Genomic DNA, 56,383 nt, shown 5'->3' with positions numbered 1-56,383 from the left:
GGGCTGTGAAGGGACTCACGAGGAAAAGGCAGGGGCCGGGACCCTGGGGAGGCTGCTTCTGCTGCAGCAAAGAGAAAACAAACTGAACCCAGTGGCAACAGGCCGCCGGGGACGTCCCTGCCGCCGTCACGATCGGAGTGTGCGGCTCCTCGGTCGGACTGCTACGGGCTAGAACCGGTTTCTTCGCAGGCTGCATCCGGACCGCAGGTTTTTTGACCCCTCTTTTACCAGACCGACTCTAAGATGGCATAGACATGGGCAATCTTTGGGGTATGACAGGATGCTGGCAAGGAAGCGGGACTGAAAAAGGGGACTGCGATGCCTAAAACCTTGCTTCTGTCCGTCCAAACCAGGCTGCTGGTGCCACGCAAAACATCACAAAAAGTCCAGCCTCTCCCATGGTTCCTAGACCTTTACACCATCACCACCACCTGCATCCTTAAATCATTTGGTTTCCTTCTTCTGTCACCTGTCTGGAAACTTCCTTTTCTTACTGGGACCTGCCAGCTGCTTGGTTGGCAAAGTACAATTGTAATAGTAAGAAGCAGAACAGGGATAATATTACTAGTACTAACATTACTTACTGAGATTTGCTGAATGAAGGATGTACGTCTCACCCATGCCTCTTCCCTCCATCCCCCCCCCGCCCCTTCCCCAACTATCCTGCATGTACATAAAAGAAATAAACTCCAGGGGGGTCTCAAAAACAGGGTGCAGTCCCACAACTGAAGCCTGTACTACAAGGCTTTTTGCTTGCTTACCACAGTCCAAAAAAACCAAGGTGTCACAGCCCACATCTCCCAAGCGGTGCAGGCTGTTTACAAGTCCCTGCTGACTGCTCCAGTCAAGGTCGCTGCCAGCAGCAGGTAGCCCAGCCCTGGGGGAGGCCGGGAGAGACCTGGGCAGTCTGGGGTTGGTGAACCCTCACCCAACTTTGACCTCTGACCCCCTGAACCTCTCCTCCCCCAGGCACTTGGCCAAGCAGCTGAGAATGCCCCCGGCCCTTTAACAATGACAGTCAACAGAAAACCAGTAAAGGAGCAACATGCAGCCCCCTCAGCCCAATCGCTGACCAATGCAGTAAGACTCTAACATGGGCTCCTGCTCACGTCCTTTTCTTTTTCGTGTCCTTATGACAAGCTACGTGTGATTCTTGACAGATTTTGTTGGAATCTGACAGGCCACACCGAGCGTTTCCATTACAGGCTTCAACTCACACTCTGGGCTGTCAACCGGGTATCTTGCCCCCCCTGACATGCCAATTCCCCTGCTCAGATGGCTCGGTTTTGGACAGGGGATGTGATGTCTCACAGATATCGCCCTGTAAAGCTCAGTAGGGAGGAGCAGAACTATTTTGCTTCCCTTCATGAGCGACATCTTCTCCAAAGCGTTCCTCTGACAGCTGCTGCTCACACATGGCACACCCCATGAATGGCAACACGCAGCTGCAAGTCTTCATGGTAAACACCTGTGCTTAGTGTTCATAGCTAGCTACCGTGAGTGTGTGTGTGCGCGTTTGAGGGGATCGGCACCATGGTTTGTGGTCTGACTTTTGCATCCATCTAATAAACTAGAATTTTATGATGAACCTGTGAGTTGGTGCTTTGTAGCCAACAAACCTTGCAGAAAATGATAACTTTTTTTGCTGTTTTTTGGTTGGTCTGATGAAAGGTTCTTCTCTGAACCAAGAGCTCTAGAGCTTTGCATTTTTTTTTTTTTGGTCTCAGACCAATGTGGCCACCAAGCCCACCCCAGAGACATCTGGGCTCTCCTGATGATGGGATCCTGCTCGGCGCTGCCAGGCTGCGGCTGCACGGACACATCTGCCCACTGCAATCTTGGGAGCCCGTTCCCCAGGAGCTGAGTTGCCCCTCCTTTTCTTTCCTGGTGTAGTTCATGTAATTAACAATCCTTAACATGGAAAAATATCAGATTTTGCCTTTTGAAATGGAAACTTTACAACACGAACAAGGAAGCAGCCAAACTGAATGCCCTGACAGCCTCTGACACCTCCATGTGACTGGACTCCCAAAGCCAGTGTCTGCTCCTCAATTGCCTTCTCACCAAGCACCTTTCTAAACTGGCTTTTCCATCTGGGAGAGCCCTTGCCAATTCAGGTTTCTCCTCTGCAATATGAAGTGTCTTTTCTCCCTGGGAGAAATCTTGCATCTTTGATTTCTCCTTTGCCTGATGGAGGGTGTGAGAGCCCAAATATTGCAAACCAAAAAATTGTTTGCAACTATTTAGTTGGTAGAGTTGGGTGGAGATGATAGCTAATAAAAGATACCACCTCTGCCCAAAGGGTTGTGTCTGCCTCTATCACGCTTCACCCATTCTTCCCCAGGGTAGCAGAGGGTACAAGAAAGGGAAAGTGAGGCGGGGAACATGCCTATAAAAACCTCGTGGCAGAAATGCCACCGCCTGTGTCTCTTCCCAGGGTAGCGGAGGGTACAAGAAAGGGAAAATGAGGTGGGGAACATGACTATAAAAGCTTTGTGGCAGAAATGCCACCCCAGGAATCTGTCCCTCTGGGCTTGAGATACTGGGGTCGAATTCCTAAGGGAGGGGGGATTTTCCTCCCTGCTTATGTGACAAAAGCCTGGTGCCTAGGGTGTGGTCCCTCTGGTCACCTGAGCTGGGGGGGAGGGAAAAACCCTGCTCATCTGCCCAGTTAACCAGTGGTTGGCTAGTTGCCAACACTGCTGGCTTCTGTTGGACTGGGCTGCTGAGGTCAGAAAGGCGATATAAGGGCCTGGTCAGAGAAGAAGGAGAGGAGAAGCCATTTTTCCAGCATGGCACGAGCATCGGGACACAGGGAGAGAGCCTGATCCATCTGAAACGCTCTCTCTCTGGAAATCTCTGAGCCAGATCTCTACCATCTTCTGAATGATACTTGTGTTTCTAGACAGCTAGTCGGCTCACAGTGGTGCATTTGCGTATCAAACCACTACCGCAGCCAGATTGTTTTGCTCAGTGCTAATCCCTTGATAGTGCTCGACTTCTTACCCTATTCTACCTCATCCTGTCAGGAGCAATAAAGTTCTCCTTTGTGACTGGTGTAGGAGACTTATTGAGAGGTGGGTTTACTTATGCCTAGGAGGCCCCTTGGGTCTGCAGACTATTTTTGGCCCGCGACTTGGGGAGGTGCCCCAAGTTCTTGTATTAGGTTGAGCACCCGTAGGACTATTAGGCCTGTGTTTCCCCGAGGACGCAGGACCTAGACGGTCCCTTCTCAGGGTGGCGGCATCACACGTTACCCCCGGAATCTGCAGTGGGGCTCAGATTCTGCAGTGGGGCTCGAAAGCAGGTCTGCCCGGGTTTAGGCGCCCCTGGAGAAACGTGTGGAGTCTGGAAGGTGAGCGGGCGTGGTGAGGTGGGAGGCTCAGTGCAGGAGCTCTCCCTGCTGGCCTGCCACAAACCTCATAATGAAGCCCAAAGAAGTTATAAATAACCCTATTCTGGTCACGAGTCCAGGGTCCCAGAGGATGCATTGCCTCATCACCCAGGAGGATCTTCCTGCCCAAGTGCTCCTTGAGCCCGGGCACATACAGCCTTCCCTGCATTGTTTTTATTTATTTAGTTTAGTTTATTGTATTTTTCAGGCATTTTTTAAAATTAGTTTATTTTTCAGAATAAATTAATAGCTAATAAATTAGTTTATTTTTCAGGATTATTTTTAATTTCCCAGGTCAAATTAGCCAGATCAGGTCCAAATCGATTTCAATCATCCAAGAACTGTACGTGGCCCTTCTACTGGCAAGTATCTTTCACCGCCACCTGGGGCTTCAGATACTTCCAGATTCTTTGGTATGCAGGCCCAAGCCCAGAGGCTTGGGGTTTGGATGTCTCTGGGTGTCACTTGCCCTCAGGTGTACAGCCACAGGAGCAAGCTAGGGAGGAGTCTCCCATTTCCATAAAGTCGCATGTAGACCAAGTCCTGCCACTGGATCTGGCCAGTGGGAAGCTAATGATGAGGCTCTCATAGGGAGTCCTGTTTTCAAGCAAACAAAGATGCAGCCTCCCACTGCCCAAGGCCATTTTAATTGCATCGCCTCGGTCAGGGGATTTCCCCTGCCAGCGAAATGTTCTGCATTGTCAGGCAGATGTTTGGACATGAAGGGCAACATGGAGGCATTAGGAACAGAGGAATACCAGGGGGGAAGGAGAGTTGCTGATGGCATAGGGTAGGCAGGCGTGGGATGTGTGGTAGCCAGAACCAGAGGGGTTACTATCGTAAGCAATAAATATATGCTATTGGAGGCATTCGGCAATTATATAAGCAGTTAAGATTAGCTAATACAAAGCTTGTAAGTTTGCAACCTGCAAGTGGAATTTGTTTGTCACCATTTAACCAAAGTGTTGAATGTAACTGTTTGCACTGATCGTGGGACCGCTGAGCCCCAAAAATAAGTAGAGCTACAAGATTAGCTGATCTAACAGGTTTTTTAAAGGTCAAGCCGTAAGAAGATCTGACCACCTAATATAATTAGCACATTCCAAGGAATCCAGGACTAAGAAACTAAGGGCAAAGTAATACTAATTTGAAACCTCAAAGTAATGTGGTGTAATTTGCTTATTGGGTGAACCCCAGTTCAGGCGGTAACCTTTCGTGATAATTTCTAACACCTTTTGATCCCATAGGGTAGCAGCTATAGGGCAAGATTGTGAGTGGCTCTGAAGCCAACAGATTAGCATAAGATAAGGTATAAAGAAGTACATATGTCAGGTGACCAGCATGAAGGACAGGACAGAAGGACCATCACTGCACCGAGCCTGGGCCCCAGACTCCTGGTGTGAGCGAGGACCGGATCCTGACCAAGGGACCTTCCCGGTGACCCCTCAGACAGCGTTGATCGGGGACGCCTGACTTCACTGGAACAACTTGGCGCACACCTGGCATAGAGGGACTGCTAATAAATTGCCAACCCCGTGTGGCAACTCTGTCATTCTGTCTATCTGTTGTTATCATTCACTCTTAGCTCTTTATTACTGTACTATCTGTTTCTCGCATTAACCTTTCTGTTAATGGTTGTATGCTAAGCTATAAGTAAATTTGCCTTTACTTCACTCCCAACTCGCCTCCTTGATCTTGAACCCAGCAGCCTCATGGCTGATACGCTCACAGGACCTAGCCGGCCTGGGACAGGGATGGGCTCCTTAGAAAAAAGAATCGGCACACAGAAGAAAAAGGGATTTTGAGAATCAAAATCCGGTCACACAATCCATCATTATGCAGGTGATGTTTGCACTTCTTCTGGGCTCCAAAGGTGCTGTGAGGCATCATTAGCCTCCCACTTGATCCTGCCAAAACCTCACAGCCAATCTCACGCTGCCTCGTGCCTTCCTATGGGGTGCAGGTAGTTTCCCTGCAGATAAAATGGCCCCTTCATTGTCCAGAGGCCTTCTTGGGTGATGGAGAACCTGCCTAGGTGGAGACCAGAGCCTGGGGAGAGCAGTTGGAAGTGGTGAGAATGGCTACATTCCTTGCCCTGGATAGGAGCCCACTCCCAACCAAGTGGCTCATACTCCTGTCCCTGCCTACTCCTCCATGAAGCTGAATGCAGCATGGCCAAGAGCTGAGCCCAGGATCCCACTGGTAGTCAGGGACCCACATCCCATACACCCAGATAGGAAGTGCAGCGTGGAGGGAGATGGCAAGAGGGCAGGCAGAGCTCACTCCTGGTTCCAGGCAGGTGGCCAAGAGCCGGTGGCCGCTCCCTGCGCAGAGTCTGCTGCCTTTGTCCATGGTCTTGCAGTGGGTAAGCCACCTGGCAGCTCCCGTGAGTGCCAGGGGTGCTGAGTGCAGGCCCTTTATTCATGGCTGCATGGCCAGGGCAGAATTGTGAGGCACCCGAAAGAGGCCATGGGTGTTGGGCCAGTGGACAAGCCTAGCCTTGCACGGGAAGTGCTCCTCTGCATCTTCCGGGCACTAGGATGAAAGGAAGTGGCAGTGCCCTGAGTTGTCCTGCCCAAGTACAGAGCTTTGGAGGAGGCTGGTGCACAGCTCATGGTGCAGCACGCAGGGCAGCTCAGGGTGTGAAGTGGCCCACGCCTCTCAAGGGGGCTGTCAGGTGGGAAGAGGAATGGGGGGCAGAAAAGCAGGTCGGGGAAGAAAGCTCTTGAAAGGGCAGGAGGGACCTGAGGAGAATGTTTCTGGTCAGGGTTGTATTGCAGGGAGACATGGGCACTGGGGAGTGCAGGAGGTATGAGCACAGCCAGGGCAGTTCCTTGCTGTGCTGTAGTGGTGATCCCATTTGCTGCATGCAAGAGGTCTTTGGTGTGACGGTGGTCAAAAAAAGGGTGCTGGCTGGTGTGGGGCTGCTCCCTTGCACACCCTTTTTTCCCTGGCACCCCTCCCTTTTGCCTCTGCAAAACACCTGTAGTCACTGCAGGCTGCAGGATCGTGGGGGGCCTGCCCTAGCTGTGGGAAGGGCACTGTTTCCCAGTGGAGAATGGCAAAGTTTCCCATTTTAGGGGTGCAAGGCAAGCCTGCTCCCCTGCTGCTGGGGCTGGGAGACCTCCCAGGCCAGCCTTGAGGAGATGCTCACGCTCGGGCAGTGGCGCCTGTGGCGAGGGTGGAAGGGAAGCAGAGCCGGTGGGGCCAGTGCTTCCTGCTGCAGTCCCTGGTGGTCTAGTGGGCAGGGTTTGATGTTTTCACTGCTGTGGGGTGGGTTCATTTCCTGGCCAGGCAAAGGAGCAGCTTTTGATTATGTATGTGGGGGAGCATGTCCCCCCTGAGAGCACTGGTGCCCCCCCTGACAGCAAGCACTCCAGCTGGTGGCGTGGTACGGAGAGTGCTAGTGGCCCCTCTGAAACTGGCTCTGCTGGTATGCTTGGTGACCAGCCACCTTCCTCCCCCAGTCACCAGCTGGCTGCTGGGGGACCCCCCCAGTCGTGTCCCACTGGTGCCCCCCAGACTCAGCAGGCACCAGTCACCTATATCCTGCCCTCCCCAGGCTCCTGTGGAGCAGAAAGGCAGAGGCCTCCCTCCCATAGCCAGGGGTAGCTTTCCTGGCCATCCCTGGGCTGCTAAGTCCTGCTGCCTTGGAGACACAGCCCTGAAGCTGGGTGCTTCAGTTCCCTTTCTCCCCTTCATTTCCCCTTTGGGAACACTGGTGGCTGTGTGGCAGAGTTTCTGCCCACCGTGTGGGAGATCAGAGTTTATGTCCCATCGGAGATGCCCTGGGGTGAGTGAAGTGACAAGGAGAAGTTTTTGTCGCAGTGGAAAGAGGCCATTGTGTTCTTCTGCTTGTGTTTTATATTTTGTTAACCCTGTCTTTTGTTGACTGGAAGAATATGTCTATGATTGTAAGTGTCTAATGTTTATTGAATCCTGCCCCCTCAGGGTGTTGTGTCCCCTTTACCCCCCTGGTTTATACTGGTATGATGGGCTGGCTGGCAGTGACCTAGCCCAGGGGTTTTGAAGGGGTAAAGGATGATAGGAGGACTTGGGATTCCCTTTCCGCACCAATCAGGCCCCAGAGATTCACACCCCCCTCAACCCCCCGCCGTGTCCCGATTGGCCCCTTGGGTCACCTGGAGGGGGATAAAAGGGCAGTGTTGGCTAACACAGGAGAGAGACCAGTGAGGGACAATAAGGAAGGGGTTTGGCAGAGCTGAGCCCTTGGGGCAGGAACAGTGTCCTGAAAGAGCAGGACCTGCAGGCAGCAGCGCAACCCTCAGCAGTGCTGGGTGTGGCTGGCAGGAGAGGGTCCCCGCTGGGCTCCAGGAAGGATCTGAGCACCGACCTGAGGGGTTCCCAGCTCTGTATCCAGCTCCTCTAATCAGAGGCCAGGCAGCTGGACTTGAGGCTGGGGCTCCAGGAATGTCAAGACCCCTCCCAGGTGCTGCCAGTGGTGGCTGTGTGGCAGCATTTCTGCCTACGCTGTGGGAGGGCTGAGTTCAAGTCACAGCAGAGGTGACTGGGGGTGAGTAAGACAACAAGCAGCAAGTGGAAAGGAGCCATGGTGTTTTCCCTCTCCAGGTACCAGGCCCTATATTTCCTTGTCATTTGACATTTTGCAGTTTGTGCCTCTTTATATTTTACCAACCCGTATCACTTGTTCTGCTGTCTGTGTTTTATATTTTGTTAATCCTGTCTCTTGTCAGTGGTTGTAAGTGTCTAACCTTTGTTGAATCCTGCCCCCTTGGGGCATGGTAGTGTCCGCTATGCTCTCTGATTTATGCCTGTTATGTTCCCAGTATTAAAATGTATATGGTTAAGTCCCCATTGGTGGTCTGGCCCTGCTCGATAGGGGAGGAGAGTCCCTGCGCTTCCCACAGCACTTGTGCACCTGCTTTGATCCCTTCAACTGGAGAGGGGGTACCTCTTGGAGTACCACGGGGGTTATAGTGGGAAACAGGTTTGGGGGTGGACAGCTCTGGGAAACTGAGGCACAGGCTAGACGGTTCAAGGAAAACTGAGGCATGGCGTCTGGCAGGAACTGGGGCATGGCGGGGGGGTTCATCGAGGCAGGTGGGAAACTGAGGCACGGGGAGACTTAGGAACAGGAACTGCAGGGTCCAGGGGGGAAGTGGAGGCTCAGGGAGCCAGAGGCCACTAGAGACACTGAGGCAGGGACTGCGGGCAGCGAGGAAGGGGCACCGCCCAGGCACCTTCCAGCGCGGGCTCCAGCCCTTGGAGCAGTCCCCCCCCACCCCTCGGGTTCTGCCCGGCAGCTCCTGCTAGCAAAGGGTTAACGGTGGGGAGGGGGAGCAGCTGCAGGTGACGTCGCGTGTGTGACGCGAGTGGGCGGGGCCGCGGCAGCAGAACTGGGGAGTTTGCGCTCAGCTCCCAGGAGCCCTCGCGGCGGGGGGAGAGGAGAGAGCTAGGTGGGTTCGCCTGGCAGGGGGTCGGAAGTGGGGGGCACTGGTAGGACTGCGGGTCAGGAGTGGGGGGCACAGGGGAGGTTGGGGCTGTGAGTCGGGAGTGGGGGGTTCCCAGCTCTGCATCCAGCTCCTCCAATCAGAGGCCAGGGCTCCGGGCAGGTCAAGACTCCTAGCAGGGCTGGGTGGCAGGGGCTGTGGGCTGCGGGTCAGGACTGAGGGCAGGGGGCTCTGAGTCAGGAGTGAGGGACACCAGCAGGGCTGCCGATGGGTTGCAGGTCTAGAGTGAGGGGACAGGGGACTGCAGGCTGGGAGTGAGGGGCACTGCCAGGGCTGCTGGGGGCAGCAGGGGCTGCAGGTCAGGAGCCAGGGGTACTGGCAGGTTGGGGGGAGGGCTGGGGCTGCAGTGTCTGGAGCTGTTGGGAGGTGCTGGAGATGTTGCCCAGGTCAGTGGCACCTGGATGTGGGTGGGGGGCTCAGGACCACTGTGGGGCTCTGTGGGGCTGGGGGAGGGCAGTGGGTGGGGGGGAGCTGTGTCTCCTGTGGATGCTGTGGGGGAGTGGAGCTGTGGGCGGGGGTTTCTGGTGCCAGCTTAGACCCTGCGGCCTGTATGGGGCAGGAGGGGAAGCAAGAACAAACCTGAGGCTGCTCTGCATGGGCACAGTTGGGGCACTGGGGCTGGGCAGACCTTGGGGCTGGGGCACAGTCCTGGGTCCCCCATCATGTGATGTCTGTACTGCCTCCTTTCCTGCAGGGGCCTGCAGACTGGATGCTGTGGGCAGGTGCCGTGCGCAAGTGCGGGTGAGCGAGAGCCTAGGCCCTGGCTGGGGGAGACTGTGGGTGTCCTGGAGCCTGTGGTAGCTGTGGCCCTTCCCTTCACTGCCCTGCTGCAGCCTGAGGTGATGCTGGAAGAGCAGGACACAGGAGGACTCCAGGCAGGAGATAAAGGGTAGGAAAAGTCCTTTGGTTTGCCCAGGCTGGGCCTCGGTGGTGTCCGTGTGGTGGTTGGCACCACAGCCAGCAAAGCGGCAGCTGCAGGAGCTGGTCCAACGCTGGGAGACCCGGGGCAGGAGATGATGCAGGCCACGTAGCCCCTGTCTGAGGTTGAGATCCCCTCAGACCCCACAGCTGGCACTGGGGACAACCTCCCCACCCCAGAGACCTGGCACCAGTGCTTCCAGGGTCTCTGCTACCTGGAAGCCAAGGGGCTGCCAGAGGTTTGCAGGCACCTGTGGGAGCTCTGTCTGTTCTGGCTCAAGCCCCAGCACCGCAGTAAGGAGCAGAGCCTGGAGCTGGTGGTGCTGGAGCAGTTCCTAGCCATCCTGCTGGGAATAGGGGCATGGTGTGGAGCTGTGGCTGAGGGGTCCCAGCTGTGACAGGTGGAGGATGAGACTCTCCAGCTGAGAGCATTTAACTCTGATCATTCATGCTGCCATTCCCATCATCCAGGGACATATATTTATCTCGTTCCTAGATCACAACAAATGTGAAGGTGATATCACACAAGATGCAGCCCACTGGGGCACTGCAGGAACCTGGTGTTGGCTGGCTGGAGCAGCCAAAGGCCCATCATGTGAACAGGTCTCTGGAGGAGGCAGGACAGAGGGAAACCCTGGCACCTCAGGACAAGCCACCTTATGTCCCCCAAGAGGAGCCCCCATCCCACCAGGAGTCAGGTGAGGTACATGATGGAGGTCTGGGTGCCTGAGAGGCTGTCCTGCATGCAGCGGGAGAGGCTCAAATGTCTGTCTGTGTCCAGGACAGGGCTGCAGTATATGTAACCTGGTGGCTGGGCTGGGACAGCTCTGATCTCTCTGGGTGGCAGCTCCGAGGCTGAGGCCCCTGGTCTTTTGCCCTGCATGTGTGCAGCTCCCAGCAGAAACAGGCTTTATCTTGGTTGGGCAACAGTCATTGAACTAATTGTTGTCCAAGTGGATTTGATTTAAATCAAATCGATTTAAAGCATCAGTTAGGAAGCCTCGATTTAATCATTGTTTTCTACAAAAAGTTTATTCTTGTTGTTTGATATCCTGTATTCACTTGGTGGGCATCAGGGTGCGTCTCAAAGCATTCTGGGAGTGCTTGGACGGTGGCTGAGAATGCTAGTGGGTCTGGAGTGCCTGGGAGATGGTAGATTGAGTGGATTTCTATCTTGGAGAGTGCTTGGACAGTTGCTTCGAGTGGATTCCCTGTGTTTTATGTTTGTATGTAACCTTGTGTTTATATCATGTTGTAAATAGTAGATAATTCAGTTGTGTGTTTATATAGTGTAGTGTTATTTGGGATAAGGTATTTGTATTTTTTATAGTAACTGGTTGTTGGATGGTAAATAAACAGTTTTGATTCATTTATTAAGTAGCGTGTGTATAGCTCTTCATTCAGGAAGGGTCTAAGTGCCTGGTTGATGGATGCCGTAGCTCGGGTCCACTCCCCAGCTCTTCCCTGCCTATTGTTCATGGGGTGGCTAACGTGGAATTAAAAGTCCAATTGATTTACTTTAGCAAAAAAAAAAAAAAAAGATTTGTAAGAATCATGAGGTAAAAATAAGCAGGCAAGCATAATTGCTTACTGCTTTACTGCAGTGGTTCTCTTGGCACGACTGTTTCGTCAATTTGTACAATTGTTTATGTAGGAGTGGCAGGTAGTTCTGTTTGTACCAGTGATGGCATCAGTGCTGCTGGTGCTGCCTATTGGTTTTCCCATAGCAGTGTGTCACTTACTTTCTGACTGCTGCTGCTTATTGGCCTGTTCCTAGTGCAGGGACTGTTGTCTGCTAGAAGTCGTAACCTGTAGATTTGCTCCATCTGTACCAGGGGTGCGCCATAGTGCCCTTGGTGATTTGTCTGCTCCTTGAACCCATAGTGATTCCTGATTTAGGTCTTGGTGTCTTACTATTTGTTTTCACTATCTGCTTCTTGTTGCTTAGGGATTTACCTGTTGTTTTGGATAGTCATCTGATATGACTATCAACAGTGGAGAACAAATTGCAGATAAGGTAGTGGAGGTTGATCCTGTTGAAAGGTTTGAGGAATGGATTTCACAGGAGGTAGTGTTAAGAAGTATATCGACATGTCCGGTGGCCAAGTGCCATGTATGGAAAGAAGGAAACCTAGGTTATTGTATTGAGGTGTACAAAAGCTTTTGCACCAAGTGGTTAAAGTGCATGCAAAAGAAGAAGCGTAACTGCAAAGCCATTAAGAAGGCTGTGGTGATAGGCCTATTAGAGGTCAGCCGTAGATTAATGGAGACGTGCTGCTGCCTCCCAGAAGAAGAAAAGTGGCAAGCGTCTGCTTGCTAGAGTGACAGAGGTGAGTGAACAGTAGATTAGAGGTCTGGAGAATCAGATTAGCGAGTTTAATTGGAGACTCCAGGTGGGATGCAGGTGAGATTAAACGACTGCTAAATTGAGTTAAGGACCTAAAGGATTTCGTAGATATTAGGGTGGAAAATCAAGACCAGCCCTCTGCCCCAGGGGCAGGAAGTCGGCAGGGGTCATAGGATTCCAGCAAGGTAAATATCAAAATTTCTCTTGAAGGTGTTCAATGTAGGTGCTTGAACCACCTCTGGCGGCAGTCTGTTCCAAACCTTGAGGGCTTGGACAGTAAAGAAGTTCTTCCTTATGTCCAGTCTGAAATGGTTTTGGAGGAGTTTATGACCATTTGACTTTGCCATCCCTTGGGGTGCTTTGGTGAACAGATGTGCCACCCGATCCTGGTGAGCACCCCGATTTTTAAACTTACAGGGAGCCATCACGTTACCCCTGAGCCTGCGCTATTCCAAGCTGAAGAGTCCCAGCCAGTCGTCATAAGGTCTGTTTTCCTGACCTGATCGTGCGTGTGGCTCTCCTCTGCACCCTCTCAAGCTTCTGCACATCCTCTTTGAATTGTGGAGACCAAAACTGTGAACGTGGTACTCCAGCTGCAGCTTCACCAAGATTAAGTACAATGGGAGAATGACATTGTGGGATTTGCTTGAGAAGCATCTATGGATGCAAGCCAGCGTTTTGCTCACTTTACTAGTGGCATCACGTTTTGTCCCAGCTGCCTGCGGAGGGTTTAGATTGAGAGGGTGGTCAGGGGTAGAAAGGTAAGAAAGATTTATTGACTTAACAAAAACACAGCTACGCGTAGTAACAAGACACTTGGTCTAATCTTCGTAGAGCTTTCAGCAAGCACTTTTATCACACAAACCCACTTCTCAGCTGCCACAACGTTGATGGCTCACGTTCATCTTGTGGTCAATCGTGACCCTCAAGTCCCTTTTTGTCCATAGCGCTACCCAGTGTAGCACTGCCGAGCCTGTGAGCATACTGCGTGTTTTTCTTCCTAAGGTGGTGAACCTTGCATTTTTCAGTGTTTAAACACCATCAGGTTCTCTTCCGCCCACTTCCTGAGCCTGTCAAGGTCAGCTTGGATCATCCTCCTGTCCTCACAAATGGATGCTTTACCCTGAAGTTTGGTGTTGTCGGCGAATACCAAAGTCCACATGGTTCATGAAGATGTTAAATAGTGCTGGCCCAAGGACAGAGCCTTGAGGGACCGCATGGGTCACAGAACGCCACAACAATTGACTTTGTCAACCGCCACCCTCTGGGTCTGACCACAGAGCCAATTCCCCAGCCAGTGGATTGTGGTGAACCCAAGGCCATAGTCAGCCAGTTTTGCAAAGAGGTAATCGTGGGATACCGGATCGAAGGCTTTTTTTATAGTCGAGATATATGGCATCGATCTCCTCCCTTGTCCGGGTGATGGGTCACCTGGTGGTAAAAGGAAATGAGATTGGTCGAGCAAGACCTACCCGCAACAAACCCGTGCTGGCTATCCCTCGCAACGTTGCCATCAGCCAGTCTGTTAAGAATGGTCTCTTTGATCTTTTCTAAGACCTTCCCTGGGATAGAGGTCAGGCTGATGGGCCTGTAGTTTGCCGGATCTGATTTCCTCCATTTCTTGAAGATGGGCACCACGTCAGCCTTCTTCCAATCTTTGGGCGCTTCACCGGAGAGCCAGGAGCTCTCGAAGATCTGTGCCAGGGGGCTGGGCTATGATGCTCGCCAGCTCCTTGAGTACCTTGGGGTGTAAATTGTCAGGGCCGGCTGACTTGAAGGCATCCAGCCTCTCAAGGTGTTCCTTCACAAGCTCGGCGTTGATGGAGGGTAAGGAATCTCCCTCACCCAGGCCTTCCTGTCCTGTAATGGGCAGGGGTGTCCTTTGGGACTGGTAAAAGACTGATGCGAAGTACCCATTTAGCAAGTTGGCTTTTTCCTGAGCGTCGGCTGTCCCATCTGGTTTAGCAGGGGTCCAATGTTGCCCTTGCTCTTCCTCTGGCTCCCTGCATATCTGAAAAAGGACTTTTTATTGTCCTTGATACTTGTAGATAGTTGGAGTTCTGTCTCAGCCTTGGCTTTCCTGGTTCACTCAGTGCAGAATATTCCTCCTTGGAGATGGATCCTGTCCTCCGTCCTTTGTAGGTCTTTTTTTCTCATAGATTTCATAGACATTAGGGCTGGAAGGGACCTCAGGAGATCATCGAGTCCAGCCCCCTGCCCAAAGGGCAGGAAGTCAGCTGGGGTCATAGGATCCCAGCAAGATAAGCATCCAATTTACTCTTGAAGGTGTTCAATGTAGGTGCTTGAACCACCTCTGATGGCAGGCTTTTGCAGACCTTGGGGGCTTGGACAATAAAGAAATTCTTCCTTATGTCCAGCCTGAAACGGTCTTGCAGGAGTTTGTGACTGTTCGACCTCGTCATCCCTTGGGGCGCTCTGGTGAACAGACGTTCCCCCAGATCCTGGTGGTCACCCCTGATAAACTTATAGGTGGCCATCAGATCACCCCTGAGCCTGCGCTTTTCCAGGCTAAAGAGTCCCGTGGCTCTCGGCCTGTCATCGTAAGATCTGTTTTCCTGACCTCTGATCATGCGCGTGGCTCTCCTCTGGACTCTCTCAAGCTTCTCCACATCCTTTTTGACTTGTGGAGCCCAAAACTGGACGCAGTACTCCAGCTGCGGCCTCACCAAGTCCGAGTATAAGGGGAGAATGACGTCCCGGGATTTGCTCGAGAAGCATCTATGGATGCACGCCAGCATTTTGGTTGCTTTACTAGCCACAGCATCGCATTGCAGGCTCATGTTCATCTTGAGGTCAATGATGACCCCCAAGTCTCTTTCTTCTGTAGGGCTAACCAACGTAGCACTGCCGAGCCTATAAGGGTGCTGCAGGTTTTTCCTCCCAAGGTGGAGAACCTTGCATTTATCGGTGTTAAACACCATGAGGTTCTCGTCTGCCCATTTGCTGAGCTTGTCCAGGTCAGCCTGGGTCACCCACCTATCTTCTGGCGTGGATGCTTTGCCCCAAAGTTTGGTGTCATCGGCGAACTTGGGCAGTCCACTCCTGACTCCAATGTCCACATTGTTAATGAAGATGTTGAACAGGATGGGTCCCAGGACAGAGCCGCAGGAGGTCTGGATGAGGTTGACAGAATTACAATAGAATGTGACCAATGGTGAAGAAAAGTGGAAGATGTTAGAGCCACCTTCTGGGTTCTAAAGAAAGAAATGGAGGTGCACATGGAAGGTCATAATAAATGTAATGAGAACATCCGGTCATTTAGAGCATGAGGTCAAGGTCCTAAAGTGTTGTAGGTGGTTAAAGCTCTTGGCCAGGACTGTGTCTGTGACGAGGGATGGCTCGGATCCTGCCCCAAGTCGTAGTGGCAGTGCAGATAGCCCTAGGATTCTGAGGAGGACTGTGTATCCACAAAAAGAAAGAGTAGCCCTGACGGTGCCTATTTGAGTCGGAAACATAGTTGGCAAATTGCAGGGTATGTACTGAGAAGACCCTAGTGACATTTAACCCTGAAGAACTGCGAGTGTTAGGGAAATGTATTAGTTTGTTGTCCAAGCTCACAGAAATCAGCTTATATGGTGACAGAGCAGTACTCCGTTGTAGATACTGTTGACTTAGCCCAACAATGTTTCCCTTGCTTTATGCTTTTACGTGCATTCCTGGAAAACTGCGCATAACTCGAATTCGCATAAAGGGAACCCACTTAACAATGTAACAAATAGGGATATGTTCTAACACCTGTACTGTATTGACCCCCAGACCCATTTCTACCAGATTTACAAGACAATTTTGGTACCCGCCAGCAGCAGACGGTACACACAAGCACAGGGTGGTGGTGAATGTTACCACAATGGGGATGGAAACTACAGAAACACGTTGCAGACAATGAGCGAGGAGCACAGATCTGTACGGGAGGCTGTTTTGATGCGTGTCACTCCCACAATGCACTGCACAAAGCAGCTGACTGAGCTTTCAGCACACCGATCACGTAAGAGTGAATTTACCTTGCATATAATTAATTTTTGGTATAAAAAGGGTCATGGCATAAGAGTGAATTCACACATGCAGAACCTGCATAAAGTGAGGGGATACCTGTATGCTCCAAAGGGACTTTGCAGCGCTACCTGTGAAAGTAAGATCTCAAAGTGTGCCAAAGTAATGATGAATTGTGCAGTGCTGTTTTGAAACGCTAGGGGTTTGTTTCCGGGTAAACCTATAGAGGTATTTTGAGTGCCACCAGGCTGGTGATGAGAGACCAGAAACATGTATTTTATGACGATGCATGTTATACGCTGCGGTGAATAAAGGCAAACAAATTATGGACTTTTGCCCAGAATTAATTGAGGACTTGGTTGAAGGTTTCAACTGAGGCATTAGAACTTGTCTTGTCATGTCCTGGAAAGGGTCATCCTGCAGTGGATCATAGAAAGTAGGACCTCAAGGGACCTGTAAGATCATCCAGTCAGGTCCCCTGCCATGAGCAGGAGGAAATTTGGGCTCAAACAAGCTCAACAAGGTATTTGTCCAGCCTCCTCTTAACGACTGCCAAAGATGGCGACTGCGCCGCTTGTGCTGGAAGTGGTGTTCCAGATTCTAGTTACCCATATGGAGAAGAAGTTTTTCTTTATGTCTAGCTTAAACTTTTCCTTAACTGGTTTGTGTCCATTGGTCTGCATCTTCCCCAGGGCGGGGGCTTTTCTGAAACGTTGTTCTCTTAGATCCTGATGTTCTCCCTTGACACATTTGTAAGCAGCTATCGAGTCGCCTCTTAGCCGCCTTTTGCTCGGGCTGAACAATCGCAGCTCCTGAAGTCTCTCCTCGTATAGCTTATCCCCCAGGCCCCTGATCATGCGGGAGGCCCTTCTCTGTACCTGTTCAAGCTTATCTGCATCCTTCGTGAAGTGTCTTGCCCAGAACTGGACACGGTACTCCAGCTGTGGCCTCGCCAATGCCGAATAGAGGGGGAGTATCTGTTGGCGACACATCTGATGCACGCCAAAGTTCTGTTCGCTCTGTTGGCAGCTTCATCACACTGGTGGCTCATATTCATCCTCTGGTCAATTGTCACCCTTAGGTCCCTTTTGGATGCAGTGCCAGCCAGTGGACCACCACCCATTGTATAGATATGGTGAGGGTTGAAGGACCCAGAAGAAGGACCTGGCATTTGACCCTGTTGAACCTCGTCTCGATTTGTTCAGCCCGTAGGACCCAGCCTGTCATGGTTTTCCTGAATCCTTGACTTGTCCTCTGATGTGCCTGCTTGTCCCCACAGCTTGGTATCATCCACAAACTTAATCACTGAACTTGTCACTCCCTTATCCAGGTTACTAATAAAAATGCTAAAGAGCACAGGACCGAGCACTGATCCCTGGGGTACAGTAATGGACATGTCCTTCCAGGATGAGGCCACCCCACCAATTGCGACCCATTGGGATCGGCTGCTGAGCCAGTTCCCAACCCGCCTTGCTGTAGCCTGGTCTAGGCCAGTACTCTCTGACTTAACTGAGAGGATTTCATGGGAAACAGTATCAAAGGCCTTGCTGAAAGCTAGGTAGATGACAACATCTACCTCCTGTCCTGTGTTCAGGTGGCTAGTTACACCAGGCTTATTAGGCATCGTCGTCCACTTGTCATGCCACGTCATTAGGCATGACCTCCACTGTACAAAGCCATGCTGGTTGCTTCTCAGTATCTCACCAGATGTGAGCTTGTGGTTGATGGCCTTAACAATTTTTTTTTCAAAATCTTCCCCAGGACCGAAGTCAGACTGGAAGGGCTGTCCCTCTACGGTTGACAATTGGCAGGGTTTTCTTTCTTAAAGACGGGTACCACGTTTACCTTCTTCCAGTCATTTGAGGACCACTCCAGAGTTCCATGACTTCTCAAACAGCCCCACCAGGGGCACTGCTATGAGCTTGGCCAGCTCTTTCGGCGCTCTTGGGTGAAGATTGTTTGGACCGGCTGACTTAGTTTCATAGTTTCTAGGGTCAGAAGGGACCTGAGCAGATCATCTAGTCCGACCCCCTGCCATGGCAGGAAAGAATACTGGGGTCAAATGACCTCCAGCAAGGTGTTCATCTAACCTCCTCTTACAGACCCCCAGGGTAGGGGCCAGCACCACTTCTCTTGGAAGCTGGTTCCAGACCCTAGCCGCTCTGACCGTGAAGTCGCGCCTCCTGATATCTAACCTAAACCTACCCTCTGCCAGCTTGTGACCGTTATTCCTGGTCACTCCTGGCGGTGCTCGGGGAAACAGTGACTTCCCCAATGCCTGCTGATTTTCCCCCCCCCCCCCCCCGACTAGTTTAAAACAGGCCACAAGATCCCCCCCCTCAGCCTTCTCTTTTGGAGGCTGAACAGGTTCAGGTCCTGCAGCCTGTCCTCATAGGGCCTGCCCTGTTGTCCCCTGATCATACGAGTGGCCCTCCTCTGGACCCTCTCCATGCTGTCGACATCCCTCTTGAAGTGTGGCGCCCAGAACTGGACGCAATACTCCAGCTGCGGCCTGACCAGTGCCGCATAGAGGGGGAGGATCACCTCCTCGGACCTGCTCGAGATGCATCTGTGGATGCACGACAAGGTGCGGTTGGCCTTCCTTACTGCCTCTCCACGCTGCCGGCCCATGTTCATCTCGGAGTCAATGATGACCCCCAGATCCCTTTCCGCCTCCGTGCTGACGAGGGGAGTTCCCCAACCTGTAGGTATGGTGCCGGTTGTTCCTCCTGAGGTTCATCACCTTGCACTTTTCTGTGTTGAAACCCATCCTATTCTCGTCCGCCCACCCTTGTAACCTGTCGAGGTCTGATTGTAGCCTGTTGCATCCTTCCAATGTGCCCACATCCCCCCACATCTTAGTGTCATCAGCAAATTTGAACAGGGTGCTTTTTACCCCCTCATCCAAATTGCTGATGAAGATGTTGAACAGTGCGGGCCCAAGGACCGAGCCCTGAGGAACCCCGCTGCCCATGTCCTTCCAGGTTGAGAAGGACCCGTCTACTACCACCCTCTGGGTGCGGCCCTCCAGCCAGTTGGCGACCCGTTTGACTGTGTGGGTGTCTACACCACAGCCCCCCTGTTTCTTAATGAGAACAGGGTGAGAGACGGTGTCAAAAGCCTTCTGGAAGTCCAGGAAGATTATATCCACTGCTACCCCAGCGTCTAATGATCTGGTGATCTGATCGTAAAAGGCCACCAGGTTGGTCTGACGGGACCTGCCCCTAATGAAACCGTGCTGGTTGCCCTTGAGCATCATTCCTGATGCTGGCCCATCACAGATGTGCTCCTTGATAATCTTCTCAAAGAGTTTCCCCAGGACTGAAGTTAGACTAATGGGCCTTTAGTTGCCCGGGTCCTCCCTCTTCCCTTTTTTAAAGATGGGGACCATGTTGGCTATCTTCCAGTCATCTGGCACCTGGCCAGAGCACCATGAGTGCTCGTAAAGCCGTGCCAAGGGCCCCACAATAACCCCTGCCAATTCCTTCAACACCATGGGGTGGAGAGCATCTGGACCTGCTGACTTGAACATGTCCAGCCCCTCCAGAAGCTCTCTAATCTGGTCCTCCCTGACCTCAGGTCTGGCAGCGTTTCTTCCAAGTCCATCTTGAATCTTGGTAGGGGAGTCCCGGTCCCTGCACAAGAAAATGGAGGTGAAGAATTTGTTAAAGAGGTCTGCTCTCTTCTCTGGTGCAATCGCGAGAATGCCAAGCATATCCTGCAGGGGCCCCACATTACCCGGTGCCTTCTTCATTCTCCCTATATATTTAAAAAAGGACTTTTTATTATCTTTGATCCTTGACGCTAGCCGTAGCTCCGTATCTGTCTTAGCTTTTCTAATAGCTGAATACGAGCCAACGAGATGGGCTTCTTGTACACTGTCACCCCCCCCCCCCAGTTCTTTTTCTGCAGAGCTGCTTCCCAGCTAGTCAGCCCCCAGCCTGTGCTTGGGATTGTCCCCTCCTAAATGCAGGACTTTGCACTTGTCCTTGTTGAACCTCATGAGATTTCTTTTGGCCCAATCCTCCAATTTTTCTAAGTCACGCTGAATCCTAGCCCTATCGTCCAGCGTATCTATTACACCCTGCCCCCCCCCCCAGCTTGGTGTTATCTTCAGACTTGCTGAGGGTGCACTCTGTGCCATCTTTCAGGTTGTTGATAAAGACATAGAACAAAACTGACCCCTGGGGCACTTCACTTCATGCCAGCTAGACATCGAGCCATTGATTACTACTCTCTGAGCTCAATGCTCCAGCCGGTTTTCTATCCACCTTACAGTCCGGTCATGCAGCCCGTACTTCTGTAGCTTGCCCGCGAAAATGTTGTGGGAGACTATCAAAAGCCTTGCTAAAATCAAGGTACACTGCATCCACTGGTCCCCCTGCATCCACAGAACCAGTCATCCCGTTGTAGAAAGCAGTAAGGTTGATCTTTAACCTATCTTAAATTAAAACGATCTTTTAAATAGGTTTACTTTTTTTAAATAAGCGTCTTACAATAATATTAATAAAAAAAAATCTGATTAAAATAAAAAATCCAGTTAAAAAAAATTTGTCAATTTTTTTCCACCCTGATTGCTGCTCTAGGGATCAGTGCTCTTCTTGTCCCTTTTTCATGTGCCCCTAAACCTTCTCCCCAGTAAGGGGCTGGTGCAGGTGAGGGGAAATGAAACTTCCCAGTGGCCTCTGGCTGCTTCAGGTACAGCTAACCTAGGCCTTTGTCCTGCTGCAGATTCCCCTGAAACTGAAGAGACCTGGGAGGTGTCAGTAGATGGAAGCTCCTCAAGCTAGTGCCCCAGACAAGGCCCTTCCCAAAGAGCGGGTAAGGATCTGTGGCTCTACCCTTTCCAGCAGCAGGAGGCACCATCCATTTATCTGCCAGGACGTTTGTTGGGGTTGGTGCTCCAACAGATTGGCTGTTCCTGTTTTCCCTGAAGCAGACTGACCTTGTATTTCCCCTTCCTCTGCCCTTAATGTGTGGATCTGATACAGTCTCTGCATCCCTTGAGCTTCTTTCCCAGGGAGTGATGTTCCTGCAGGCTCTGTCATGGTGCTGTAAATAGGCACCCTGCACTGGGATAGCGTTATCGGGGCTCATCTCCAGCTTCATATCTGTGGAGGTCTGTTAGTCAGACCTGTGGGACTTTGATTCTTCTGCCTCCCTTCTCTTCCACACATTGAAGCCTCTGGCTGCCTCGGTCCTAGGCCAGTACAGGAGACTAGCATGGCTTTCCCCATGCCAGCAGCGCCAGGGCTAACCTGTGCATCCTCTTCTCCACCCCCACAGGTGCTGGGACCCTGAGCGGAGCTGAGCAGCAGCCTCCTGAGGAGGGGCCTGTTAACCTGCAGCTGCAGAGGACTTCCCCAAGGAGACTGGAGGAGAGGAGCTCCATGACACCTGAGCCAGGCCAAATGCAGAGACAGCAGAGCAAACCTCAAAAGCAGGGGGAGAGCTTGGAGGTGAGCAAGGCACTAGGTCCAGTTGGGTGTGGGAGCAGAGCCCAGGAGGAGACAAGGGTGGTGTAAAGAATTTGGGGTGCAGAGAGACCCAAAGAGCATCAAGCCTGTGGTGATGGAGACTGCAAATACACTGAGTTGGCATTAGCAGGAGCTCCCTCCTAAGTGCAGATAGCCAGGGGTGCTAGCACGGGTAGGCCTTGTCAGAGTGCATGGAGCTGGGGCTCCCTGCCCCTGAAAGTGATACCCAGGCTGCCTCAAAGGACTGAGCAAATACAGCATGTTGAGCTGGGTTAAAGTTGACACACAAACTCCTATATCCATAGCTGCATCCACATCACGTCAGCTGAAGATTGGGGAATATTGCATTCTTACCTGGTATAACAAAGCCTGCAATTAGTTGCCATACAGCTTGAATCCAGATAGGGCTGTGGGGGCTGGAAGCAGCTGGAACAGTTGACACTGATGGTGCAATGCTTGTGACTGCAGCTCCGGGAGGTGTTTGAGGACGTGGCTGTGTATTTCACGCGGAAGGAGTGGGAGCTGCTGAAAGATGAAGACAAGGTGCTTTACCAGGACCAGATGCTGAGGAATTTCCAAGCCCTTGTTTCCCTGGGTAAAGCTCTGGTTCTTCTACCTGGACCTATGTGAACTGTGAAGTTTTATTGTCTTCCTGTTTTTCAGCAGTCTCATCCTCATGCACCTTTGGCTGATGGTTTAAATCTACTTCCTCCCCAGTGCTCTGGCCGTGATCAGACCTCTCTCATATATTGATAGATCCTCCTTCATTTGGTTCGGCCACCTTCACTTGTGTTTTCCCCATTCTTGTAGCTGCTGGTGCTTCCATTTGCAGCAGTTTCTTTGACGACATGATCTCTTTTTGCCTTCTCAGCACGTTCATATTATCTTCAATTCATTGTGTAAAAATGAACTAACAGCTCTTGGGGAATATTTCTAATTTTCCCCTTTGCTAGTGTGTCCTGTCCGAATGCGTTTGACCGTCCTAGAATGCTCAGTTCAGTGCTGTCTAAATGCTTTTTCTCCTTCTTTCATTATGACCCAGCACAAGTTAATGGAAGTCTTATTAGCTTCTGCTGCTACAATGTGTGGATGATCCATGTCCTCGGCTCTTCCTTTAGTGACGTGTACAGGTGATGGACCCCAGGTACTTCTACCAAAGGGTCACTGGAAGCTTCTGTCCACATTCCTACCTAACATCTTCATCTCTCTAGACCAGAGACTCTGGCTTTGCTGTATTTACATTAAGACCTGTGCTCTCGAGGTCGCTCTGCCATTCTCCAAAGTGTTTTGTTCTCCTGAAAGCCCTCTGCAGATCAGACACCCATCGCTGTGATAAGAAGTGGGATAGGTACAGGGCCTAGTGAAAACCATTCTTTCCAGAGGATCTCTAATACAGGGCCTTGTTCTTTCTTGGGCGCAGGGTTGAGGTACTTACCTTTTACTAAGTCAGTTTGCTTTTCTGATGCTTTCTTTCCCCTCTGCTTCCCCTAGAGGATTACCACATAAACCCATTTTTACATTACAAGCTTTCACATGCTATGAAGTGTGTATCTTTTTTTTATCATTTCCATAACTCCAAGGACCTTGGTTCTAGACCTGGCGGTATTTACCACCCTGTGGACTCATCTCCATTCCTGGGATGATCCTCCCATTGGGCAGGATGCTAGATTCAGTTGCAGCTACGGTTATTATAAAATCATCTTGTCCTGTGCCCTGGTAATGCTGATTTATCCTCTTTCCCAGAAAAGTTTAATTGTCAGCCACCTGTCATGGATGCTTTTCACTGCCACGGGTCCTCACTTTAAACCTTCACCGAGAATAAGCTCATTTCCATTCCTTTAACTGGCGTGCCACTGATGAGATGAATGTTATCTGTCTGTAAATGTGTCCAGTGTTTCTTCATTTTGGTACCCTGAAAACAGTAAAAGCTTTATCTTTCTGCTCCCTTGTACATCATGGAGCACTGCATCTCCATGCCTATCCTTGGTGACTGTCAGTTTGGTACCCTTTCTGTATCGGGGAGTGGTTGGTACTTTGTTTCCTATGACTATTCCCCCACTACCTGTCTGCCGAGGACCATTATCTCTTCAAGTCTTTTCCCTGCAGTGCCTTCTCTTTCACCCTAAATGCTTCCTCCTCAATTAAACCTTGAGTTCACTGTATCCATTCCCCAAATCCCAGTTGATTATTCTGCATCCAGTACCCAGTCACAAGCACTCTTTAACTACTGTCCCAAACAGGATATCGAGGTCCCACACCTGACTTAATCTGCTGCGTCCAGCAAGGACAAGTGGAGCTCTGGGTCTGTGATGATGAGGATGGTGGGGAAATCTCAAGGTCGGAGGACCTGCTGCCAGGTGAGTTGTGGCTGTCCCCTCCACTCGACTCCCCTCAGAAATGCTCCTTGCCCGGAGTGCCAGGGCAACCTCGAAACTGCTGACATGCCCTGTGCTGCTGTTGCAGGGTGCTGACCTGAAATACAGTACATCGTATTGTAATGTGTCCAGGCAGGTGGTATTCCCTCTCCCTGAAATCCAGTGATATGGAAACGAGCAACTTTCCTCTTCTTCTCCCCCTAAGCTTGAGAGAGTCCAGAGGAAAGCCACATGCATGATCAGAGGTCAGGAAAACAAATCTTACAATGACAGGCTGAGAGCCATGGGACTCTTTAGCCTGGAAAAGCGTAGGCTCAGGGGTGATCTGATGGCCACCTATAAGTTTATCAGGGGTGACCACCAGGATCTGGGGGAACATTTGTTCACCAGAGTGCCCCAAGGGATGACGAGGTCGAACGGTCACAAACTCCTGCAAGACCGTTTCAGCCTGGACATAAGGAAGAATTTCTTTCCTGTCCGAGCCCCCAAGGTCTGGAACAGCCTGCCAGCGGAGGTGGTTCAAGCATCTACATTGAACACCTTCAAGAGTAAATTGGATGCTTATCTTGCTGGGATCCTATGACCCCAGCTGACTTCCTGCCCTTTGGGCAGGGGGCTGGACTCGACGATCTCCCGAGGTCCCTTCCAGCCCTAATGTCTATGAAATCTATAATTATGGCTGTTAGGGGGACAATCAAGTTTGCCATCTTGATCTTTCAGCCCAGATCTGGATTCCCTGGGATACCACGATCTTAAATTTGCATCTTCACTCATTAATGTAAGAGTTTGTTCCCCAGCCCAAGGTAGCCATACCTCTCTAACACTCTCTCCCAGGACTTGATGGGATTTGTAGTCCCCCACGGAAATCGAGATGATATACCGAAGCTCTGTTTAACCATTCCTGTTGGACAAGAGAAATGCTGGGGCTCTCCTTGGCTTCTCCCGGTCAGGTTGACCTGGAACCTAGGATGTGTTTCATCGTGGTCTTGGGGTACATTAAATGGTTCCGTAGCATGGGTGGGATTCAGAAGCTTTTGTGTTGGGGGAGGAAGCAAAAGCCCCATGTTTTACACTTAAGGCCCTGAGTGTCACAAAGCCAAAAACTCAGCACACACTCTAGGTTCAGGGTCACGCCAAGGCTTTAAACCTAGTTCAGACTCCTGTGACGTACAGGCCAGCTGGGACTAGGTTTGTTCCCTGCACCAGACCTTGACTTGGAAGCAGATGGGATGCACAGCTCTACTCCTTTCAGAAAAGAGCCACAGCCCTCGCCCCACGCACAGGTCCAGGGGACGTGTGCGCCCCATGCCTCCTCCAGGATGTGCACAGCCTCAGGAGCCGTTCCCCTGGGATGAGCCGCATTCTGTCCTGTGCCCCACTCCCTCCCTCACCATGGGAGCTTTGATCTGCCCTACCAACTGCCCCATCCCCCTGGCAGACTTACCGGCTGGACACTGCTTTCAAAGCTACCAGGCTGCATAGGTTCTAGGGTCGGAAGGGACCTGAGCAGCTCATTGAGTCCGCCCCCCTGCCGTGGCAGGAAAGAGCGAGGTGTACATCTAGCCTCCTCTTAAAGACCCCCCCAAATGTCAAATGAAAAGGAAATATAGGGCCTTGGTAACTGGAGAGGGAGAGAACACAATGGCCCCTTTCCACTGCAAGACAACTTGCTTCTTGTTATCTCGCTCACCCCAGCTGGGCTTTGAACCCAGATCTCCCACACGGTAGGTAGGAATGCCGCCACAGAGCCGCCGTCGGTAGCTGCACGCCAGTAGCTGGATCTGTATTGGCCGATGTGGTTTATTAATAATCAGCTATTGGTATCAGCTCAAAGCATCTTTATCGGTGCATGTCTACTCGTGTGTACTTGTCTCGGCAGGGCCCAAGGTGATGCGGTTGACAGCTGGGACAGAAACCTTGAGAGTCTGACTCTGAACTCTCTTGAGTAGGGAACATTAGCTCAGCACAAGGACCTGCCTTTTCCTCATCCCCAGCAGTTTGGGTTTTGGAAAGAAGACCTTGATTTCTTGAGGGGAACACAAGGGCCACAAGGTCCAGGCCTACTCGGGCCCATCCCAGCAGAAGGAATACCAGTCTGCCCCTTGCCAGCAGAGCAAGGACTAATCTGGAGTTCCTCTTCCCCATGTAGGAGGTGCCTGGCTCCTGAACGGAGCTGAGCGAGAGACTCCTCTGGAAGGGTCTGCAAACCTGAAGCCACCATGGACTTCCCTGGGGAGTTGCGGTGAGATGGACTCCCTGAGACCTGAGAAGGAGCAGTGGCCTAAGTGTCAGGGGAGACCCCAAAAGCAGATGAAAAATGTAGCAGTGAACCAGGTACTATCTACAGTTAGGTGCGCGTGTGAGAGAGGGCAGAACCCAGAAACAGCTCTGGGTACATGTATAGATGAGAGACGTAAAGATCCGTTGGAAAGAAGCACTGCATCCAAGCCAAAGCAGTGGGGAGGGTGTCGGAGGGAAGCAGGAGCTCACTTTCAAGCACAGGAGCAGAGCCCGGCCCTGCTCCAAGGTCAGGAAAACCTTTAACTGCCCTTCCTTCCTGGCTCTTCACAAGACAGGGCATACTTGATGTCTGCATCAAGTGTGGAAACAGCTTCACTTGCCTTTTGACCCTGGTTGCTTATCGCCAAATCCATCCTGAAGAGCTCCCCCACTTTTTCGCCAAATAGGGAAGAACTTGGTGTGCCCCTCAGGCCTGGACAAGCACCTAGAGGGGGGGAAATGTCTACTGCTGTAATATGTGGTAAGGCCTTGCCCATTTTTTTTTTTTTTTTTTCTCTCTGTCTCAGCACTGGCACGTCCACCTGGGAAGGAAGACGCACTGCTGCACTGCATGCAGGAAGGACTTCATCTGCTGGCAAGACCTGTCCCAGCACCAGTGTGTACAGAGCTTGGAGCAGCCACACCGTGGCACCAAGTGTGAAAAGAGGTTCAGGCAGCCCTCCAATCTGGCCAGGCACTGGTGCATGCACCCAAGGGAGAAGCCACATAAGTGCTCGGAGTGTGGAAAGGGCTTCACTCGCTCCTCCAGCCTGGCTCAACACCAACGTATCCACGCAGGGGAGAAGCTACATCGGTGCTCGGAGTGTGGGAAGACCTTCAACCATTCCAGAAACCTGAGAAGACACTGGCTCATCCACACAGCAGAGAAGCCACATCAGTGTTCAGAGTGTGGGAAGAGCTACACCTGCTCCTCACATTTGGTCCGGCACCAGCTCATTCACACAGGAGAGAAGCCACATCGGTGCTCAGAGTGTGGGAAGAGCTTCACCCTATCCTCAGACCTGGTCCGGCACCAGCGTATCCACGCTGGGGAGAAACCACATCGGTGCTCGGTGTGTGGGAAGAGCTTCACCCGATCCTCCCACCTTGTCCAGCACCAGCTCATCCACACAGAAGAGAAGCCGCATCGGTGCCCAGAGTGTGGGAAGAGCTTCGTTCACTCCTTCAGCCTGGCTGAGCATCGGCGTATCCACACGGGAGAGAAGCCGCATCAGTGCTTGGAGTGTGGTAAGAGCTTCGCTCGCTCCTCCAGCTTGGCTCAGCACCACCTTATCCACACAGGGGAGAAGCCATATCAGTGCTTGGAGTGTGGGAAGAGCTTCACTCGTTCCTCCAGCCTGGCTCAGCATCAGCATATCCACACAAGGGAGAAGCCGCATAGGTGCTCAGAGTGTGGGAAGAGCTACACCTGCTCCTCTCACCTGATCCGGCACCAGCTCATGCACACAGGAGAGAAGCCGCATCGGTGCTCAGAGTGTGGGAAGAGCTTCACCCTATCCTCAGACCTGGCCCGGCACCGGCGTATCCACACAGGGGAGAAGCCACATCGGTGCTCAGAGTGTGGGAAGAGCTTCACTCGATCCTCCCACCTTGTCCAGCACCAGTTCATCCATACAGAAGAGAAGCCACATCGGTGCCCAGAGTGTGGGAAGAGCTTCATTCACTCCTTCCACCTTGCTCAGCATCGACGTATTCACACAGGGGAGAAGCCGTATCAATGCTCAGAGTGTGGGAAGAGCTTCACCCGATCCTTCCACCTGGCCCGGCACCAGCTCATCCACACAGAGAAGAAACCACTTTAGTTGCTCAGAGTGTGGGAAGTGCTTCCCTCACTCCAAACTGGCCCAGCACCAGTGTATGCATAACTGGGAGCATCCGTAACTCTTCCAGCAATGCTGGAATGGTTTTGGGGCGTCTGTCTGCTCAGCCAGGCAAGGAGCCTCACACTGGTGGACTACAGCAAGAGTTCATCCCTTCTAGGGCCCTGTAGAACACACAGAGCACAGAGGCTGGCCTCCAAGGTTTGATGAGGGGGAGGGGTTAAAAGGAAACATCTCATGCAGAGGCCAGCCCAGATGCTCAAGGAACTTGTGAGAAGATGCTCTTTAAATCAGCCCTGGAGTTGTGCCATTCCCTCATTCTCTAAAAGCGGGCAGTGCTCCCAGGGGCAGAAGTGCCTTCACAATAGGGTGCCCTCCCTTATGCAACTAACTCTAAATGACACCCAGAGACTGTCTTTGGCAGACTCCCAGCTTTGTCCTCCGCTCTGGTCCCAGAGGACCAGTATGTAAGACTCTTGAATTGCAGGAAAGAGGACATTTATTGCTGGGGAGGTATTCCCTGTCTTAGACGTCCCTGTCCCCCAACGAATCTAGTTTAAAGCTCTATGTACGAGATCTGCCAACCTGTAAGGAAACAGACTTAGCTTTTGGAGAGAGATGTAGACTGTCGCAGTCTTACCTCAGTCCTGGGTAAGCTTTTTGAGAGAGTTATCTTGGCGCATGTCCACAAGGGGCCAGCGGGGGAGATTATGCTTAGGGGCAACCAGCATGGGTTCGTTACAGGCAGGTCCTGTCACACCAACCTGGTGCCCTTCTATGACCGGGTCACAAAATCCTTACACGCAGGGGTAGCAGTGGAAGTAGTCTTTCTGTACTTTAGGAAGGCCTTTGACACTGTCTCGCACCCCATTCTCATTAAAAAAACTGGGGGACTGGGATCGACACCCACACAGTCAATTAGGTCACTAGTTGGCTGGAGGGCCGCACCCAGAGAGGTCATTTTCGACCTGGAGGGATGTGGGCAGTGGGGTCCCCCAGGGCTCGGTCCTCGGGCCCGCACTGTTCAACATCTTCATCGGCGACTTGGACGAGGGGGTAAAAAGCACCCTGTTCAAATTCGCAGATGACACTAAGATGTGGCAGGACGTGGACATGCTAAATGCGAGGGACAGGCTGCAATCGGACCTAGACAGGTTACGGGTGGGCAGTTGAGAACAGGATGGGATTCGACACTGACAAGTGCAAGGTGCTGCACCTGGGGATGAGGAACCGGCATCATACCTGCAGGCTCAGGAACTCCCTTCTTGTCAGTGCAGAGTTAAAAAAGGATCTTGGAGTCATTATTGATGCCAAGATGAACATGGGCTGACAGTGTGGGGATGTGGTCAGGAAGGCCAACTGCACCTTGGCCCTGCTTGAGATGCATCTGTGAATGCATGACAAGGAGGTGATCCTCCCCCTCTATGCGATACCGGTTGGGCCGCAGCTGGAGTACTACGTCCGGTTCTGGGCGCCGCACTTCAGGAGGGACGTGGGCAGCATGGAGAGGGTCCAGAGGAGGGCCACTCGCATGATCGGGGCAGGCCCTACGAGGAGAGGCTATAGGACCTGAACCTGTTCAGCCTCCGCAAGAGAAGGCGGAGGGGAGATCTAGTGGCCATTGACAAACTGGTCAGGGGGGACCAGCAGGCATCGGGGGAGTCCCTGTTCCCCCACGCACTACCGGGAGTAGCGAGAAATAAGGCACTAGCTAGCAGAAGGTAGATTTAGGCTAGATATTGGGCAGCGTTACTTCACGGTCAGGGTGGCTAGGATCTGGAACCAACTTCCAAGAGAAGTGGTGCTGGCTCCTACCCTGGAGCTCTTTAAGAGGAGATGCACATCTTGCTGGGGTCGTTTGACCCCAGTATTCTTTCCTGCCATGGCAGTGGGGTCGGACTAGATGATCTGCTCAGGTCCCTTCCGACCCTACAAACTATGAAACTGTCCCAGCAAGGCCCTATCCCGGAAGTACGGATCATGGTCTAGGAAGCCGAACCCCACACGGTGGCACCAACTCCAAAGCTGTGGGTTGACCTCACCATTGCAGTTGCTGTGGTGCTGGCCATAACTGCTGACCGGGAGGAGAGATTAGAAGGCCACTTGTACCCCCAGCCTCTAAGCCTGGGTCCCAGAGCCATGTAGTCAGTCATGACCCAACCCAAATTATTTTGGGCTGCATCATTCGTTCCCACATGGATGAGGACCGCGGGATAGTAGTCAGTGGGCCTGATTCAGTCTAGAAGCCTCACTGTGACATCCTGAATCCGAGCACCGGGCCAGCAGCATACCTCCAGTGCTGTGGGATCCAGGTGGCAGGTGGCTCCCTCGGTTCCTCTCGGGAGGGAGTCGGGCATCACGATGACCCAACATCTTCTGCTCTGGCTGCCTGGTTGTTCCTCAGCCTGTCTGGTGGTAGCTATGGACATGGCTTCCATTGCTGCACTCTCTCCCAGTGATGCCAGGGCCTCATCCCTGTTCCCCAGCTGCACAGGGGGAGTCACTTCAGCAGGGTGACGTCTAGTTCTGGAGGTGACTGTCTTTCATCTTTCTGCATCAGGTCCCTCGGGTAATGCCATCCTGCTACATGTGTAGTCCTGCAGAGAGTGGAAGTATCTGTCAATCTCTTTCTCAACCGCCCTGATCCCCCACAGCCTGCGAACCTCTGCCTGGAGTTCCCTCACCTGCCTCTCCAGGGTCTCAAGCTGGGCACACATGGGACAGGTGAGGGGACTTCTGGTTTGTCCACCACCCTCAGGCCCCAGACTCCTTGCCAAGCTACCCCCACAGACGGGGCCAGGGTGCCGCCGACCCATCCGAAGGCCCTGTCTGGGTGCAAGGAGGATAGTAAAGCGCAGGAACAGGCTACTGGGGGAGGTGGTGGATTATCTTTCCTTGGAAGCTTTTTTAAGTCCCACCTTGACAAAGCCTTGGCTGGGATGATGAAATTGGGGCTGGTCCTGCTTTGAGCAGGGAGCTGGACTAGATGTGACCTCCTAAGGTCCCTTCCAGCTGTCATGTTCTCTGGGTCTGTGTATGCAAACAGCCATCTAAGTACGGACGATGCAAGTTCTAACCTGACAGCAAGGGGACAGGCTGTGGGAAATGCCCAGCAAGGGCGGTGGGGGCAGGGACCCAGATGGTTGGAGGTGGAGCTTCAATCTATGGAAGGGAGCATGTGATAGAGGGCCTGGCAGGGCCAAGCCTGGACTTGCTGCCCCAGCAGGCTCTTTACCCTATTCCCACCCTTACCTTGGCCTGTGAGGCCTAGAAGGACCTGGGGAAGGGCTGGATGGGCAGGTGGGAGATCAGTAGATGGGCCAGTGGGTACTTCAGGACAACCTGACCCTGGCTGATCTTGATCCGGTGGCCATGCTCCCGGTTCACTATGCTGCACACTCAGCTGGGATCCCTGTCACAGTAGATCAGGCTCATGATCTCTCCAGCATCCAGTGACTGCCTGGGGGGAAAGGGGGGTATGAAGCAGTACTGTTCCAAATGGGCGGAGCCCTAATCTCATCCCAGAGCATCCTCCTTGCTCTAACCCCACTCCCAGCCCCTCCTTGCTCTAACCCACTAGCTGCCTCTCCCCTTCCTGTGCTGGGCTGGAACCCAGGCATCTGGGCTTTCATCCCCTACATGACTTGGGGGAGGTGGCATTGAAGACATCATCGTCCAGGTCCTTGAACCAATTTTCTGCGTAGCTGATTGTCTTGAGGGAGACGTCCATAGCGGGAAAGGGGACGGCCTTGTAGTTGAAGTACTGAGCTGACATTGCACCCTGGGACATACAGGGTGGGTGGTCGTGTTGGGGCTGTGCTTATCCCTAACACAGCAGAGGTGGCAGGAAGTGTGGGGAGGGGGTCACTAGAAGGTGCCACGGTGCAGACGGCAGGGAGTTCCTGGCCCTGCAACAGGTGGTCCCAGCTGTGGAGTGTAACCCCATTCCTACTGGGTGTTTCACCCCAGGGAGTGCTGGGTGAGGCAGGAGCTGGGACCAAAAGCTGGGCCCCCCCTGCATGGCCCAGCCCCTCCCCACCTCCCTTTGCCCCATGGTCAATGCAAAGTCCTGGGGGAGGAGAGGCTGGCAGGGATCAGAAGAGGAGCTGCAGCTTATAGGCAAGGCCTTGAATGCATGACAGCAGGGGGCTCCTGTGACTCCCAGAGACCATCCCCCAAAGGCAGCAGAGGAACCAGTCAAAGGTTGATTCTGGCTAGGCTGAGCCAAGCCAGAAAAGGGTGCATGGGAAGTGCATCTGCTACTCAATGACTGCAAAGCAGCCAGGGCCACAATCCAGAGCAAGCGCAGGTCCACAGGACAGCTCTGACTTATGGAGCTGGTATACCACCCCAGCCACGTTGCTGCCCTGGGATTCCCTTTGTAGATGACAGGGAAGATTAACGTCTCATTTGCTAATGGCATCCAAGAGAGACATGCATACATACATTGGAGCAACATTGCCCAAATTTCCCTAAGTCCAACTCACCTCATCAGATGGCAGCCAAGCAGTTACCTGCTGGGGAATGGGTGGAGGGGAAGATTGCAGCTAAGTGGGAAATCTTCATAGTCCGACCACTTCTTGAATATGATCTCATCGGAACAACGTAGACCTGGCGGGATGCCGTCTGTGACTGGGGTGTATGCATAGAGGGCTACCAGCTGCACAGAAGGGATCAGGCAGGGAAGAAGGGAGGAGATGTAGCTCTCTATGTAACTGGCTTGAGAGAAGGGCAACTCAAGAACCTGTGGGTCAAGAAAAGGGGGTGGGGTATGAGAAGAAGGGAACTTGATGGTAGGCATCTGATACAGATTGCCACACCAGGGAAAGGATCTGGATCTGGAACTTTCCAGAGAACTGATGAAGGCTGCACATTCAAGGGACATAGTTAGCACGAATGATCTCAATTATCCTGACATCTGCTGGGAGGAGCACTCAGCCAGATCTGACCCATCACAGGTTTTTGACCTGCATGGAAGAACTTCAGCACAGAAGGTGAATGGGCCAACCAGGGGGAAGGCTTTGTTGGATTTGATTCTAGCCAAAGGAGATGACCTGGTGAGAGCTGAGGATTGAGGGTAATCTGGGAGAGAGTGATCATGAGAGGACAGAATTCACTATCCATCATAGGGCAGGGAAGTCAGCCAGTAGGGCAGAGGTGCTTGACTTCAGGAAGGCTGTCTTCAATGAGCTTAGGAAAATAGTGGGAGAGACCCTATGGGAAGAGGGACTGGAGAGGAAGGGAGTACAGGAAGGGCGGTTGTTCCTCAAAGGAACGCTCCTCAGAGCTCAGAAAAGGTCTGTTCCTGAATCCAGCAAAGGTGGTAAAGGGGCTGAGAAGCCCTCTTGGTTTACCAGAGTAGTCATGGATGATCTTTTGAGGTTTCTTCAAGTCCTTCATTTCTATGATTGGAGGTGATGTTGGATTTCTTCGTTGATATTGGCCTTCTGTGAGAGATTGCTTTCAAGGTATGGGAAATATTTAATGTTCTCCAGAGTCTCACTGTAAATCTGAATTAACAGAGCTAAGGTCTGTTCACTAAGGGCCTTGACACATGCAAGGAGCAACTTTCAGACTTGTGCCATGATTGACTCTTTGGGCCGGACAGCAATAGGCTGAAATGGCCTTGTCTCTGTCTCCATCTCTCAATCCATGTTCTGATTGGCTGGTATCCCTTCTAGCCTCCAACAAGATGCTGCGCGCCCCCCCCCCACACACAGCATACTGATTGGCTTCTGGGGGCTTACAGCCTCTTTCTTGGTTGTCCATTTGTGATGTGTTGTGGTGTCAGTTAGCTTGTGGAGTGAGGTGAGCCCAAGGGGCACAGCCAGTTCAGCTGCTGAGAGCAGGGAGGAGTGACACAGGGAGAACAAAGAGGTCATTTGGGATTGGGGTATTGGTTCTGGATCGTGAAGTGCATGGTATTTACAGCCTTTTCCCCATCTTCTCGTGGCCACTACTGAGAGTGAGTGGTTTTGTGGGGGCTGTGCTCCCAGGTGTGGGGCCATTTCCTGCTGAGTGAAGGTGCAGTAGTGGCTCTGAGAGTCAGAGGTCTGTGGGCTACAATGCTCAGGAAGGTTAGCCCTGGTTCAAAGAGACCAGGCCTGTGAGTCACCATTTAGTGCAAAAAGACATGGGACCCTGGCAGGGAATGCATCTGCCTCAGCACCTAGCCAGAGAGTTGCTGCTTCATCTCACCAGGTAGAGGCCTGTGTTTTTGCTTACTTGTTCAGCTCTGAAAAGTTGCGGCCTCGCTCCCTGATTTTGTCTGTAGGGTGCTTGGCTTCTGTCTGAGGGGCACTCTGTTCTGAGGATTGGCCCAGTTATCAGCTCTTGGCAGCACTGGGATCTCTTGGGCTGGGAGTGGGCAGTGGTTTTTGAGGGCTCTGTGGGAGTGGATGCAGCATGATTACAAAAACCGGGGAGGGGGCAGTCTCCTGAGAGTATGAGCAAGGTGGAGGGCAGCCTTCAGTCCATCTTTAGTACGATAGAGTCCAAGGACAGAAGCCAAGGAGTTGCTCAGAGTTACTGAGACATTTATCTACATCCACGCTGTATACCTAGTGTTTCCCGGAAGCCAAGCTAGGGGAGGTGCTGCAGCTTAGAGAGTCTGCTGCAATACAGTCCTCAGCCCCCAGGAGAAAAGTCACAGCCACCACCTGAGTGAGTGCCATAGCTGATCAGCATCAGTAGTTAATCAAGGGAGGGAGTATTAGCCTCTGCCCCCAAAATGGCAGCTCACAGCAGTACTGGAGCCAGTGCTGTACCTAGACTCCTGGCATCCCTGGGCAAACTTTTAGTATCAGGCTACCTCTTCACCAGAGATAATGATGTTTTTGTTGCAGAAGTCTTTATGACATCTGTGATATCAACGTCTTTAAATAGTTCATTCTTAATTGAGAACATTGCTAGTCCCGTATATGCGCAATATCAAAACTTTTATTTTGCAATTGTTGCCGGCACAAGGTGCCCGAGGGAGGCAACAATTGGGTTCGTTGCCCGGTGTGCGTCGCGCCAAATAAACACACTGGGGGAGAAGCAGACAGAGTTTATTTGAGATCAAGTAAAAGGCACAGGGAGACTGTATGGTCTCAAATCCTGCACACCTAACCCTGCAACAGCGGGATCTTTATACCCCAGTCAGTTTCACTGTCAGTGATTTTCTACCAGCTGGCCCCCCTCTTTCTCCCCTTTCCCTCCTCCTTTCTCTCTCCGAGCGGTGCCCTTGCATTCCACAGATAACAGTTTTAGCTCGCCTGCTTTCCAGAAGGACAGGAGATTGCAGGTGCCAAAGAAGGGGTTACAAAGGTTGGGCAAGGTGGGGTTTTGGCTCTTCTGAGCCTGGAGCAGAAGGACTTCCTCGACACCCGTGGTCTTCCATCCCTTTGAGTTACCCAGGGTTATGCCCAGTGACACCAACACAATGCAATTTAATTTTTTCATTTTCAGGCCCCATTTCTGGATTCCTACTGGGTATCAGCCTTTTCCTGGGAGATGGGGACACTCCCTCTATCAATTCTGCCAACCATGGCTTAGCACACTGGCGATACATAGGGGGTGCACGTGGGTACACGTGCACCCCCTAAGCTTGGCAGTGCATTCTCTGCAGACAGACACCACCAACACTGCTGGAGGCACCTGTGGGTAGTCCCCACTTGCCATCCCCCCACCCCCTGCCGTTGCTGCCAGTGACATCTGTGGGCAGTCCGCAATTGCCACTGGCCACCACTGCTGATGGCATCTGTGGGTGGTCACTGGCTGCTGATAGGCACTCACAACCCCCTGCCCTGACCTCCGCCACCCACAGCGCTGCAGCTGCCTGCGGGAGCTCACCACTCCCACTGCTGACAGTGCTGCTGCCACCTGCGGGAGCTTACCGTGCCCCACCCCAGCTTCCGGGGGCATGCGGTGGTCAGGGCTTAGCAGAATCTCTACTGGTGCACAAGACTGTTGTCAGAGCTGACAGGAGCAGGGCTGGGTCCAGTGGGCCAACGGAGTGGGCCTGTCCCTCCCTTGAGTCCTGCCCTACTTGACAGCTGCACTGAAGGGGCTTGACATGCCCAGTACTGTTGGATGGGGCTGCAAGTTGAGGAGGGAGGTGGTAATAGAGAACCAGGTAGCAGAGACACGTGAAAAGTCAGAGTCATCCTCCAGCTCGTGCAGCGCCCATGCTCCCCCTGTGCTGGGTGAGAAGGGATGTGGGTCTGCCAGTCTGGAGAGGGCTTCTCCAATCATAGGGCTAGGCATGGGCTGGACATATCTTGGAGCCCAGGACAGAGGTGGGCACGTGCTGTAGTGCCAGCAGTGTGCGCTGCTCCAGAGGACAGGGGAGGCGGGGCAGGGGACCTCTAGCTAGTATGGGCTGTGGCAGTGTGCAGCTGTATATATAACAGGTATAAGCAGTGTGACAATGTAGGGGAGTTATCATCAGGGTGGAGGCATGTTCTGTGCAATGGGCAGGTAAGTGAACACAGCACTAAAGCTCCTACATAGATTCATAGATGCTAGGGTCAGAAGGGACCTCAATGGATCATCAAGTCGACACCTCTCTCCCCCCCCTCCCCCCCAGGCCCATGGCAGGAAAAAGTGCTGGGGTCATGTGAACCCAGCCAGGTGCTTGTCCAGTCTCCACACCTGAGGACAGGCTGATGATCCAGGCTGACTTGGATAGGCTCAAAGAGTGGGCAGATACAAACCTGATGACATTCAATACCAACAAATGTATGGTACTCCACCTTGGGGGGCAAAAAACCCCACAGCATCCCTATAGGCTTGGCAGTGCTATGCTCGCTAGCACCGTGTCTGAAATAGACTTGGGGGTCATGAATGACCACAAAATGAACATGAGCCACCAATGTGATGTCACAGCTGGTAAATCAAACCAAACTCTGGTTTGCATCCATAGATGCTTCTCAAGAAAAATCTCAGGATGTCATCCTAACACTGTACTCGGCCTTGGTGAGGCCGCAGCTGGAGTACTGCATCCAATTCACCCTAACCCTACCCCCACCCCCCGAGGAAATGGAGCTGAGGCTTGCTGGGGAGTAGACTTCAGGACAGAGGAGAGTCTGAGTCATCCCAAGGGAAGTTGATTCCCCACCCCAGTTGGAGCTGTGCAGTCGGGGACACAGGTACCCAGGGAAAGAGTGGAAAGGGGTTGGTAAGCTAACTGGGGGCTGGAAGAAGCTGCATGGTCAGTGACCTGCAGGGGGATGTTCTCTGGGCTGGAAAGGCTTGTACTGCAGGAACAGAGACCTGCAGAGGGAATCCTTCGTCTGCATGTGGAGGTGATGGGGCGGGGGGGCAGAGAGAACAGGCTGTGAGAATCCAAAATCTGCATGGGTGTGCAAGAGGACACAACCCCTAGTGTTTGGAGGAGGTGTAGTTTTTGGAAGGAAATTAAAGAAAAGAAGCCTGTTACCTGCAATGGGTGGTCAGAGACTTGTTTTTGTTGAGTTACCAAGAAAAAGGAAAGCATCTACCTTCCCCAGAGCAGCAGAAGCCTCGTCTCTGTCATCTAGTGGTTAAAGCTGTGTTGCCATTTATTGGTATGGGAAGGGGAGTGTGACCAGAGGTAAATCACCCTGGGTTATGGTGGGGAAACTGTTTTGAAGTAGTATAACTATGTGAATGTAATCATTGAGGCTGTTTAATGCAAGTGGGACCACCCAGTTTTGTTGCAGTTGTAAATTCTATTCAAAGTGTTGCTTTTATTTACTTGATATTGTACATAGATTTCTTCTCTTGAGTAATCATTTCTTTTCTGTATATAGTTGTGTATAATAAAGAAACCCATTTGTTTATTGGACTTAAAGTAAGTTCTTGGGCAGTGAGGGTGAGGGACACATCTCTCCACGGGACACCTTAGTCAGCAAACCTGCCTGATGGGGTTCCCAGGGCTACTGGCACCCTGAGGATCCAGAATCCAGCATATCGCCCAGCCTAATGTGCCGGTGAAGGTTACACAAAGAATTATAAAGAAGTAGCACTGGACGGGACCTCCAGAGGTCTCACCTAGTCCAGCCCCCTGCCCTATCCAAACCATCCTATATAATCCATAATCTAACTTCTTAGTAAAAAAATATGCAGTCACCTCTGCCACAACACCAGCCATCATACCTGAACCTGCCACAGGTAAAGCGGGGGGGCGATGGCAGCCAATGTCCTGTTACTGTAAAGTCTATTAATAAATGCTTGCGAGATCCCAGGTTGAGGCCGCCCCCCCTATGAAGAAAGACAATCCCCACATCGTCTCAGTCCATAGCAGTCTGACCATGGGATAAAATTTCTTCCTTACCCCAAACATGGAGACGGGTCTGACCCTTTGCAGAGGAGCAAGACCCTCTAGGCAGGAACCTTCAGCTTTGGTCCCAGCAGGAGCATTAGCACAGCCCGATCAAAATCCCCAGCCCAGGCTGCAGCCAACTCCCAATGCCTCTGGGGAAGGGTTTTAAAAAAGCCCTGATACACGGAGTGGTAGGGAGGAAGAAAATTCCCTCCCACCCTATGCTGCAACAAGCAAAGCCCAGAAACCTGGGAAACACCCATAGGAGAACATAGGCAAAGCTATGACTAGCTCATCCCCTCCCATGTCTGGATTCTAATGCTCCTATTGATGCATCACAGATCCTCCCCAGAGCAGGTCCTGGCCTGCAGTTTATATGCTTGATACATTAATGAGGCTCTATAGTCAACCTAGAGCACATGCAGCCTCTAACATTTAAGACAGTCATGCAAGTGAGAGGAACAGTGGAAAAAAACCCTGGTCATACCCAATTCACTCTCCCTTCCAGCATGGACCTGCAGCCAAGGGGCAATTGTTATGTTCTTAGTCACAGGGAAGAATGATACACCATCTTTTGACTTTCTCTAAGGCTCACCATGGCTGAGGAAGCAAGGAATCAAAGACAGCAAATGCACTGCTGCAAAAAAGGTCCACCGTGGAGGTTCACAACAGATCAGAAATTAAAATGAACAGTGATAAAGACTAGCGGTCTCCTCCCGGATAATTGGTGCCAGCAGCCTTTTTGCTGAAGGAACAAAAACTGGAATCTGACTGACTAGTCAGTGTGCTTTGCATTCCTTGGGAAAATTCATCCTCTGAGAATGTTCCAAGCCTTATTAAGGGTGGCCAGCCTGTGGCATGAGTGCCACGAGTGGCAGAGGCAGCCTGTGCACGTGGCTGACTGGGGAGCAGCACAGCAGATCGGGCTGCAGGGCTAATTTTTATTATTATTGCCACCATCATCCTTTAGTAGCCAACAAGTAACAATAAGGGAACTAACTGAAAATGTAGCTGCAGACCAGCTAATTCTCATAACAAAACTCAAAGCCTCTCCTCACAGCAGAACCTAGAGCAGATGTATGGTGTCCTTGCAATCCTTGCTTGTAAGTTCTGATGTTAAAACAATGGTCACATTACAAATCTATTCCTTTATCTAGGGGCGGGGGGGGGTATAACTGTGTGCATAAGTTAAAGCAGTTGTAAGAGGACACTGCTTAGCTTCACTCCTTGGGGTCTGAAGCAGGTCTTCGAGAGCTGAAACTTCCCCTGTGGGGGGGTTGAATTGCTCCTCACACAGAGCCATCACCTCCACCTTGCGCAGCAGCTTTGCCCCTGCTGTGCTGAAAAACTGCTGGTGCCTGCACAGTTATTGGACCCATCATGCCAGGCTCCATGCAGCAGGACTGGGGACAGCTTGACCTCATGCCCAAGGGTGCCCAGACGTGGCCCATAGAGTGGGCACCATGCAGGAGGCTGGGCCAGGGAGAGGAGCATTCTGGGAAGAGACAGCTCTCTTCCAGTCCTCTGGCACCACACCAGGGCACCATGAGCGCTCGTACAGCCATGCCAGGGGTCCCACAATGACCTCAGCTAATTCCCTCAGCACTCTGGGGTGCAGGTTGTCAGTACCAGCTGATTTAAATACATCCAGTCCCTCCAAAAGTTCCCTGACTAGATCCTCCCTGACCCTAGGCCTGAGTGCACCTCCCCTGGGGCTTATGGGGGTCCCGGTATGGGGAGGTGACCCGATCCCTGCTCAGGAAAACAGAGGAGTGAAGCCCTGCGAGTGCCAAACAATGCGGTGTACACATGGCCCTCTCCTGGTGTGGGGCCAGAGGACTGGAAGAGGGCCAACGTGGTTCTCATCTTCAAAAAGGGGAGGAAGGAAGACCTGGGAAACTATAGGCCAGTTAGTCTTACCTTGGTTCTGGGGAAGCTCTTTGAGAGAATTGTCCACGTGCACATCTGTGAAGGGCCTTCCATGACCAGGTTACAAAATCCTTAGATGCAGGAATAGCAGTGAACGTCGTCTTTCTGGACTTTCGGAAGGCCTTCGACACTGTCTCTTACCCCGTTCTCATTAAAAAAACTGGGGGGCTGTGGCATCGACACCTACACAGTCAGATGGGTCTCCAGCTTGCTAGAGGGCCGCACCCAGAGAGCGGTGGTGGACGGGTCATTTTCGACCTGAAGGGATGTGGGCAGTGGAGTCCCCCAGGGCTCGGTCCTCGGGCCCACACTGTTCAACATCTTCATCGGTGACTTGGACAAGGGGGGTAAAAAGCACCTGTTCAAATTTGCTGATGTCACTGAGATGTGGGGGGATGTGGGCATGCTAGATGGGGGGAATAGGCTGCAATCGGACCTAGACAGGTTACAGGGGTGGGCAGATGAGAACAGGATGGGATTCAACACTGACAAGTGCAAGGTGCTGCACCTGGGGAGGAAGAACCAGCACCATACCTACAGGCTGGGGAACTCCCTTCTCGTCAGTGCAGAGGCAGAAAAGGATCTTGGAGTCATCATTGATGCCAAGATGAACATGGGCCGGCAGTGTGGGGCGCGGTCAGGACGGCCAACAGCACCTTGTCATGCATCCACAGCTGCATCTCGAGCAGGTCCAGGGGAGGTGATCCTCCCCCTCTATGCGGCACTGGTCAGGCCGCAGCTGGAGTACTGCGTCCAGTTCTGGGCGCCGCACTTCAGGAGGGATGTGGACAACACGGAGAGGGTCCAGAGGAGGCCACTCGCATGGTCAGGGGCAGCAGGGCAGACCCTACGAGGAGAGGCAACGGGACCTGAACCTGTTCAGCCTCCACAAGAGAAGGCTGAGGGGGATCTAGTGGCTTGTTACAAACTAGTCAGAGGGGACCAGCAGGCACTGGGGGAGTCCCTGTTCCCCTGAGCACTCCCGGGACTATTTGATGTCCTCCCCCAAGCACTCCCGGGAGTGACTAGAAATAACAGTTGCAAGCTGGCAGAGAGTAAATTCAGACTAGACATCAGGAGGCGTGACTTCATGGTCAGAGTGGCTAGGATCTGGAACCAACTTCCAAGCAAAGTGGTGCTGGCTCCTACCTTGGGGGTCTTTAAGAGGACGCTGGTTGATCACCTTGCTGGGATTGTTTGACCCCAGTACTCTTTCCTGCCATGGCAGGGGGTCAGACTTGATGATCTGCTCAGGTCCCTTCCGACCCTACTATCTATGAAACTATGTTTGCCTACAAGTAGCCACTACATCCCCAGCACTGGCTACCAGCAGGCAATTCAAACCGCCTCCTTTATAAACGGCGGTTTGACGTAGCTTCCGCCACTTGGAGGTCAGGAGCAGCGGGGAGAAGAGGGACTCAGGCGCACGTGTGTCCTTCCCACACGTGTGCCTCCTTTCTGGACCCGGAGCGGAGGAGAGTGCAGCAGTAGAAGCGGCGGCGGCGAGCGGAGCAGCTGAGGGGCCAGCAGCAGCTGATCCCCCTAAGGTAAGTGGGGCTGAGGGACTGAGGGGCCGGCGCAGCTGAGCCGGATCCGGAGGGGAAGCCCCCCGGGTCCCTCTTAGCTGAGCCGGTAGGGAGCCGCGCGAACAGAGCGCGCAAACAGGCGCGGTCTGTAGGAGCGCGCCGGCGTTTGCGGCGGCGTTCGCGCCGGCGGGCGAACAGGCGGGGCCCAGAGGCTGACCCCTGCTCTGCTAGTAAGGGCAGCAACTCCTGCGATGGTGTCGACACGGAGTTCTGCCAGGGCCCCTGCCCGGGGGGCGCGGCCTTCCCGGGGCTTGTCCGAGGCCTCCACCCAGACAGAGCCCTCGGGGGGGCTGCCGTCCTCCAACCCCCTGGCCTGCGGGAACTGCCTGGCAAGGTCTGGCGGGGCAGGGACTGGGGACTCCTGCACCTGTCCTGTAGGTATCCGCCTTAGGACCCTGGAGGAGCGGGTGCAGGAGCTCCTGGAGGAGGTTAGCAGGCTGAGGGGAATCCGTGAGGCAGAGGAGGAAATTGATAGGTATTTTCTTTCTCTGCAGGGTGATACAACAGAGGAGAGGGCAGACCGGGATGAGCCCTCCACCGCTGAGTGGCAGACAGTCTCCCGCGCCAGAGCTATTAACCATGTTGCGGCACCAGTTCCTCCTGTCCATCTGGAGAACAGATATGAGGTCCTGGCAGCCCTGGAGGAGGAGGGAGCAGTGGAAGATTCCAGGGAGGAGACTTTGTGCACACAATGTCCTGTGCGGGCGGCGGGAGTCAAGAGGCCTAAGAGGAGGAAGCGTCGCGTCATCGTGATTGGTGACTCCATCCTGAGAGGTACGGAGGGCCCCATCTGTCGCCAGGATCCCTCAGCACGTGAGGTATACTGCCTGCCCGGAGCGAAGATTCAGGATGTGAAGGGGATGCTCCAGTCCATCATCCAGCCCTCCGATTATTACCCCATGGTCCTTGTCCATGTGGGTACTAACGATGCGGCCAGGAGAGCCCCTGATCGCCTGATGGAGGACTACCATGCTCTGGGAGGCGTGCTGAGGGAGATGGGCGCACAGGCGGTCTTCTCTTCCATCCTGCCAGTGAGCGGACAAGGCAGACGGCATGAAACGTGCATCGTGGAGACCAACTGGAGGCTACAGGAATGGTGCTTCGAGGCGGGCTTTGGCTTCCTCAGCCATGACCGGCACATCGTGATGAGAGACATGCTGGGATGGGATGGGCTCCACCTTTCCCCTAAAGGTAAGCGTGTGTTCTCTTCCAGGTTGGTGAACCTCCTTCGGCGGGCTTTAAACTAGGCTCGTCGGGGGAGGGGGAAGATGAGGGCGGAGGAGACGATGAGATACCAGGCCCAGCAACAGCCAGCGAGCCCAGACCAATGGTCATAACGGAGAAACAGGTAAGCGATAGGGGACGGGGCATTGCTGAGACTAGGGGGTCAGTGGGCACAACCGCTGAAGGCCTCAAATGCCTCTACACGAATGCTCGAAGTATGGGGAAGAAGCAGGAGGAACTCGCCCTCCTCCTAGCTGTCACCAGCCCTGACATAGTAGGGATCACAGAAACGTGGTGGGACTCATCGCATGACTGGGCGGTGAGTGTCAAGGGCTATAGGCTATACAGGAAGGACAGGATAGGAAGGAAAGGTGGAGGAGTAGCACTCTACATCAAGGAGGAATATACTTCCTCGTTAATTAGCATGGGGGTAGAGGGGGGGCACTCTGAGGTGCTCTGGGTTAGAGTAAAAGGCAGTCCAGGGGAGAGAGACTTAACGGTGGGAGTCTACTATAGACCTCCCAACCAGGGAGAAGAGCTCGACCTGGAATTCTTAGGTCAGCTTACAGAGGCAGTGAGGGCTAAGGATGTGGTCATCATGGGGGACCTAAACTTCCCAGACATCTGCTGGGAGGAGCAGTCAGCCAAGTCTGATCGCTCACGTCGGTTCTTAGCCAGACTGCAGGACCTCCATCTAACCCAGGAGGTGCACAGTCCCACCAGGGGAGACGCCTTGTTGGACCTAGTGCTGGCCACGGGTGATGACCTGGTGAGGGGGCTGCGGGTGATGAGCCACCTGGGAGACAGTGATCATCGCTTGCTGGAATTCACCATCCAGCGTAAGGTGGCAAAGGGCTGCAGCAAGGCAACAGCCCTAGACTTTAGGAGGGCTGACTTCAACAAGCTAAGGAGGATAGTTGGGGAAGCGCTGAGGACCCAGAGGGGAAGGGAATCAGATGTCGAAGGTGAGTGGTTGCTCCTTAAGGAGACGATCCTCCATGCCCAAAGGGAGGTAATCCCAACAAGGGTCAAAGGGAGCAGGAGGGCACATAAACCCCCATGGCTCACTAAGAGCATCCGGGAATGTCTCCTTGCTAAAAGGGAGGCATATACCCAATGGAGAGATGGGGTCATCGCCAAGAAGGACTATGTTATAGTCGCCCGAGGATGTAGGGGGGCAGTCAGGAGGGCCAAGGCAGAGTTGGAGATAGGACTAGCTTCCCGGATTAAGGACAATAAGAAGTCCTTCTTCAAATACATAGGGGGTAAAAAGAGGGTCCCGGGTAATGTGGGGCCCCTGCAGGACACGATGGGCAACTTAGTCATCACGCCAGATGACAAAGCTAACATATTTAACGATTTCTTTGCCTCTGTCTTCCTAAGTAGGGACCAGTTCAGCCACCTCCCTGCTGGGCCCCCCTCGGGCCCCGAGAGAGACACGCCTGGGCCAAGGGTTAGCGAGGAGTTAGTTAGGGTACTTCTGGAGAAGCTGGACGTGTTCAAGTCCGCTGGTCCGGACGATCTTCACCCTAGGGTTCTACAGGAACTGGCTGAGGTCATTGCGAGACCCCTGGCACGGCTCTATGAGCACTCGTGGTGCTCTGGCGAGGTGCCGGAGGACTGGAAGAGGGCCAATGTGGTCCCTATCTTCAAAAAGGGAAAAAAAGAGGACCCGGGAAATTACAGGCCAGTTAGTCTGACCTCAATCCCGGGTAAGCTCTTTGAAAAAATTATCCTGGCACACATCCAGGAGGGCCTTGCGGGGGAATGCATGCTCAGGGGCAACCAACATGGGTTTATCAGTGGCAGGTCTTGTCAGACCAACCTGGTGGCCTTTTACGATCAGGTCACCAAATCATTAGACGCAGGGGTTGCTGTGGATGTAGTCTTTTTGGACTTCCGGAAGGCTTTCGACACTGTCTCTCACCCTGTCCTCATCAAAAAGCTGAGAGACTGTGGTGTCGATGCCCACACGGTCAAATGGGTCGCCAGCTGGTTGGAGGGCCGCACCCAGAGGGTGGTAGTGGATGGGTTCTTCTCGACCTGGAAGGATGTGGGCAGTGGGGTTCCGCAGGGCTCGGTCCTCGGGCCTGCACTGTTCAACATCTTCATCAGTGACTTGGATGAGGGGGTAGAAAGCACCCTGTTCAAGTTTGCTGATGACACTAAGATGTGGGGGGATGTGGGTGCACTAGAAGGGTGCAATAGGCTACAAGCTGACCTTGACAGGTTGCAACGGTGGGCGGATGAGAATAGGATGGGGTTTAACACTGATAAGTGCAAGGTGTTGCACATGGGGAGGAAGAACCGGCACCACACTTACAGGTTGGGGAACTCTCCTCTTGCCAGCACGGAGACGGAAAAGGATCTTGGAGTCGTCATTGACTCCACGATGAACATGGGCCGGCAGTGTGGGAAGGCAGTCAAGAAGGCCAATCGTACCCTATCATGCATCCACAGATGCATCTCGAGCAGGTCCAGGGAGGTGATCCTCCCCCTCTATGCGGCACTGGTCAGGCCGCAGCTGGAGTACTGCGTCCAGTTCTGGGCGCCACACTTCAAGAGGGACGTGGACAATATGGAAAGAGTTCAGAGGAGGGCCACTCGTATGATCAGGGGTCAGCAGGGCAGGCCTTATGAGGATAGGCTACGGGACCTGAACCTGTTTAGCCTCCACAAGAGAAGGCTAAGGGGGGACCTTGTGGCCTGCTACAAACTGGTCAGGGGGGATCAGCAGGTATTGGGGGAGTCCCTGTTCCCCCGTGCGCTGCCAGGAGTGACCAGGAATAACGGTCACAAACTGGCGGAGGGTAAGTTTAGATTAGATATTAGGAGGCGCTACTTCACAGTCAGGGTGGCTAGGGCCTGGAACCAGCTTCCAGGGGAAGTGGTGCAGGCTCCTAGCCTGGGGATTTTTAAAAGGAAGTTAGATGAGCACCTTGCCGGGGTCATCTGACCCCGGTGCTCTTTCCTGCTAAGGCAGGGGGTCGGACTAGATGATCTACCTAGGTCCCTTCCGACTCTAGCTACTATGAAACTATGAAACTATGCTCTCTCCCAGAGCTCCCAGCCCCCAAGAGGGCCCAGGGTTACAGGCCTAGTGGTGCCCAGAGGGGCGCACATCAGTTGTGGGGGGTAGGTAAGTCTCCCAGAGGGGGTAGCCCAAGAGTCTGAGGAGCTTCCTGCCACCCCCCACCCAGCTGGCCCAGCTGCCCCTGCTTACTGCCCCATTCACCAGGCCCATTCAGGAGGCTCAGAGGTCCTTCCCCCAAGTCCTGAGGTGTCTCCACTGAAACCAGTCATCTGGCTGAACCCCACAGCTCCACCCTGCCCTCTGGGAGCTGACCAGCTAGCTCTTCCTCCCCCATCCTGCTGCTGAGCTGCTGTCCCCTCCTTCTACCCTCCAACACATTCCCGATCTTTGCCCAAGCCCTCCATGCATCTGCAAAAACCTCCCCTGACTACACGGGTGCCCACAGCTGCTCAGGCTGCTGCACCCCAAATGCAGCCTACTGCAGAGCTGGCTATCAGTGCTCCCCTCCCTGCTCGACTCCTCCATGCTGCATCTCAGGGGCCAGCAGCCCCACTCCTTCAGCTTGTCCCAAACAGCCAACAGAGCAAATGTGCAGTGGGTGTGGCCTCCCCACTACAGCTTGCACACCAGCTGTCCTGGAGCCCAGCACTTGTGGGCTCCAGGACTTGGGGTCAGTCTCCCATGCTGGCAGGCTGACCCCACGCCTCCCTGTACCCCTCAGTCCTCCTGACCCTTGAGGCACCTCAGCCTTCAATGCTCTGCAAAGGCACAGGCTCTCCAGGGTTAGTAAGCACAGGCCCCACTTACTGCCCCCGCTCAGGCTGAGCCACAGTCTAGCCAAGTTCTGGTCCCTCTGTCCACAAGGAGCGTCTGTCAAAAGCGTGGCATGCTTATAACCTACAGTAGCTCAGCCCCCCTCCCTCTTGCCCTGCACCCTAGGGTTGCCAACCCTCCCAGGTTGGCCAGGAGTCTACGGGAATCAGCACTGATCTCCCAGTGACTATTGAAAGCAATCCAGGAGCATGTGCTGGATCATTGGGGTGCACCGCACGCGGGGCTGCCTCCCCATCCTTCAGGAGAATCTCTCGGAATAACTTCAGCCAGAGTTGGCAACCCTACCCTACTCCTGTGGGTCTGCCTTCCTACAGCTCCATAGCTGGGCCAGAGCCTGCCAGGGGATGCCTGACTGGGTGCAACTGTGGGCGGATGAGAATAGGATGGGGTTTAACACTGATAAGTGCAAGGTGTTGCACATGGGGAGGAAGAACCGGCACCACACTTACAGGTTGGGGAACTCCCCTCTTGCCAGCACGGAGACGGAAAAGGATCTTGGAGTCGTCATTGACTCCACGATGAACATGGGCCGGCAGTGTGGGGAGGCAGTCAAGAAGGCCAACCGTACCCTGTCATGCATCCACAGATGCATCTCGAGCAGGTCCAGGGAGGTGATCCTCCCCCTCTATGCGGCACTGGTCAGGCCGCAGCTGGAGTACTGTGTCCAGTTCTGGGCGCCACACTTCAAGAGGGACGTGGACGATATGGAAAGAGTTCAGAGGAGGGCCACTCGTATGATCAAGGGTCAGCAGGGCAGGCCTTATGAGGAGAGGCTACGGGACCTGAACCTGTTTAGCCTCCACAAGAGAAGGTTAAGGGGGGACCTTGTGGCCTGCTACAAACTGGTCAGGGGGGATCAGCAGGTATTGGGGGAGTCCCTGTTCCCCCGTGCGCTGCCAGGAGTGACCAGGAATAATGGTCACAAGCTGGCGGAGGGTAAGTTTAGATTAGATATTAGGAGGCGCTACTTCACAGTCAGGGCGGCTAGGGCCTGGAACCGGCTTCCAGGGGAAGTGGTGCAGGCTCCTAGCCTGGGGATTTTTAAAAGGAAGTTAGATGAGCCCCTTGCCGGGGTCATCTGACCCCGGTGCTCTTTCCTGCCAAGGCAGGGGGTCGGACTAGATGATCTACCTAGGTCCCTTCCGACTCTAGCTACTATGAAACTATGAAACTGTGCCCAGTTACCCAGCTGGCTACAGTAGACTGGGCCTCAGGGTAGTCCCGTAAGGACATGGCACTTGCTGTGGCCTGGCTGGCAGCTCCTTGCTCATTTGACTGCTTCCCAGCCTTGTCTTCTCTACTTGCCCCCCACATCCAGATAAGACCAGGGTCACTTTTCTCTCTGCCCTTCTCCCACACAGTGCCCCCCAGTAACCAAGCATGCACCCCTCCCTCCAGCCCATCACAGTTTCTCCTGCCTCAGTGACACCCAGCACACACCTTTCCCCCTTCCTGGACAAATGCAGGACTGGCCTCCTAATACATTGCTTCTCTTCACTGCCAGCTACTCTGAGCACCTTCCCTCTAGGCCAGCCCAAGTGCCTCAGCCTGCCCTTTCCCTAGTGCTAGAAATGGTGGAGCAGGAAGCACCTCTTGTCCTTAAAGGGACCTGTAATCTCCCCATCCCTTTCCAGAGCCAAGTGACCTTATCACACAATCCACCTGCTCTGCAGTAGCAAACCCTGGAACACTGCCCAAGATGCTCCCAGGCCACCCTGTCCAACTGCTCTGTTGGTCCCAGGCAGCACAGCTGCCAGTGCTGTGCTGTGGGCAGCTGATGTGTGCAGCACAGTGAATGCCCCAGGTGCGGGGCCTTGGAGACATGCTGTGGCATTGTACTGTGTCCTCTCAACTGACACCATGGGATGCAGCCCTGCCCTGCAGGCCCTTCACAGGGGCGGGGGAAGGCAGCTTATCCAGGCACAGATGGGTCAGGGGCTTTCGCAGGACTCTGAGAACAGCTCTGAGGTTCAGGAACCTCCTGAAGACATCATGGGAGTCAGTAGCTTTGCAATGCAGGGTTTCTGGGCCCTCCAAATGCATACCTGGACTACGTGGTGCCCACCTGATCCCTTGGTTAGCTCTCGGGGGAGCTACCTGCAGCGGGTAGCACTTAAACTCCAGTCCCACTGGCAAGGTCCACTATCCCATGGCATCATGGGTGCTGTCCCCGCAGGGCAGGCTAAAGGCTCCTCCCCACTGCGCCAGTGGTGCCGGCTCAGGATTGCATGCACTTAGCCAAGGCAGTGATTAGGGCAGTCCCTGTGTGCCAGGCATGCCAAAGTAGGCTACTGTCTACAAAAGCTTATGCTTCACTGAACCAGTCAGTGTCTAAGGCAGGGAGGGGTTTTTAACCTTTTTGCGTCATTGTACCCACCAGCGACTGGATGCAGAGCAGTGTACCCCTGACTGCCGAGCTGAGGGGTGGGGATGGTGAATGGCTGGATGTGGAGCGGTGGCAGCCACCACAGGAGCTTCCCCACCAGCTCCCCGCTTCTGCCTGGGCAGGTGGCACCTGCACAACAGCACAGGATGCTGCATGCAATGTTCCATCCCCTCCCGCCTGCACATACCTTTAGGGCCTTCTCAAGTACTCCCAGAGGTATGCATACCCCCAGTTGACAACCCCTGGTCTAAGGTGTTACCTCGCCCTGTCTTCTTACCAGCATAGCTACCCACCTTCATGCTCATGAAACTTGCATGTCATGTACATGTGCCCAGCACCTGAGTGCAGAGCCACAGTTCTAGTTTCTATCTCTGGCTCCATAATGCATTCCCAGCAGAGAGGCAGGAGAGAACACCCACAATGCTGCCCTGTTCTAGTCCCAAGGGTCCCTGTCAGATCTGGATGTGCAGATGTTGCTACCACCTCCATGCAGCCAGCCGGCCTGTCCAGCCTCAGCAGTGCTGGCAAATCACTGAGCACTGCTGCAATGGCCAGAGCAATATAGTCCCTGAAGGTGCCTCAGGAGCTGGGTAGTCCTCAGAGCCTTCTTTGTTGATAGAAGTTCCCTCCCACTGACTGTGCCTAATGTGAGCAAAACGGACTGCACCCTCTCCTCTGCTTTCCATGCTGAAAAGCCACTGCAGCCTGTTGTTGTCACAGTTCCTATCCCTTGACTCAGAACAATTTATTCCTTGCAAACCAATTGTCTACAGTTTATTTCAATTGACCTATGGCATCAAAAGAACTCTCCATACCTGTGTTTTTGAGTCCCCTCTCTTGGCATCACACACATTGCTTTGAACTGTAATGAAACCTGAACCCATCATTAACTTGCCCCCAGTCTCAGCTTCCCAGGCGCCATGCACAAATTCTAGAAGTTTTAGACTACTCTGGCCTGCGATATGGCATGTTTCCCAGTGCCCATCTCTGTCTGAGACCAGCTGGGTGGCTACTTGTGAATCCTTTCCACTGCACCTTGATCTTAAAGCTGCGTGGCTTGAGGCAGAGTCTGCCAGCCCCCATGAATGGCACAGACCCTCCTGTGCATACGAATGGCATTTTATAGACTAACACAGGCATGTAGACACTCAGACTATCATAGGAGAGACCATAACAGCATCTAAGTTGGCTGCTGCCTAAGAAAGCTCATGCACTTCTGAACAAGTTAGTCTGTAAGGTGCCACCCTGCCTTGCCATCTGCCTGGCTTCAGACCAACACCATGGCAGCACACTCTAAGTCCAGGCTCACTCTTATGCATCTGCATGGCTCTAGACAAGCAGTTCCAAGCCTTGACTTTTCAGCATGGCATTTCCTGAGCTGGAGAGGGGCTTTTTCTGCACACTAATGATGCCTGGTCCCGGCCAGGTTCCTGCTCATGCTGCTGCCCTCCACTGTGGTGCTGGTGCTAATTCTGCTGCATTTACAAATCAGGGCATGTGCCTCTCCTAAATGTTCAGCACCCTCATGGCCCCATTGCCCCCACCCCCGCACTGTTCCCAGAGTCAGACCCCCTGGGCAAGCCCACCCTGCTTGTGCCCACAGGGCTTGGAGCTGGATGGGCTGGACAGCCCGTCTAGATGGAGGGCCACTCTAGCAGAGGTTTCTTCTCAGAGGCCCTCTGGGTACAATACATCCAAAGGTTGCTTGAAACCCTTGGGTGAAGCCTCCCACTCTCATTTTCTATCTTGTTCCCCTTCCTCTTCATCGCTCCATGTAGGATTCCCTTGATAAGTCTCAGCATTTAGATGATTCTTAATCTGATTATCATTATCATCATCATCACCATCAGTTTCTTTATTAGTATCTAGGTTTATAATACTGTGGGAGGTGTAGGGGAGGAGAGTCCCTATAGAGCAGAGCCAGACCACCAGTGGGGACTTAACTATATACCTTTTAATATTGGGAACATAACAGGCATAAATCAGAGGGTATAGAGGACAATACCATGCCCCAAGGGGGCAGGATTCAACAAAGGTTAGACACTTACAATCATTGACAAAAAACAGGGTTAACAAAATATAAAACACAAACAGCAGAACAAACGATACAGGTTGGTGAAATATAAAAAGGTACAAAATGCAAAATGACAAGGAAATACAGGGCCTTGGTACCTGGGGAGAAACACAATAGCCCCTTTCCACTGCAAGACAATTTGCTTCTTGTTATCACACTCACCCCAAGTCACCTCAGCTGTGACTTGAACTCAGATCACCCACAGAATAAGCAGGAACACTGCCACACAGCCATTACCTGGGGCACTACTCTAGCCTGCTAGGGGTCTTGACCTTCCCGGAGCCCCGGCCTCACGTGGAGCTGCCTGGCCTCTGATCAGAGGAGCTGGATGCAGAGCTGGGAACCCCCAGGTCACTGCTCAGATTCTTGGGAGCCTCTCCTGCTGGCTGCAGCCTCTCCCAGGGGATCCTGGAGCCCACTGGGGAGCTTCTCCTGCCGGCCGCACACTGCACTGCTGAGGGTCCCGCTGCTGCCCTGCGGGTCCTGCTCTTTCAGGCTCTTCCGGGGCACTGCTCCTGCTCTGCTGTCTCAGCTCTGTGATGCCCCTTCCTTGCTGTCCCTTACTAGTCTCTCCCCTGAGTCAGCCCAGCTGCCCCTTTTATTCCCCTCCAGGTGACCCAAGGGGCCAATCACGGCACGGGGGGAGGCGGGGGGGAGTCTCTGGGGCCTGATTGGTGCGGAAAGGGAATCCCAAGTCCTCCAATCGTCTTTTACCCCTTCAAAACCCCTGGGCTAGGTCACTGCCAGCCAGCCCTCACAATGGGTTCAAGTGATGTCACAGTTCCACCAAGTCATGGGCAACTGAGACAAATGCCTTATAAAATCAGAGTACAGCTGTCTTGTGTGGTAACTTTACAACCTCATAAAAAACATAGAATCGTCGCATCATACAGATGTCAGGCTGGAAGGAAGTCCCTTCTAGTCTCATTCTAGTGCAGCCCCTTGCCTAAGACAGGATCATCACCATCCAAACCGTCCTATACAAATCCATTGTCTAGCTTCTTAGCAAAACTACAGGCAACCCTGTCACAACCACAAGACATGACACCCTACCCAGCCAAGTTTGTCTGACAAGACTTTTGTTCTGTAGAGCACCTTAGACTTATACATGGCCATTCCTTAAATCGGTATTGTTTGCATCCCCTACCGGCATTTCCCACGGTCAGTGCCAAGCTAAGTAACCTGTGTTTACTCATGCCATCCTGCTTTTTCATGTACTTTAAACAGCGGCTTTTTCTAATCCTTTGGCGTTTCCTCTGTGTTACAAAAGGGGCTTAAAAACAAGCATCCTTGTCTGGCTCTTATATGGTTCCCAGGTGCACATTATCCGCTCTTGCTGAGAATATTAATATTTTTCTCCAGTTACTGGAGGACAGAAAGTGTCATTCTTGGTGCAGAAGAGGAATGCATCTCCCTACCATTTCTGTGCTGCAGAAGAGAGAGAGCTGCATGCTTCTCTCTTTGTGCATGGCTAACAGCTCTACAGCTGTGGGGAATACGGGAACATCTATTTCTATCTGTGTTGCTGTGGAACAGCAGCTTGGCCCAGCTCACCTCTCACTCTGTGCAGCTCCCTGCATGGTTTGAAGTAGATGATTCCTTCCCAGGGCTGGAGTATTGGCTTGCTCGTCACCCTTGCAGGTGTCCTGGCCAGTAAGAATGAGTTATGGAGGACAGGCCATATGTGATGGAGGTCCTTGGAGCAGGGACGCAGAACCAGCAACTGAGCCCAAGGAGAACATGTCAAACCAGCTTGACTGCAGTGGAACCCAACACCTTGGCTAGGAAAGAATTGTTACCAATAAGGCTGGCAGTATGGGGAAGGACAAGATCTGGGCACTGCGGGGCAGATTATGTTGCAAGATAGCTGCAGAGACCACTTTGGCTTTGATGGGCTAATGTAGGCATCTGAAAGAACTGCATTCCTGTGTTTAATTGCTGCCAGCTTATTTGGGGCAGCTGCCTGCGGACCCTGCGCATGTCTGCTGGCCACACAGCTCCCAGAGGGTACAGTCTGCAGCTGGGGTGAGGTTCTTGCACTCATTGCAAGAGCCATGTGGAGAAATGCTGGGGCATCAGAGACCCCATCCTTTGTAAGCATTATCACAGGGCTCAGCCCCACACAGAGTGGGGCCTGTGGCGGGCCGGTAGGGGGCGCTCCTGCGTTGAGCCGCCCACCTCCCTGCTCCCACCCACCTGCTGGGCTCCGAGCGCCAACCTGGGGGCGCCTTATGTCCAGCCCGACCCTTTCCTGGAGCACATACGCTAGCCTGGGGGTAACGTCGCCGCCACCACCCCGAGAATGGACTCGCTCCCGCCCCTGTGTCCTTGGGGAAACACAGGCCTAATGTCCTACGGGTACTCGACCCAGTACAGGCACTTGGGGCACTTCCCCAAGTCTGGGGGCAAAAGTACAGTCTCCCTTAGTCTGCAGACCTAAGGGGTCTCTTAGGCATAATTTAGACCCACCCCTCAATAAGTCTCCCACACCAGTTGCAAAGGAAGACTTTATTGGTTACAGGGGTAGGGTGAAAGTAGGGTACAAGATTGAGCAATATCTTAGAAAGCCTAAAGAGCAAACAGTCTGGCTGAGGTAGCCTTTTGATTTCATAGATTTCATAGACATTAGGCCTGGAAGGGACCTCGGGAGAACATCGAGTCCAGCCCCCTGCCCAAAGGGCAGGAAGTCAGCTGGGGTCATAGGATCCCAGCAAGATAAGCATCCAATTTACTCTTGAAGGTGTTCAATGTAGGTGCTTGAACCACCTCCGATGGCAGGCTTTTGCAGACCTTGGGGGCTTGGACAGTAAAGAAATTCTTCCTTATGTCCAGCCTGAAACGGTCTTGCAGGAGTTTGTGACCGTTCGACCTCGTCATCCCTTGGGGCGCTCTGGTGAACAGACGTTCCCCCAGATCCTGGTGGTCACCCCTGATAAACTTATAGGTGGCCATCAGATCACCCCTGAGCCTGCGCTTTTCCAGGCTAAAGAGTCCCGTGGCTCTCGGCCTGTCATCGTAAGATCTGTTTTCCTGACCTCTGATCATGCGCGTGGCTCTCCTCTGGACTCTCTCAAGCTTCTCCACATCCTTTTTGAATTGTGGAGCCCAAAACTGGACGCAGTACTCCAGCTGCGGCCTCACCACGTCCGAGTATAAGGGGAGAATGACGTCCCGGGATTTGCTCGAGAAGCATCTATGGATGCACGCCAGCATTTTGGTCGCTTTACTAGCCACAGCATCGCATTGCAGGCTCATGTTCATCTTGTGGTCAATGATGACCCCCAAGTCTCTTTCTTCGGTAGTGCTATCCAACGTAGCACTGCCGAGCCTATAAGGATGCTGCAGGTTTTTCCTCCCAAGGTGGAGAACCTTGCATTTATCGGTGTTAAACACCATGAGGTTCTCGTCCGCCCATTTGCTGAGCTTGTCCAGGTCAGCCTGGATCACCCGCCTATCTTCTGGCATGGATGCTTTGCCCCAAAGTTTGGTGTCATCAGTGAACTTGGCCAGTCCACTCCTGACTCCAATATCCACATCATTAATGAAGATGTTGAACAGGATGGGTCCAAGGACAGAGCCTTGAGGGACCCCACTGGTCACAGGGCACCACGATGAGTGACTGCCATCAATCACAACCCTCTGGGTCCGACCACGGAGCCAGTTTCCCAGCCAGCGGATCGTGGTGGAGCCAAGGGCACAACTGGCCAGTTTGGCCAAGAGGCGATCATGGGATACCAGATCAAAGGCTTTTTTTAAGTCAAGATATATGACATCAATCTCTTCTCCCTTGTCCAGGTGATAGGTCACCTGGTCATAGAAGGAAATGAGATTGGTCAAACAAGACCTACCCGCAACAAACCCGTGCTGGCTATTCCTTAGGATGTTAGCCTGGGCCAGTCCATCAAGGATGGCCTCCTTAATAAACTTTTGTAAGATCTTCCCCAGGATAGAAGTCAGGCTAATGGGCCTGTAGTTAGCCGGATCCACTCTCCTCCCTTTCTTGAAGATCGGCACCACATTGGCCTTCTTCCAGTCTTCGGGCACTACACCAGAGCGCCAGGAGTTTTCAAAGATCCGTGCCAGGGGCTGGGCTATGACGCTCGCCAGCTCCTTGAGTACCCTGGGGTGCAGATTGTCAGGGCCGGCTGACTTGAAGGTATCCAGCTTCTCAAGCTGTTCCTTCACGAGGTCAGCATTTATGGAGGGTAGGGGATCCCCATCACCCGGATCTCCCTGTCCCATAGCAGGCATGGGCGTCCCATGGGACTGATGAAAGACTGATGCAAAGTACCTATTTAATAGGTTGGCTTTTTCCTGGGCGTCAGTTGTCAGTTGCCCCATCTGGTTTAGCAGGGGTCCAACGTTGCCCTTGCTTTTTCTCCGGCTCCCCACATATCTGAAAAAGGACTTTTTGTTGTCCTTGATGCTTGAAGCTAGTTGGAGTTCAGTTGCAGCCTTGGCTTTCCTGGTTTGCTCCCTGCAGGACCGGACCAGCGCAGAATAATCCTCCTTGGAGGTGAATCCCGTCCTCCATCCTTTGTAGGCTTTCCTTTTTAGCCACAGGAGGTCCGCTAGGTCCCTGGAGAGCCAGGAAGGCTGCTGTGCCTTCTTGCTGCCTTTCCTCTGTGTTGGAATAGATTTAGCTTGTGCATTGAGGATCACTTCCTTGAGAAGCAACCACTCTTCTTGAACTCCCATCTCCCTGGGGTCATGGTCCCTAAGGGCCTGACTGACAAGCCTCTTGAGCTTGTCAGAGTCGGCTTTTCTGAAGTCAGGGACTTCTGTGTTGCTGACTGACTTGCCAGCTTTACGGCGGATGGTGAAGGTGATCAGCTCGTGGTCGCTGTCACCCAGCTTCCCATCGATCACTAGGTCGCCGATTAGGTCGTCCCCCGT

At 53.0% G+C, this 56,383-nt stretch overlaps 1 protein-coding gene across 4 annotated transcripts; it reads left to right on the top strand.

Moving 5' to 3' along the window:
- The first annotated feature begins 8,750 nt into the window (after positions 1-8,750).
- Positions 8,751-37,943, top strand: LOC149865394 (uncharacterized). 4 transcript variants are annotated; one of them, XR_016441685.1, is made up of 9 exons: positions 8,751-8,832; positions 9,581-9,775; positions 10,301-10,502; positions 21,449-21,621; positions 22,108-22,234; positions 23,880-23,996; positions 26,164-26,348; positions 26,822-28,786; positions 30,696-37,943. XR_016441685.1 is itself a non-coding variant. In XM_090041463.1 (8 exons), exons 3-8 carry the CDS (start codon positions 10,334-10,336, stop codon positions 28,115-28,117), a joined length of 2,067 nt encoding a protein of 688 aa, XP_089897589.1. In that variant the 5' UTR covers positions 8,751-8,832; positions 9,581-9,775; positions 10,301-10,333; the 3' UTR covers positions 28,118-37,943. The 4 variants fall into 4 exon arrangements, 3 of the variants coding, with proteins under 3 accessions (XP_089897589.1, XP_089897592.1, XP_089897593.1); XM_090041463.1 differs by having other exon boundaries at positions 26,822-37,943; XM_090041466.1 differs by lacking the exon at positions 8,751-8,832 and adding an exon at positions 9,149-9,272 and having other exon boundaries at positions 26,822-37,943.
- The last annotated feature ends 18,440 nt before the right edge of the window (positions 37,944-56,383 follow it).

This window comes from Crocodylus siamensis, chromosome 4, assembly GCF_052110815.1.
Source record: "Crocodylus siamensis isolate JL-2025a chromosome 4, ASM5211081v1, whole genome shotgun sequence".
Taxonomy (NCBI): Eukaryota; Metazoa; Chordata; order Crocodylia; family Crocodylidae; genus Crocodylus; species Crocodylus siamensis.
This window is presented reverse-complemented; position numbering and strand designations above follow the sequence as displayed.

Excerpts from the sequence above, each read along its gene's own strand:
- LOC149865394 (XM_090041463.1), top strand. The coding sequence starts at position 10,334 with ATGCAGCCCACTGGGGCACTGCAGGAACCTGGTGTTGGCTGGCTGGAG. Across the intron at positions 21,622-22,107 it reads AGCAGGGGGAGAGCTTGGAG|CTCCGGGAGGTGTTTGAGGA; the intron begins GTGAGCAAGGCA and ends TTGTGACTGCAG. Across the intron at positions 23,997-26,163 it reads GTCGGAGGACCTGCTGCCAG|GAGGTGCCTGGCTCCTGAAC; the intron begins GTGAGTTGTGGC and ends TTCCCCATGTAG.